Below are 69625 nucleotides of genomic sequence, written 5' to 3' on the forward strand. Positions count from 1 at the left end.
TCTCCCAGCAAGCTCTCGAAAACCCAGCTTCGGTTGCGACTCGTGAACATGCCTGCAGCAAGCGCAGCTACCGACCATCCTTCCGTGTCCCCTTACGTCCAGCTAGGCTCTTACCGGCCGGCCTGACTTTGGTGCATTCCACCGCGGTGGACAGCGTCCCTGACACCGGCACCCGCCACCCGGGCTTCCTGCTCACTCACCTTAATGTTATTGTCATCTGTTTAGTGGAAAGCGACAGTCTTCAGAAGCGCTATATGTTCAATTTATTATTATTATTATTAAATAAAAAGCTTTAATAATCGCATTAGAGACACAGAGGGAATGATATGTATGTGTACGTATATACATTTATTATTCATTTAAATTGATTCATTTAAATTCCTTAAGAGGATCACGAACGAAGAAGTACAACGAACGAATCACCCGTGTCTAACGCATCGCGAACGATAAGTTCAACAAACGAATCACTCTTCAGTACACCAGTTCACTGAACGAATCAGTTCTCCAGTACATTCAGTACGGCGCTGCCTGGTGGTGGCTGTTCATTGGTCATTTGCCGAAGGGAGTGACAACGCTAGCGAATCGCAAATCACATCGCAGTAGTTAAATGAAGTCCCGCCCCCGCCTGCACGCTAACTGCTCATTGGCCGAAGATTCCGAAATTAGTGACATAACGCTTCAGCGGTTCCGTTTCCGCTCCCAGCCGACTCGCTCGCCTCACGGCGGGCAAGCTAAAAGAACGAATCATTACATAAACTGATTCAGTTCACTTCGGTCACTAAAAAGATTCGTTCTTCTGAACGAAACAACACAATTGTTTACGTCTTCCTCGACAATATGGCGGCTTGAGCAACAACTTTCGTGGTTATGGGCGAAACATGTTTGAACCGACGAGGCAATACATCCATGCTACAGAAGCTTAAAGAAGTCAATATTTGAAAGCCTTGTGGATGGAAAGAAAACATATATGTTAAAAAGCGACGGGATGTAGATGTTTGTGAAACATTATACTTATAAGGACTGAGAAAACCTGCTTATTCACATGCATTTTTTGTTTCAGTTGTATTGTTATTTTACTCACAATATTTGTCCTTTTACTGAGAGTCCCTTTACTTTTCCCATTCGTGAAGCTGTTACAATTAGAAAAGTAGCAGACACGTGGACTTACCTTGTGTGTACAAACACGATGAGATTCTCGCCAACAGCTTCCAGTTGTTTACGTTATCGCCAGTTTTCATCGCACGACGCCATCGTTGTGTTCAACAGTCATAATGTGTTATGAATCGCCCCTAAACCAACTACTTCAACTTTCGGATGCTCTTTTTCAATCGCTTTATGTGGTCTCCTTCGCGTCGGTTTTTGTGTCGTCTAAATGCCGCGCCGACGAAAGTACAATGGTACGACCCCTTTTCTTCTTCCACTACTTTCTTTTGGCAGTTAGTAAACAACTTCCGTGCGTTACCGCCACCTTCCGACATGGAGCCAATGGCAGGGCACATAGAAACAAGCATCTCTTATTTAATCAAATTCTTTCTATTTATTTATTTTTTTTATGAGAAACTACCGTAATTTTTGTCCAGGCCTGTTGCATGAGGTTTTCACCCCAATTATGTTAAACCACAATTCAAAAGCAACGTCTGATTTGCATTGGTTAATTATCACTATTATTATACATCTTGCCTGACGTGAATGTGTTTTGTGTTATTTGGGTTACGTATCTTGCCGTTTGGCACCACACGTTGTTTGTGCAAAAGAACTGCACGGCTTCACTGTCGCCACAGTATTTTTGTTATTTTCCTTAATAAAAAGTGTATTTGATCGTTGTTACTTTTGTATTTACAGAATAGGAATAGAGTTTTACTGGCGTGTTAAGCGCGCAGTCCATTGCGGGTTAATTATTCATACCGAAGCGCGCGGTCAGAAATTCTCATGGATGTAAGTACTGACTCACTCAAGAGTTACAATACTTAGATTAAATAATATTTAAAATGAACAGTGAGCGCATTCAACTTAATCTGGAGTCCGGACTGCTCGTGAGCTGGTTTAACTCACCCATAGCTTTGCTAGTTAAACAGCCGCTTAAGCTTGTCACCGGGCACAAAAATGTTTTCTCGCTCTTCGCATGACATTTTTGATGGTGGGAGCAAGAGTGTGCGTGTGTGTGTGTGTGTGTCTGTCTGTCTGTCTGTTGTTGGGGTACGGTATCAGGAAAAGCTACCAACAACTCTATAATGCACATTAAATGAGTACTGTTATCCGCAATCACTCTTTCAAAACAACATGAAGTGCAGTCCTATCTCTTTCCCCTAAGCGGAACATCTAACCGCCACTCTCTCTCATGTTTCCGTACACACACACACACACACACACAGTTCCTTTCATGGACCCCCACACAATCGAAAACCACAAAACTCGAACAATATGCAGGGTTGCTACAGTCTATCTATCTATCTATCTATCTATCTATCTATCTATCTATCTATCTATCTATCTATCTATCTATCTATCTATCTATCTATCTATCTATCTATCTATCTATCTATCTATCTATCTATCTATCATTTAAGAGTCTTTAGAGAAGTGCTCGTTTACATGTTTAGGTACTTACTGTATTTGGCATGTGAAGTCTGCACTAAGTAGGTCATTTAATGTGGCTTCAACTACACTAATATTTCAGTTATTGGTTCATGATGATGTCATTCTGTAACTTGTGTGGCGCATATTGCCAAGTAATGGGTACGGTTAAGCTAATGCGCTTTTATGTACTGTGGATATTGACTTGATATTCCTGCCACTTGGCAGCTGCTGAAAGTAATTTAAAAAAGTTACTTGTATTCTAACTTAGTTACTTTTGAAAAAGTAACTAAGTTACTTACTTATTTATATACGCCCAGATATTTGTTGCATTTAATTATTCCCTGGTTTTGATTCTGGGTGACTTGTAAAAAAAAAAAGAAAAAAAAAAGAAGAAGACATTATTCCTGTGATTGATGGAACCATGAATTCTGCTCTATAACAGAAAATCCTGAAGGAGAATGTTCAGCCATCAGTTTGTGACCTCAAACTGAAGCACACTTGGGTTCTGCAGCAGTATAACGATCCAAAACACACCAGCAAGTCAACATCAGAATGGCTTAAAAAAATACTTTTTTTTTTTAAAAAAATCAAGGTTTTGAAGCGGCCTAGTCAAAGTGCAGACTTGAATGTGATTGAAATCCAGTGGCGTGACCTTAAACAGGACGTTCATGCTCGAAAACCCTCCATTTTTTCTGAAGTCAAACAATTCTGCAAGGAAGAATGGGCCAAAATATCTCCACAGAGATGTGAAAGACTCGTTGCCAGTTACGGAAAACGCTTGATTTCAGTGGTTGCTGCTGAGGGTGGCCCAACCAGTTATTACGTTTAGGGGGGCATTAATTTTTCACACAGGGCCTGGTAACTGAATAGTTTTTTTTTCACCACTTAAAAACACAATTTTAAATTTACGTGGGTTACATTAGTTTGATTATCTTAAATATTAAAGTGGGGCAACTATGCAAAAATATAAGAATTTGAGAAGGGGGCCAATATTTTCTTGTAACACTGTATTCAAAACAAATCAATTTTTTCATCTTAAAGCTTACAAATAACTTTTTTGACTTTCTTCTTTAAAAAAGATACTATTTTCTCCCCAAAAATGAAGACAAATTCTTTTCTTGAATATTTTCCCTATTATTCTTATAATGACTTTTTATTAAATAAAAAAAAATATTTTCTCCAAAGAAGACTTCTTGCAATATAAAAAAAATCTTGAAGAAAAAAAATACTTGTTTTATTTTCTTGAAAAAATATAACCTTTTTTTTTTTTACTCGTAATATTATGCATATATTCTCTTTCTACGACTATCTGAACAGAAGCGTTTTCGCTTCTTTCCTCATTTTTCTTTCTCAGCGCTCCTCAATCCCGCCGCAAGATGGCAGCAATGCAGTGCCATGGATGCTTTAGCTGCTGTCAATCCACCACCGAAAAAGAAAAAGGAGGAAGACGGCGTCGCCTCGAGAGGACGAGAGAAGCGGAGACAAAGCGCGACGGTGAAATCACTCGAAAATACAACAACATGAAAATGTCAAATTTTCGAGCAAGGGAGGAGAGCGAGCGGCGACGGCAACAACGAGATGCAGTTTCCTCCACTCAGATTGTCCAAGGTCTGTTCACTAGTATTCACTTTGGCACGACAAGGCAAGTTTAAATATTGTTAGAGCACAATTCGTACACAAGGCTATTCAAATTGCATTGTTGCCACCTGAAATTACAAGGCACATACAATAATTACATACAATATAAAATGAAAAGAGTTGTACACAAGTAGAGCTGTTTTGAAGTCTTAAGCCAAGGCAGAGATCTGACAGGCAGGGGGCTGAGATGTCCATATTTCCCGATTCTAGTCAGGACTCGAGCAGCAGCAGCATTCTGGATGTAATGCGCTTGTCTTAGAGCTCATTTAGTGAGCCCAGTGCGCAGGCCGTTACAGTAGTCTCACCTGTGGAGACAAACTCATGCATTAGTCTCTCCAAGTCTGTTTTAAACACTATTCCTCTGATTTTGGCAATGTTTTTCAGATAGTAAAAACCTGCTGAAGAGATTGATTTAATGCGGGTGTTACAATTCAAGTCCGAGTCCAATATTACCCCTAGGTTTCTGACAGTAAATCTACAGGCCCATGTCCCAGGCTGTCAGTGACACTCACAGACTTTGGGCAGCCAGTTCAACCGGCTGAATTTGTTCATCCTCCTGTTGATGTTTGGGAGACGTCCACAAATGAACATGGGTACTGCCACTTCATTAAGACTCTGAAATAAAAGCCGGTACCAGTCCCCAACCTGGTGGCTGGGGACCTCTTGGTTAGGCCATTGCGATTGACAGGAGAACTGCCCACTGAATTGCTGGCCAATCGCAGTGCAGGAGGGCGGAACGGCAGAAAGCACTGCTTCATTTTCCCCTTTTTCCCCTCTGCATATTTTTGTTTGAGTTTAAGGTATAACTGAGAAATTCAAGCAGATTGTGTCTGGAGATTTCATTGTGTGTTGCTTGTGTCCTGCAGACATGCAGCAGCCGATTGCTCGTCGAGAAGAACCCACGCCCCCTCATGTTAAAGAGGAAGCGGAGGATGCACTGCCCTTCCACATCAAGAAGGAAGAGGAGGAGGCTGATGTCACCAAGTTTTATTGTATGGGTAAGTGAGAAAAAGTATACAACTGTATAATAAAACTTAAATTAAGTAAAATCCTTGTGTAAGGCAGAGGGAACAAAAATATATTCACGTAGCAATACTGTCACCTAGGGACATTATAGGCTTAACTAATGGACAATAAAAGTAGCTCATTTTTAAATGTTATTTATCCATCCATCCATCCATTTTCTGAGCCGCTTCTCCTCACTAGGGTCGCGGGCGTGCTGGAGCCTATCCCAGCTATCATCGGGCAGGAGGCGGGGTTTATAATGAATTTAATCATAGTCAACAAAATATTGAACGTAATGAAATGCACAAATGTTTATGTAAAAGTGTTTGTTTTACAATTATTTTTTAATTTAATCGTTAACAATAAACAGGTGCACATAAAAGGTTTGGTCTGGTGCTCAATGGAGCACCAGAAGTTGTTGCTTAGTGCCACACTACACGACATGTATTATGATTTCACCGTATCCTGCCTTTTACGATCATTGAGCTACATCTTGTCGAATAAAATCTTGTTGGGGGAGGCGGGACCAGAGAACGTGTCAATGTTACCCGATACAACTGTTACCATGACGGCAACAACAACAATTGCAGCAATTTATTGCGTTACAAAAAAAAGAGCAAAAATGCGGAAGAAACGTGGGAGGTGTCATCCCTGGGTGCTCTGGAGAGGACGTTTTGGGCAGTCCATTTTTCAACGAGAGCTTAATGGAATGTTTGCGTACTTTTAATACCGCTAGCAAGCAAGCACTATAACGTTATGTAGCCATCTAGTGCTAGCACTAGCGTTTGTACGTAAACATGCCGGTGTTCAGTCGATTTATGCTATAAAGTTTCGGTAAACATTGGTCTGTGCGTGTGAATGTTGACGAAGGTTAGCAAGGGAGGCGATTCGCCGTTGCGAGCCACAATCCTATTGGTCGACATCAAGTTGCTATGTCAGAGTGTTCTCGTTGATATGTCACACGACATGGAAGATATTTTAAAAAATGAAACATGTTAAGACTTTTCATTTTGGCATCGTAGAACCAAATCATTGGTCATGGATTATGTCACACGACAAGGAGTTTTGTCGCTCCTGACAAAAATATGTCGGGCCCGATCTGGGAATTCGCCCATGATACCAAATCGGGCCAATAATGGGGCTAAAATCTTGTAGTCTGATCCAGGTATTACAAAACTACTTTCCACTTTTTTCAGTTTACCTTTCCATCGCACAATATAATTGACTTGTGTTTCTCGTGTTCTGCAGATGTCCAGCAGCTGATGGGTCATCAGGAGGAACTTCCCCCTCCACCTCAGTGGTGTAGCTCCAGTTTAGAGCAGGACCATCCACAGTCCTACCATGCTAAAGCGGAAGAGGAGGATCCACAGCCCCCACGTGTTAAGGAGGAAGAGGATGAGTTGCCACTAAATGTGGTTGTTATGAAGCGTGAAGACGATGAAGAAGAACCACCCGAGTGGTCACAGCTTCATCATCACAGTCCAAGTGGAGACCACTGTGTAGGACCACCACCAGACAATCTCTTAGCTCCACTGTCAGACAGTGATGACATGGAAGAACCTTTAAGGAGCGACGCAGACGGTGAAGGTGACGACAAACAATGGGAATGCTATGAAAAGGAAACAACTTTTGGCAGCAAGAAAACTTCACAAACGCATACAAAACGTGTTATCTGCTCAGTTTGCGGTAAAAATGTAGCTAAAGAAAAAATTATTAGACACATGAGAACACACACAGGAGAAAAACCCTTTAGTTGCTCCGTTTGTGGCAAAACATTCTCGTCAAGGGATTATGTAAGCACACACATGAGAACACACACAGGGGAAAAACCTTTTGGTTGTGCATTCTGTAATAAAACATTCTCTCATAAGTCACACGTTATAACACACACGAGAATACACACAGGTGAAAAACCCTATAGTTGTTCAGTTTGTGGAAAAACATTCTCTTCGAAGGATTATGTGAACTCACACATGAGAACGCACACAGGTGAAAAGCCCTTTAGTTGCTCATTGTGTGATAAAACATTCTCACAAAAGCCACATCTGGTAACACACATGAGAACACATACAGGAGAAAAACCCTTTAGTTGTACAGTTTGTGGTAAAAGCTATGCCCATAAGAACAGTTTGACTACACACATGTGGGGACACTGCTAAAAGAGAATAAAGGATTTACAGTAATCCCCGCAAGAACGGGGCACTTCCGCATTTGGGGTAAGGAGACTTGCTAACTTCCGGTCGGCAGCCAAACGCACAGCGATAACAAAGACAGGATCAAACTCTTCAACTCTGTGTGCTGGAATTACGTAACGTTACCATGAACGATGTCGTTTTACCTTTGTAATTGCTAGTTATCCAAGTATTAGGGACGCGATCAAGGGATCCTTATTTAATTAGCCGTTCGCAGTTTCACGGTACATGCAGGTCCGTGTGTACTTAGACTTAACCTTTGAGACACTCAACTCAACTTTGTTTATAGAGCGCTTTGAAAAACAACCGCAGCTGTAACAACTGCTCTCCATAAAGAATGAACATATATAGAATAGAAAGCCTTCATTGTCAGTTTACAGTGCAGATACAATGAAACTGGGGTTTTGAAAGCATAAAACACAACCAATAAAAAAATAAAAATAATGACAAGCCTATACTAGTGGCAGGATCGAGTTTCTCGATCCCCGTGACAGGAGCTTTGTGACGGGAGCGGCTGGCAGTGGCTCGACCGACCAGAGCCAACTGTAGCGCCTAGCGGGGCGGGAGATGGAGACGGAGCTTGTTGTTGCAATAGGGAAACTGTCTTGGCGAATGTTAACTTTCAGTCTCCCTTGTAGTACCGGGTCACTGTTAAAAGTTTTTTAAATAAAAAGGAGAGTTGAATTGCTCAACATAATTGGTGACACACCACAGTGTTGGCTGAAAGAGCTATCCCTCAGTCTTGAAAAAGTAAAAAACCTTACATGATATTTCGACCTCGAAAGTACCAGCACAATATACTGTACAGGGGAACCGCGATATAACGGACTCGGGGACAGGGGGCGTCCAATATAGCCGATTGTCCGTTACATTGAAGCACTTTTAATTTGTCGCCATATGCAGTCATATTACTGCACAGTACAGAATTATTGTTTTATAGTTTGTTTTTTTCCGCAGCTTCTAACACCCGGTACAGTACAAAGTTATTGTAAATAAATTACCATGCTGGTGTGCTTGGTCATGCTGACATTGTTGACTTTGTCAACAGCAGTTTAAGTGACAAATGGAAATTATTTTTGGACACATTGTTGGGTCCCGACAGTCCACTGAGGTTCCACTGTTCCTACTATACAACCCCACGTTGTCACACTTTTAAAGAATGAGGTTGTTTTTCCGTCAGATGGTGTCACAGACAGACACTGGAAAATTGTACTCTCCCAACCTTTCTACCGGAAATGCTAAATGGTCCATTTTGAACAAATCAGACCCAATCTTGTTTTTATTGAGTTTTATTCTTCCGAAGAGCTGTAAATGCTTGCTTTTGATGTGCACTACACTACAATTCATTGTTGTCATCTTCATCGTACTGCACAGCTGATTCATCATCTTCTCCACTCAGTTTTCATTCACTGCCGATGATTTACTCGTCTTCTTTGTAGAGGCCTTCCCTTAGAAAGTGATGTGCTACTGTGTGTGTGTTTGTGTTTGTGTGCGTGTGTGTGTGCGCATGTGTAGAAGTGTTTTCTAAATACTTCTGGACCTAACACTGTGTTCTCAAAATGTGAACATCATGTGTGAAAGGGTACAAAGGAGTAGAAAACATACAGTTCATGTACTGCCATGAGCCATTTTTTTATGTATGTTTTATTATTTGCTATACATTCTGACCTCTTTGTAGCTATTTTTCTTCCTCTACTGTCTAATCTTGAGCAATAATCAATACAGCCTCAAGATGGCGACCGGTCAACGTCAGGGATGCTTACCCCATTGACATAAACTATATACATGGACCCCGCCTTGTCCTAATGTTTTACATGATCGCTTATAAATACCAATGTATGTATTACAAAGTGTCTATAATAACCAGATCCTTAAATGTAGATGTGACAACTGGGTTTTCTGATTAAAGAGCACTAACCTTTACTTTGAACTGATTTGGATGAATCATTTCTATATTCTGTGATTTGTATTTATTTAACTAATAATGGCAATCATTCTATAATATAAATAAATAAAAATAACAACAGACTTTTTGTCCTGCACTGGGGAAAATGGGGGAATGTGATGGAAAACAAAAGTTTTGAAATATCACTACTTTTAAACAAAATGCTAACATTACAGAATTTCATCAATTCAAATAATACTGACATTCCAAGGGTTAAAATTCATCCATCCATCCATCCATCCATTTTCTACCGCTCATCCGAGGTCGGGTCGCGGGGGCAGTAGCTTCAGCAGGGACGCCCAGACTTCCCTCTCCCCAGCCACTTCATCCAGCTCTTCCGGGGGGGATCCCGAGGCGTTCCCAGGCCAGCCGAAAGACATAGTCTCTCCAGTGTGTCCTGGGTCGTCCCCGGGGTCTCCTCCCTGTGGGACATGCCTGGAACAATCTTACAGGGGATTCTGCAAGATGTTCCCAGCAGACCCTCACAATACGCTTGGGCCTGCCACGTCGGACCGGCATCTTCCCCCACCATCGGAGCCCCTCCGCCCCTCTCTTCACTCGAGTGTCCAAGACATCGGGGCCGCAAATCCAATGACACGACCACAAAGTCGATTTTACAGCCAAATTTTGTGCTAGTGCCACAAGGGTGATAATGCGTCAACCTAGTAGAAAAGACCTGAGTAAAATACTATTTTAAATCACTAAAAGGTGCAAAATTGCAGCAAAAACAAGCTTTAAACAGTCAAAAAAAGATTGCTCCCCCCTCAAAAATAATTACTGAGGCTCCGAGAATGATATAGTACATAAATTGTTGGAATTTCTTATTTGCCTTCTCAAATGGCTTTGTTGTAATATTAAAACTCTTGAGGGGGGGGTTAAAAATTCTAAAAAAAAATGTAAAATCTGGTAATATAAATTTTTCCTCTAAAAAAACGTTAGAGTACGACTTTCTTCTTGATTCGTCTTGAGAATATACTTTTTCCTCTAAACAAAGGGAGGTTTTTCTTCGTAATATTAAAACGTTTTTTAATATTGGTCATTTTTTCCTCATTATATGACAGTATTTCCTCAATGAAAATCTTTATAGTCATAATATTAAATCTTTTTTCTTGATATTAAAATCATAGTAATATATTTTTTTGTCAAATATAAGAACTACAAAAAAAATATTAATATTATTATTATTGTTATTATAATTCCTTTAATCTCCTTTCTCGCCGTAATTATTACCGTCTCAAGATGGCGTCCGTGCAGTTCCTTGGCTGGTTTCGCCGCTGTCAGAGCATTCGGGACTGCACCAATTGAAAACGTACCTTGATTTACAAGTTTTTCGAGTGGCGAGCTGTTGCTTAGTCGATTTATTTTTTTTCCTTCGTGTCATGAGCCAAAATGTTCATTACGAGCAAGCTTTGGATTCGGCACCGCAGTGAAAAAAAGGAACGGAGTAATTAAGGTATTGTCATGCGTTTGTATGTGGGCAAGGAGAGCCACCGTCGCCCACGCCCTTTCAGCCTTTTATTGAACGGCACAAGCAGTCAAATGCAAAACGAGAACAATCACAACTCACTCCCAGACGCTCACACGTCACGCAGACTCACCAACCAGCCACTTATCACTGACTTCGGATTTCCAAACTAGTTATCTATCAATTTGTTGTGTATATGTAATAATGTGAGGCGATTGTACATTTATAGGGGTTCACTGTCACAACGTATGCATAGGAGTAAGTAGAGTTACGAACTTGGTCACTTTCAACTCGTAGGTCGAGGTACCACTGTTGTCAAATTAAAAATGACAATTGCACAAACGACGCCCACAAAATGTCACATATCTTGGCACTGACTGAGCTCTTCATTTTGGGAAAGTCCCGCATAGATAGTTTGTCTTCTTTTGGGGAAATGAAGAATGCAAAAAAGTGCAACCATAACAGTTCTAATACTTTGAAATGACGTCAGTCAGTTCTGTCAAAAATCAAGGATCGTAAATCATTTTTTTTACTACCTTACTACTTCATGTTTCTAGCTAAAATATCAAAATTTCTTCACTTTAAATAACCTACAACCCACTGGTTGAGAATCACTGTATGAGAAAATCTCAAGCACTTTCAGAAAGATTACACTACCCTCATGCTATGTCATGCTTTCTCATGCTCTCACTCTGTGTTTCTTTTTCAGGCTATTGTGTAACACACTGCTGTCGCAACACTGGTGGGAGCACCAACACGGAGCAAAGAATTCACTTGAAGTTCCTGGTTAAGTTGGGTAAGGGCCCGACCGAGTGCGTCAAGCTCCTCCGAGAGGCGTACGGAGAGGACTCCATGTCACGGCCGCGTGTCTTCGAGTGGCACATGCGCTTCAAGGGAGGCCGCGAGCAGGTGGAAGACAACCCCAAGTCGGTGCGGCCTTCTACGACAAGGACAGCGGAGAACATTGACAGGGTGAGGCAGCTGATGCGGAGCGATTGCGCGTTGACGGTGCGGACCATCGCGGAAGAGCTGGGCATCAACCGGGAGTCTCTGCGGACCATGCTGGCTCATGAGCTGAGGATGCGCACGGTGTGCGCCAAGTGTTCGTCGGACGAGCAGAAGGCGCGCCGTGTTAGCGTTTGTCGAGACTTGCTGGAGAAGATCCAGGATGAACCAGAGTTCCTGGGCCGGATTGTCACTGGATATGAAACATGGCTCTTCCAGTATGACCCGGAAACTAAAAGACCAAGAGTCACCCAGACCTAAAAAGGTGCATGTGTCCAAACCAAAGATCAAGGTGATGCTGATGGTGTTCTTCGATCAGAAGGGCATGGTCCATCATGAGTTTCTTCCCCGTCAGTCAGCACTTCTACCAACAGGTCTCTCCACTGGCTCCTCAACTGGATCAGGTGCAGCAGACGAGCTCCTTGGCTGCTCTACTGCGACGCCGCGCTCGGTATTGCGAAGCAGTCCTCGACCGACCAACACATTGCCACTCTCAAGTACCTGCCGTATTCGCCAGATCTCGCTCCGTGCGACTTCTGGCTCTTCCCCAGGCTGACTGTCGTGCTCAAAGGAAGTCATTTCTCCAACCCAGAAGAGCTGAAGGCCGCCGTGACCAGGGAACTGAGGGACCTCCACGAGAAGGACTTTGCCGACTGCTTCCGTGGCTTGCAGAAGCAAATGTAGAAGTGCATTAACTCTCGGGGTGACTACATTGATCAATGATTGTGAGTCTTGTCTTTTATTTAAATAAAGCAAGCAGCCAGCTGCAGCACACACTCGCTAGCCATATAACTAGAGCCAGTGCAACGAGCAACGCGCAAGGGGAGTCAGTCAAAGGGCAGCCTGAATACCCACACTCGCTGGCAAGAGCCAGCCTGCAGGGCGACACGGACGAAAGAAGAGATAGCCAAACACCAGCCGGAACGCGCACTCACCGTTGAAAAGAAACCTACTGTTACACATATATTGGCTGGTGAAATGACGATAGATGGCCAGATGCCGGCTGGGATGCGCACACTCGGTGGTGAGATCAAGTCCGCTGTCGCGCATACTCGTCCCGATGAGATAACAAGAGTAACTTGCAGAGCAACACGGAAGAAAAGAAAGCCAAACTCTAGCTGGAAGATGTGCACTCGGTCAAGATTTAGCCTGCTGTTCCACGCACACTTCTCGGCGTGATGACAAGAGCCCACCCGGTGAGTGACTCAGAAGAAGAGACAGCCAAACCCCGGTCAGATCATCCCACTGTTACGCATGCGCTCACCGGCGAGTTTCAACCCGCTGTTGCACCCACACTTTCCAGCGTGATGATGAGAGTCAGCCCACAAATCATCTCTTTTAAGACACCTGGGAAGTTTTGGGATTGTAAAAAGTGCATATGCCTCCTATCATATTTACGAGGCAGGGCGGCTATGGCTCAGTTGGTAGAGCTGGTCGTCCACCGACTGAAGTGTCGATGGTTTGAATCCTGGCTGTGACTGTCCATGTCAAAGTGTCTTTTGGCAAGACCCTAAACCCTAAGTTGCCTCCAGTTGGCATTGTAAATGAGAAACTGTTCTCAGTTCACCTAACTGGATCAACAAAAGAATAATAAGAGACAAGTCAAAGCCAAAATGATGACTTAACTCCGAGAGAGAACGTACTTAAAAAGCAGTAAAGCTGTACTGAGACTAAATCAGCCATAGCCCTAAGCAAGAATAGTGTGTTGTTGTGTTACATGTAAATTTTTACAATCGTGGTATTTATTATTATTTTTTTTTTTAGGGTTTCATGTAATTTGTCCACGAAGTCATTCCGTAGATGTACAAAATAGCTGTCTGTATACGCAGGCGTACTATGATTTTTCTGGCATACAAATATTTCATAATTTAAAAAGGTGGCCTTAACAGTTGTTTTTTTTCCTTTGTAAGATTAAATCTATAATTCATATTTTCAGTGTAATAATAAAATACGGCATTAAGATAACACTTCGACAAACAATGGGGTGTATGACGTCATCAGCCGCGCGACTGTAGTCATTTGATGAAATCTCCTAACAGCCACGGCCAGCTTCGTGAACACCGCCGCTTCGGTATCATTTATCAAACAAATTTATTATTATTTCTTCAAACCGCCACAATGTGGAAAGAGTTGGACGAGGAAGAGGATGAACCTTGTCGAGCGAGAGAGGAGAGCCAAGTGAAACAACGAGATCCGGAAGCAGTTTCCAAGACTCGAATTGTGCTACACATGGAAGGTAACATGGAATGTTCACCAGCCTTCTAACTTCATCGTCTTACGTGTGTCATTTAAAAATTTCCTGGAACATCAATAGAAATACGAATGTTTCAGTACTGTGGTAGACTTGTTTTCTTGGAGAGCTTGTACAGCGCAAACGCACGGAATGCAGCACACTACAAGGTCGGCAACCATCCATCCATCCATTTTCTGAGCCGCTTCTCCTCACTAAGGTCGCGGGCGTGCCGGAGCCTACCCCAGCTGTCATCGGGCAGGAGGCGGGGTACACCCTGAACTGGTTGCCAGCCAATCGCAGGGCACATATAAACAAACAACCATTTACACTCACATTCACACCTACGGGCAATTTTAGAGTCTCCAATTAATGCATGTTTTTGGGATGTGGGAGGAAACCGGAGTGCCCGGAGAAAACGCACGCAGGCACGGGGAGAACATGCAAACTCCACACAGGCGGGGCCGGGGATTGAACCCCGGTCCTCAGAACTGTGAGGCTGACGCTCTAACCAGTTGTCCACTGTGCCGCCGGAGGGGAACCAAACACACAAAATGAGGAAAAACGCGTGGTGGTCGTCACCGGTGCTCTGGAGAGGACGTTCATTGAGCTCTGTTCACATACTTTTAATTCAATACGGCTCGTAGGCAAAACGTTATGTAGCCTAGCAAGCTAATGCTAACACTAACGGTTGTTCGTAAACATCCCGGCATGATGTAGAATCATGCTCTAAAGCTTTGGTAAACGTTGGTTTGTGCGCATGAATAAATGTTGACAACGGCAAGCACGGGGGGGGGGGGGGGAATCTTATTGGTCGACGTCAAGGTTCGCTGTCGTTATCGTTGATATGTCACACTACACGGAAAATATTCCCAAAAATCAAACATGCTAGACTTTTCATTTTGGCATCGTAGGGCTAAATCGTTGGTCGTGGATTATGACACACTACAAGAAGTTTTGTCGTTCCCGAAAAAAATATGTCAGGCCCTAGCTAGGAAATCGGCTGCGATAGCTAATCGGGGCTAAAATCCTTTCGTCTGATCTAGGCATTAGCCGTACTGCAGTCCGTGCACCTGCTCAATGCGATTTATCCTCTCTCTTGCAAGGAATACAACCAAAAAACTTGTTGGTTTATTACCTGAAAAATACTGCCACAATTTAGGATTTTATTTCTGTCATGGCAAAAAAAAAGTTAGAATACATAATAATGTTGGTAGACTTGGTGTAGCAGCGTGTGCCGAATTGCCAGAGGATGAGTGTCACAGCAAAGGGTCTGAATACTTATGGCTGTGTCATATTTCAGTTTTTCTTTTTTTAATAAATCTGCAAAAATTTCAGCAATTCCATTTTTTCTGTCAATATGGGGTGCTGTGTGTACATTGAGGTGGAAAAAATGATTAGATGATTTTAGCAAATGGCTGCAATATAAAAAAAATGTAACTCTTTCCGTACCCACTGTATATTTATACTAATATTACCAATAGTTGTATATCTACGGTATTTAATCTAATATTTTATTTTTGTTATTAATAGTTTTTTAAAATATTTTTCTCGTCTTTCCATAATGTTTTGGTATTTTTGCCTAATATTGTTTTGAGTAATGTATTTTTTTTTTTTTTTTTTTAATGTAAAGTTTTTTTTTTCTTCTAATATTAGTGTATAATTAAATTTATATTTTCTGTTTTCTCCCTATTATTTTCCCTAATACTTTTCAAATATTGTATTTTTTGTCAAATTATTTTGTTTCCTATCATTTTGGTATATTTTGTAATGTAATTGTATTTTTCATCGAATATTTTTTTCAAGTATTATCTTGCTACATCAGTTTTTTTACTTTCAAATTAGTCCTAATTTTTTTTTGTTTCTAATGTTAATATATTTTTCACCTTATATTTTTATATTCCTTCCCTAATATTTATCAGAAGTATATTTTTTAAAATAATTATTTTCCTATAAGTTTCGATAAGTTTTCTGCTTTACATAATATTTCGGTATTTTTCGCTTGTGTCCTGCAGACACCCAGCAGCGGATTTCTTGTCGAGTCAAAGAAGAAGAGGTGGCGTCACCGACCCCTCATGTTAATGATGACGAGGAGGATCGACAGCCCCGCCACGTCAAAGAGGAAGAGGAGGAGTTCCCACTGACTGTCGTCGTCGTGAAGGGTGAAGACGACGAAGACGAACCGCCTGAAACGTCTCAGCTTCATCACTGCAGTCCGAGGAGAGACCACTGCAGAGGACCACCGTTGTCACATAGTGACGACGTAGAAGATACCAGCGACACAGGCGATGACGACAACAAACTCTCAGAAACGGAGACGAGCAAAGGACGCTTCAGCTGCTCCAACTGCGGCAAGAGTTACGCATACAAGTGCAGCTTGACACGACACATGCAGACACACACGGGGGAAAAACCCTTTGTGTGTTCCATTTGCGGCACCAAATTCGTCCGAAAGGTGGCGCTGATCGCGCACGCCGCCGCGCACACCGGAAAGAAGTCATTTGTGTGCTCCCAGTGCGGGAAGAGCTACTCTTACCAGAGCAGTCTAAATGCGCACATGCAGACGCACAACGCTGAGAAGCCCTTCAGTTGCTCGGTGTGCGGCGAAGGCTTCATTCAGAAAGTAGCCTTGATTGCGCACACGACAACGCACACCGGAGAGAAGTCGTTCTCGTGCTCGGTGTGCGGTAAAACCTTCTCTTATAAGAGCAACTTGAATATACACATGCGCACGCACAAGGAGGAAAAGTCCTTCAGTTGTTCGGTTTGCGATAAGAGATTCTACCTAAAGTCTATTATGGTGTTACACATGAGAACGCACAGTGGGGAAAAACCTTTTAGCTGCTCCGTTTGTGGTCAGAGGTTCACACGGAAGGTGAATATGATTAAACACAAGAGATCACACATGGAACTAAATAAGACTGCTGATGTTTTCAATTAAATCTGAAAGTTTTATTTCGAATCCATTGTGGTGGTGTATAAGGTACAAGACTATGTATATGTTCAATGTCTATTAAAGTTCTCATACATAGAAATATGCTCAGTAGTAGTTTATTGTTTGTTTTTGGGAATTAAATCAGGAAACAATCTTGTCTTTTGTAATTTCAATAATATCTTTGCAAAAAGAGCGAGCAAGTCAAGAGAGGTTCCAGATGCTTTGTGTGTCTGCCTGTCTCTGAGGCGCACACGGAAGAGCAATGCCTACTTAAACTGTAAAAATGGAAGGAAAATGAGGAAAAGAAAGGTTATTTACATCTTGTCCTTTAGAGGAAAGGGAGGTTGGTACAAGAATCAAATATTATAGACTATATTTTGTCATTTTGCCATAACATGTTTTATCATATTGTGATTATTTTTATTCTGTTGTCTTTATTACAAATATGAATGTTTTATATTCTCTTGGATTCTTGTTTTATTTAATGTCACAACTGAAAAAAGTTCCTTCATATATTACACATAAGCTTTTATAAGTAATTTGTATCCTTTATGGTGTTCCTTTCCTCCGGTACCTTTTTTAATCGTCAATACTGCAGAAAGATGGCAGCTGTGAGTGAGGACTCCGAGATTTTTTTTTTTATCTCTACAAGTACCGTCACAAGTGTGTTGCTCATATTATTTTCAATATCCATGGCAACAGTCGTTCTAAATACCGCAGCAAGATGGCGGCCGCGCAACGCCGCAGATACTCTACCGCGTCCAACCACCACCGATGAAGAAAAAGGCGGAAGTGTACGTCGCTAAGGCTTCGAGACAACGAAAAAGAGCAAATCCAGTGAAAAAGTATCAACATGTTGAAAGAGTTTGTAAGGGAACGGCTAATTGCGGCCGCTGACGAAATATTCGTGTTGTTTGAAAAAACAATAGCGTCGTATGAGGAGGAACTTTGTCGGAAAAGAGAGGAGAACGAGCGACAACGACGTGAACTCGATGCAGTCAGCAAAACACACGTTGTGATGCACGACGAAGGTTTGTTCACATTTCCACGCAACCATTTAAGTTTGGCCAGTAAACTCAACATTATTAGTGTCTGTAAAATATGCTGTAGTCACATGAAAACGCGTCTACAAGCAAAACTAAGCAAAAGGTGGCGCTATAGCACTAAGTTTATTTGTGCCGTTCCTGCAAGGCTCGATAACAATGCTAAAAAATGGGCACTTAAATATAAGCACTTAATAGGATTAAGACGAGGTCCCGGTAGCAGTTTACTTTTACTATGTATTTGTTATTAATGGGCTGAAATGCTTCTGACCTCATGATTTGCAAGCCAGAACCCAAAAGTTTGCACACAGTCCATACAGTAAAATAAGTACTTTATAGTAATGAAAGATATAAACTTACATTTACGAACGTGTTGTTCTATTTAAGTCCACTTAGCAATTGTAGCTGACAGGTTATTACTTGGATTTTTTTTAAATTTATTAGAAAACGTTCTCAGTCCACCATAATAAGAAATATAAAAAATACAGTCACGGTAGTGCACTGACTTAAAAGTTTAGTTCGTTGCGTGACCACGCTTGTAACTCAAAAAACTTGTAACTCATCTAAAGTCATATTTATGCATTTCAAATAAATGGAAATGCCATTTATTTGCTCCAGCCTCCCAGGAAAAATCAACAGAAATGTTTGTAATGTGTTTTTGAATAACAAAATTAGCACTCGTCTACATTGTTGTACGTTATAAAACATACAGTGATAACTTAAATAGAATTTGATACCTGGGATAGGCTCCAGCACGCCCATGACCTTCGTGAGGAGATGCGGAAAAGGAAATGGATGGATGGATGGATGAATAAACAGTTAGTGCATCATGATTTCATGCACTAACTGAACATTCAAAGTCCCCACATTCAGTTCTAGGCTCTGTGTTTTCCTCTTCTCTTTCTGCCGAAGAACCCGCTTTCCACCTCTTCTTCTTCTTCTTCTTTGACTTCGACTTCGACCCACAGTAGCTGAATTTCCAACAGCGCCCTGCAGGTTGACGGCGCCGGTGGCGGACGTTGTTAACCCGGGCCACGACCAATCCGGTATGGAATTCTTTGGATGAACGCTCATATTTGTTTGGCAAGGTTTTAAGCCGGATGCCCTTCCTGACGCAACCCTCTGCATTTATCCGGGCTTGGGACCGGCCTACAGTTTGCACTGACTTGTGCCCCCCATAGGGCTGCATTGCATGAAATCATGATGCACTAACTGTTTAATCAATCTGTTGTTTTACATCTATGTTTTAATATTATTTAGCATTATTTCTATTTGAGTGCATTAGTTTAAGCAAAACACATTATTGTGTACAGCTAAAGTTTGTCCCTTCGATTATGCCGTGGCTTTCGCCCCTCTCCTCAAGTGTAATCTGTTGCGACATACATTTATTTTTCACATTTTGAAGAGAGATACCGTAAATGCAGGCATGTCATTTTTTTCCTGTTTCCTCATTAATAGTTATCATACAATGCACCCTGCTATGTGACTACTGCACGCATGTACATTGCAATGACGATGCTCAAACGATATATTGTGCAGCCCTATTACATGTTCACAAATGTCACTGCATTGTGTTGCTTGTGTCCTGCAGACATCAAGCAGCTGACAGCTTGTCAAGAAGAACTTCAAGGAAGAAGCTCCAATTTAGAGCAGGAGGCTCCACAGCTTTCCCACGTTAAAGAAGAGGAAGAGGAGGATCCACAGCCCCTCCATGTTAAAAAAAAGGACAATAATGAGCAGGAGGAGGCACTGAGCATCATCGTCGTGAAGAGCGAAGACAACGAAGACAAACCACCCGAGTCGTCGCAGCTTCATCATCGCAGTCCAAGTGGAGTCCACCGTGGAGGACAAACACCAGACCACCTCTTAGCTCCACTGTTACACAGTGACAACATAGAAGAACCTTCGAGGAGCAACGCAGACCGCGAAGGTGACTGCAAGCGTAAAGCAAATTTTACCTGCTCTCTGTGTGGGAACATCTATTCTTATAAGTGCCAGCTGACTACGCACATGAGAACACACAGTGGAGAAAAACCCTTCAGTTGCTCAGTGTGCCATAAACGATTCACCCAAAAGGTAAACATGTTGACGCACATGAGAACACACACTGGAGAGAAACCTTTCACGTGCTCGGTTTGTGGTAAAAATTATTCCTACAGGAGTAACTTGAACGATCACATGTGCACGCACAAAGAGAAAACCTTCAGTTGCTCGGTTTGCGGTAAAAAATTCACTCAGAAGGCAAACATGGTGACGCACATGAGAACGCACACGGGGGAAAGACCCTTCATGTGCTCGTTTTGCGGCAAAACCTTCTCTCAAAAACCCACCATGGTGACACACATGAGGGTTCACACGGGGGAAAAACCTTTCAGTTGCTCCATTTGTGGTAAAAGCTTCTCCCACAAGAGCAATTTGAACGTGCACATGCAGTCGCACACAGGAGAAAAACCCTTCAGTTGCTCGATTTGCGGTGAAGGATTTATCCTCAAGGTGGCTTTGATCGCGCACACAGCAACGCACACTGGAGAGAAAATGTTCACGTGTTCACTTTGTGGTAAAAGCTTTGCATACAAGAGTAATTTGAATGCACACATGCGGAGACACAAGGAAGAAGGTAGTAGCAGTTGCTCACTTGATGGTGAATTGACGTGATCAAGGGTTCATTTTTGTGCTATCATAGTTGGAAAAAAGTAGTTTTATTGTGTAAAAGGTACAAAAGCATTATAAAACTTTCCTTGACTGTGAATGTTGTATATTCACTGCATCTGGAAAGTATTCACAGCACATTTCTACATTTTGTTATGTTATAGTTTCATCCAACCTGAGGGAACTTGAGAGGTGCTGCAAGAGGAATGGGCGAAACCGCCCAAAGCTAGGTGTGCCAAGCTTGTGGCATCATACTCAAAAAGATTTCAGGCTGATTGCGGTGCATCAGCAAAGTACAGTAGTGCCTTGAAATATGAGTCACCTGACTTAAGAGCTCGGGCGTGCCTGTGACCCAAGTAAGGATAAGCGGTACGGAAAATGGATTGACCTGAAAGCAAAGATTTGAGATACGAGCGCTCTATGGTGGCAGTGAACTCAACTCAACTCACTTCACAACATCCAGCAGTTTGGTAGATGTTGAACAATTCTTCTTTCAGTCGAAGTTTACTGTCAAACTAAACATAAAACAAAGAGAATTACACTTTGTGTATTTAAAATAACCACATAACTTTGCCTTAGGAAAGCAATGCAAAATGCCATAAATTCATTAACAAATAGAATCGTGCTGCAGTGTAAGTGTGTCACCCTTTAAGCAATGGATATTTAAACACAAATGGTGGAGCAGCGCATGCAGACAGATAATATAACATTACCCACAGGCATATCTTCTTTATTCTCTGTGAAGAATGACTGATATTACTGAGGGTTACTGACAAGTTGTGTATTAATGTATACAGTAGACCCCTGCAGTTCGCGGTGGATAGGGACTGGGCCTTACCGAAAATAGCAAAAATCTGTGAATAATTGATGCTCAATATAATAGCCATGGGGAAAAAAAATTTAAAATCTTTTTTTAGAATTTCTTTCCCCAGAAAAAAAACCGTGAATAAGCGAGACGTAGGGAAAAAATACTGCCAATGAGCCGTTTTTGCGAAAAAAGGGGTAGACTCCCCGCACGTTCCCCAAAAACAAAAATAAAACAAATATGTAAAAAAAAAAAAAAATCTGTGAATAGGTGAATCCGCGGATGCCGAATCACAACTAGGTGGGGGTCCATTGTATCTGTATTATACTGCCCTCAGGTGGCCAAGGCATGCACACCAAAAGGAGCAGCACAATGTCGATTGAATTTAAGCCATTTAAAAAAAATTCTCTACATTCTATTGAAAGCTTGTATCAAATATAACTTTTGGTGCCCCCTAAGCTTGAATTCTGCATTACAACAAAAGAACAGCTGTCGCTTCGATATGACGTAGGCAATGCATGTTATGCCCCTTGAATGTGATTCTACATTTTTATTATGTTATGAAAGACAGCCGGTAGGGAAAAGGATGGCTTGTTTGGAAGAAGTAATTCTTGTTAATTCCCTATCATTGCTGCATTTTGTGGCTGCACTGTTTGGTGCTCAATTTTGTGTATTTTACATCAGGAAAGCTCTAGGTCCTCAGGAATATGGAGCTGAAGTGTGGACTTGTGGCAGTTATTTTGTTCTTTTTACATCAGAGCCTGTCTGCGCTTGTGATGAAGATAGCAGACATAAATATCCCAGGCAGTAAAACTACAGACAGAGCGAGTACTTCCCTATTATTTGTATTTTGTGTTTGTGCTTTTTGTATTTTACATCAGGCACCTTGTTGGGCAGATAAAGGCCTGAGACAGACGTTGAATCGTTTGCGGCAATTATTTTCGTATGATTGTTTTCGTTTACATCGTTTTATTGTATGATTATTTTCTGCTACAGAAGCTCAAAATAATATGTTCAGTGAGCTTTTTACAACCGCGTTCATCATTTCTGTGTTGTCATTTCCGGTACGTCATTTGCGCTGCGCCACCGACTGGGCCAGCACAGAAAATGAATCGGGCATCTACTACATATTTGAAAAAATGCTGAAAAATATAGCAAGAGGTTTGAGGAGCTTAGGGGCTGACAGGCTTAATAAGTATTGTGCCATCTCCTCTAGTAGTGGCTTAGGTTAAAATGTCTTTTTAACAAAAACAAATGTGGATTGCAGGTTTAATTCTTTAATTACTGTATGTTTTTATAAAGTCAAGTATTATAAAGTGCAATGTTATAAACTGATTAAAAATATTTTGGGGGGCTGGAGCTGTAACTGATTAATGGCATTTCCATTCATCCATCCATCCATCCATCCATTTTCTGAGCCGCTTATCCTCACAAGGGTCGCGGGAGTGCTGTAATGTAATGATGTAAACAGCCAGCATTAACACATCACTAAAGTCTCTGGGTAAATAAAACGGCCAGCACTTTACCATCAGCGCTTCAACATCCTTCGAGCAGTGTTTCTCCATCACCTGAACATCCGCACACCATTTGTTGTTAACGTAGACTCGAACTCCCCACGTTAGTTTTTACCCGAGGTAATGGACATCTGCTCCGTCCACTGGGGGTTGGTGCATTAGCGGCATGTCGGTAATCCTCAGAAGCGCTACGGCTGCTCGTGGTAGGCTAACAAGTTAGCCGAAGGATACGCCAAGTTGTTTTATTTTGAAGGCCTGACGTTAGCAGCTACAAGATGTTTGACTCCGATGATGTTGCCTTAGTGTTGCATAGCAGACCAGAAGGGTAATTGTTTCCTGTGTATGTTTTTTTTAATTTGGAAAAAAAAAATGTTGTGTGTAGAAGTTTGAGGAAAAAGATGAATTTGATCCAATAACCCAAACTGCTGTACATAAATTGTGGAAAAATTGAAGTGCTGTGAATACTTTCTGGATGTACTGTGCATCATATATTCTGCTGTCTTTGTTGCACGTTTTATATTATAATATTATCTCATTCTCATTCTTATTTAATATTGCAATTGCAACATTTGTATGTTTTTATGTCTACACGTACAATCATAAGTCACATTTTGTGTGCGTTTGTGTGTTGGCATATGTACTCTCAATTGTAATGAAGCTTCATTAAATCAAGGTGGTGTTAATAAATTATGTTTGTGATGTACTGGTTGTATGGCAAGAGCCAATGAATGGACTGAAACATTCCAAGTCACTTTACGTGACGATATAAAATACACGTAAAGAAAAATGTTTCCGAAGTTTCTGATGCCTGAATGTTTGCAGTTTTTATTTTTTCCAACCATTTTTTCCCCCGAGTTTCTTTTCCTTTGGAAGTTCCACACTGTGAACGCTGTGGATCGTCCTCTGTTGCTCACGTTCTTTGCAATAAAAATGACAGCGCTCCTTTCTTCCTCGGGTCTCTTTTACTCTTGAGTCGCCTTAAGTACCGCAGCAAGACGGCGGCCGTGGGACGCCATGTATACATTAAAAAAAACGGTGTAAGTTCAAGACTGGCGTTCTATTGGACCTGACCATATACTCTTAAAGTGTTAGTGTCAACTGTAAAAGTAAAAATAATTTACATGTAGCACCATAAGTCATTTTTATGTATGTTTTATTCTTTGCAATAAAGACTATTTTTTCCTCTACACTTAATTAGATTTGAAGCCGTTGTCTTTACCGTTGCAAGATGGCGGTAATTTGTTGCCACAGATGCGCACTTTATGGAAATCAAATCTTCCCCCAATATAAATTATTTCCTAAACAAATTTGGCATTCACATTAAATAATTAAAATTAATTGAAAGCCTAAAGGAACCGACTCTCCATAAGCGTGGTTCTCTAATCCGTAGTTCTCAAAGTATGGCACGAGTACCACTAGAGTCCCTCTAGTGGTACGCCAAAGAATCAATGTCCAAGTTCAGTTCATTTTTATTTAACTTTTATTTTCAATACATTTGTATTTAATATTTATGATGCTGGTTTTAAAATAAGGTACAAGTGTTATTTACTTTTATGTGCAATATATTTTAACTTGATCATTATTTAAGCACAGTCTTATTTTTACTCCCCTATATTCAAGCACAATGTTCATATTCAAACTTTGCATAATGTTGCATTGGCTTACAATAATATTAAATATACTTTTTAGTAATAAACCCTCCGTCTGTTTTAGAGCCCTACTACGGTCATATATTTTAATGTTGGTCATGATAGTGGAGGGCTAAGTATTTTTGTTTTGCTACTTGGTGTAAAAAGTTTGAGAACCACTAACATCCTGAAGGAATGTTAAGCTAAATATAGCCTGATTTTATTTACATTACTTTATTTCTGTCTTATCTGATTCTTGCTTTAGTTTTTTTTGTCTATTTGTCTATCATATGTTGATCCTATGGCTATTGCTCCCTTGGCAGTTAAGTTAACATTTTATGAAAAGTGATTCTTGCCATGTTCGTAATGTTGTATTATTGTTAAATAAAGCTTTTTTTTTTTTTTTTTAAATGTAATCCACCACCGAAGAAGAAAAGGCGGAAATGTGATTCTCTTTGAGACGGACCGGGGGGGGAAAGCCAAGCAAAATCGAGTGAAAAAGAAAAATCCTCAAAATGTTGAAAGAGTTGGTAAGGGAGCGACTCATCGCGGCCGCCGACGAAATCTTTGGGCTGTTTGAAAAAACGATCGCGTCGTACGAGGAGCAACTTCGTCGAGCGAGAGAGGAGAGCGAGCGACACCGACGACAACTGGAAGCTGTTTGCAAGACTCAAATTGTGATACGTGTACAAGAAGGTTTGTTCGCATTTTCACTCAACGTTTATTTTGGTTAATAAGATTAACAATACTGGTGTCTTGAAAATATATACACACAAACGTCTCCAGGCAAAACGAAGCAAAAGGTAGCCCCACTTTCTGAAACCTTATTTTATCCTATTTGAGGCTTTTTCGGAAATATCTTATATTTATGTAGCGCCTTTCAAGGAACCCAGGAACACTTAATAATAACTGGAAATTGGATTTACTGGAAAATTGTGAGCCAAATAGCTGGTGAACATTTTTCCACCCTCTAATTGGTTGGTCAGAGCAAGCCAAGTTCAACGAGCAAAGCAAGTCTGGAGCGATCTGCACATATACATTTAATAATCAGCATGTCTCGTGAGTAGGATGTGTGACACTTAAATGTTCTATGTTTTTTTGTCACGTTATTAGCTAAATGTTCTTGTGAACTGCACCAATATGATTTACATGGCACAGGTGTAATGTGATAATTGTGGTATCAAATTCCAAGTGGAGCTCTTGTAGGCTGAAATGTGGGCATTTTCAGGGAGACACAGATGACAGCACATGACCGCTGCGGTTTTTCGTAGTCCAGCCATCCATTTTAAATACCGCTTATCCTCACTCGGGTTGCGGGCGAGCTGGAGCCTGTCTGTAAAGCAAATATATAGATTTCTGCCATGTTCATCTAAATGAGTCACTTTGGTGTGTGATCAACTGCCTGGCTCCATTTGATTGGTCTAATGGAGTCAAACATCCCTAAGTAGTTATATTGGAGTGGTGGAACAGTCTCGTGACACTAGTCTACTAAAAAAGCTTACAGTTTAGATAATGAATACCTGTTGATAAAAATAAAAGTAGCAGGTGAAATGTAGTTCAATTTAACGGAGTCAAAGTAGTTTACTTAATTAAATATAACAGAGTAAATGTACCTCGCTAGTACCCACCTCTACTTGAGACTTACTTAAGACTTGTACATAGGTGACTTACTGTGTGCCCATGTCTGGTTGCTTGTGTCTGGCAGGTAAACTTGGGGAGAGCTCCAGTGTGGAGCAGGAGGATGCGCAGTCCCCTCACCTTAAAGAAGAAGAGGAGCATCCAGAGCCCTCCCATGTTAAGGAGGAAAAGGAGGAGGCTGACGTCAGTGATTTGCCACTGACCGTCGTCATCGTGAAGAGTGAAGACGATGACAACCCGTCCGAATCGTCACAGCTTCATCATCACAGTCCAAGTGGTGACCACTGTGGAGGACCACCAACAGACAACCTCTTAGCTCCGCTGTCACATGGTGACGACACGTTAGAACTTTCGAGGGGCGACACAGACTGCGATGGAGACGACCTGCGCAAAGAACGTTTTACCTGCCTGATTTGTGGCAAAAGCTACTCCTATAAGTGCAACTTGACTCTCCACATGAGAACGCACACAGGAGAAAAACCCTTTTGTTGCTCAGTTTGTGGTGAAAACTTTTCCAGTAAGTACAGTTTGAATGTACATACGCGAACCCACACTGGAGAGAAACCCTTTAGTTGTTTAGTGTGTGGTAAGATGTTTACCCAAAGGGCACACATGCGGTCGCACATGAGCACGCACACCGGAGAGAAATCCTTTAGCTGCTCAGTATGTGGTAACAGATTCTCTCGAAAGATTCACATGGTGTCACACATGAGGAAACACACGGGAGAAAAACCTTTTAGCTGCTCAGTTTGCCGCGAAGGATTTATTTCGAAAGTGGCTTTGATTGCGCACACGGTAACGCACACCGGTGAGAAACCTTTCACTTGCTCAACTTGCGGTAAAAGCTTTTCCTACAGGAGTAACTTGAACGAACACATACGCACACACAAAGAAAAACCCTTTAATTGTTCAATTTGCGATAAGAGATTCACTCAGAAGGTGAACATGGAATCACACATGAGAACGCACACGGGAGAAAAACCTTTCACTTGCTCGTTTTGCGGAAAAACCTTCTCTCAAAAGCCCACCATGATCACACACATGCGAATACACACGGGAGAAAAACCTTTCCGTTGCTCCGTTTGCGGCGAAAGCTTTGCGCAAAAGGTCTCGTTGACGGGACACGAACGAATGCACACAGGAGAAAAGCCCTTTGCTTGCTCGGTTTGCAGCAAGAGGTTCTTTCTCAAGGCAAACATGGTGTCACACATGAGAACACACACAGGAGAAAAAGCTTTTAATTGCTCAATATGTGGTAAAAACTACTCTCATAAGAACAAATTTAAAGCACACATGCAGACACACAATGTTGAATAAAAGTTAACCTGCCCATTTATGCTATAACATACACATTTTTTTTAACATATTACAAGGAAATTGACTCTGCGATTGCCTTCCACTGGGCTACTATCTTGTCATATGTAAAACAATGTGAAAATAATTCCTCATGTCTGTTTCTTGGTAGAAGTAACACACTTAAAAATAGTTGCTGGACGGGTAGAAAAAGTTGCTAAATATAGCGACAAAATCGCTAAGTTGGCCACACTGCAGCGCTCCTCTCTGTTCGCAGCTATGGTGGAAGCAGTCCGCCTCAGCTGGACACGCTTTGAACTATGGAAGCTGTTAAAACAATCAATGAAAGAAAAAACAATCATCGTGACAAATAAACATTAATAAGGGATAACGTCTATTAACTGCCCAGCCCAATTATGAGCCTTTCATTACAGTTCCTCTGAAGTTTTATTTGTTTTCAAACTCACAGGCCTGACGTCCAAGTTGTTCTAATCACATTTCCTCATTGTAATGTAAGTGCGAACTATCTGTTTTCAAAGTGTAACAGTAAAATGTCATGTTTAGAAAAAGAGAACCAAACAGAAAACAAATATACCAATGCACGTTGTGTATATATATACTGTAGTATGTTATTGTATGTTATTAATGTACAGGAAAAATAACGTTATAATTAGTGTACAATAACATGTGAATGTCTTGTATTTTGTAATATTTAAATTGACGAACAAGTCAAATGTCATGTTTGTTCCTCTCACATGCTTTTACAATAAAGACCCTTTGGATTCTGCCCGCTTTGCAGCGCTTCTGTCTTCCTCTGCTCTTATCTTTGAGCCGTCGTCAATACCGCCTCAAGATGGCTGCCGCGTGACGTTGTGGCTGTTCTGCCGCTGAAGGACCACCACCGAAGAAGACAAATGCGGATATTAGCGTCTCTAAATTAACGCGAGGTCGACAAGGCGAAGTCGAGTGGAGAAAAATAAAACATCAAAATGTTGAAAGAGTTGGTAAGGGAGCGACTAATTGCGGTCGCAGACGAAATATTCGGTCTTTTTGAAAAAACGATAGCCTCCTACGAAGAGGAACTTCGTCAAAAAAGAGAGGAGAACGAGCGACAACGACAACAACTGGAAGCTGTTTCCAAAACACCAACGTTGTTTTTCATCCAAGGTGCGTCCAAATGTTCACAAACCCGTTATTTTGAAAGGTATGGCCACATAAACGCAGATTTATAGTCATACCCGAGCAATAGGTGGCGCTACAGGAGTAACTGAGCTCATTTTTGCCAATATGAAGGGATTTTACTTCCTCCCTTGGGGGATGTGTGAAGAAACCAGAGTATCCGAAGTAAAATAATCCATGAACGCACCGGGGGTGAGAACATGCAAATGAGTTGAGATTCGAACGCCAAAGCCTTCAGAACTGTAAAGCAGGCATGCTAACCACTGGGTCTTCATGACACATGATAGCTGTGTTTATGCAAAACATTTCCACAATATCTCCATCCCACCTGTATAAACTATCATACTTGACTTGTGTGAGCTCAAATGTGTTTGTGTCGCTTGTGTCTTGCAGGCGTCCAGCCGCTGATTGGTTACCAAGTACCACAACTTCCCCCTCAGCTGCAGGGCGTCGCCTCCGGTTTGGAGCATCCGCAGCCCCCACGCGTCAAAGAGGAAGAGGTAGAGGCCGATGTCACCGCCGTCCCCGTGAAGTGCGAAGACGAACCGCCCAAGTCGCCAAAGCTTCCTCACAGCAGCGACCCACCGCAACACATGACGACAAAGACCAATGAAGACCACCGTGGGGCACAACAAGCAGACCACCGCTTAGCTCCGATGGCCAACAGTAACGACACCAAAGAACCGTCAAGGAGCAGTACGGACTCTGAAGGTGATATGAGCGGTCATACAAAAAAAGAAACTCAAGCCAAGAAAAGAGATTTATTTAAGTTACATAGACATGTCATACAGTACTGTAATGCTATACTTCCTGAAATCCAACTTGAATTATTACAAAAAGTAAAAACGATTCACATACACACACAATTAATGCAATACTCCTCTTGCCAGGTATCCGTAATAAGAACGACCTTGCACAATAGAAGTAACCATCAAAAACCAGGCAGAGGTTTTATTAGCAACGTGACAAGGTTTCCCAAAAAATGACAGTTTGTCAAAATGCAGAGTCTGGTTGGAATGACCACCTCAATGTGATAACACTGCACCAAGAAGTTTGAAAATCGTATGATGGGTTCTGGAGTAATTGAGTTCTTTGTGTCAGAAAAAAAAAAGCCTTTTTGGGGGATAATTTTTGTGTGGTATCGCCTATAAAAAAATTGGTCCAAAAACTCCTTTGAATTAGAGTAAAACAGTATCGCTTGCTTATTTCTCAACATATCTCCTTGATCCTTTGGTTTCATCTGCTACTCGGGGAACCCCTTCTCCGATTAAATGAAAAGTTTCAGTTGTAATTATCCACCAATAAGCTTCTATTGGCCGAAATTCTGAGGCGTTCTCCCAAGTGGACGTGTCAAAATTACCGTGACGTTTCAAACCGGGTCATCTGCCCTAAATACCTGACTTAAATCGTGCAAAAGCAACATTATTAGTGAGAAAAGCAGTGTGGGCAGTAGAATAGGTCATGTACTTTTGTAATCAATTGTTTTTTTCCCTTCTTTATTTGTTAGGGAGCATTTCAGAGGCATTTGAAGTGCTCATTTTAGAAAATTCCGCAAAGATGGCAGCCACTTGTCACATTGTTAGTTTCATTCCTGAAAAACTACATTTAATATGATATAACTAAGCCACTGTAACATCATGCACAGTTTGAACATTATTAACACTTAACACGCTTAAATATATGAAAATAAAAAAACTGTGAAGTGGATGAGGTCAGCGACACGCCCACAGCATGTGGATGCTGAAAGAACGTCTCAATTCTTGACCATTTTGTTGAAGCCTGATTCCATACTTTGTGATTATTTTTTATTTTTTTAACTTCATTCAAATTCGGCAGGCTTGTTAACAAAAATCTTTTCTGTGATGTGTTAAATTTACAAGACTTTTTTTTTTTGCGACTTACTTGGGTCTTTCAAATGAGTGCTTTCTTGCTGAGTGAATGTGCGTTGACCAGAGCCAGCTTAAGGAGAGGCTGCTGTGTAATAGGTTGCAAGGAGTGGGGGAGTAGGCGGAGGTTGGTTTTGGACCGTTTCAAATGTTTTATTGACTGACAGTTGTTGACAGAGTTGTGCTTGTTAGGATGGAGGTATCAGACTGAGATGATGGGCTGAATGGGGCGAGCAGCAGCAGGATGGGACGGTGTCAGCTGGGCCCTGGAGGTGAACCAGTGGGGGGAGTAGGTACTCTGTGGTGGTGTCATAAAAGAAGAGGTAGGTAATAGTCTGAGATGTGCTGATACTCGTCGTTCCGTCAATCCTGCATTAAGACAGTGTACTTCAAATTGGCCGCTAACATTTGGCTGCCCAGTGTGTTCAGATGTAGACCATCGGTTTTAAAAAAAGGATTTGTGGCGCCAGGAGAGATTAAAAATTGTCGATGAGCAGGGACTTGGGTTCACGACGCAGTTGACCCGGTTTCACCACTCAACATCTGTACCTGGGTCCTCTTTGAACGGTAGTATGCCCGGATGAGACAGAGTAGCTTGGGCGGGATGCTGTCGGCTTCCATAATCTAAGCTTGATACACTACCACCACTTTACACAAAAAAAACATTATGACAAAAAAATCATTCACAGTCAAATAAGAAATGCCATGCTCATCGTATAATGTGGTGGCTCTTCTCTCGCCAGTTACTAATGATAAGCACTGACCAGCACAAAAAAAATAAACAGAATGCAGGATAATATCCTGAAAACCTTTTTTTTAATAAAATAATTTTTTTTTAAATATGTTTCTTTGAATCAGGAAGATTGGAGGCAGACACGGGGGACATGAACGTACTGCAGGATGGCAAGAAAGAGCTGAAAAGGACAAACATAGACAAGTGGGCCAATGTCCAAAAAATGAGATGGAAGATGAGTGAAGAGTACATGAGGATGAAAAACCATGAGCACGCTTTGAGGTTGGCTCGGAAAATGGGAATGCCGTGCCAGTCGCCCTTTTGCCAGAACTCGTCCAAGCTGCTGTGCAGACTGGTGGTACAGTCGCGCCGCGAGGAGATCTACCGGCACTTCTGGAACGAGCTGGACTGGAGCGGGAAGGGGAACTTCGTCAAGTCGCTGGTCGAGATCAGCAGTGTCAAGCGACCCAAGATGAGCGACCAAGTGGCTCAGTCTCGCCGCGGCGTCTCCATTTCTTGCCACCTTGTCGTGGACGGTCGACGGGTGCGTGTGTGCCAGCGCATGTTCCTGTCTACGCTCGGTATCTCACAGTGGTTCCTCTTGAAGTGGGCCGGCCGAAAAGGAAAAGGAAGACGGGTTTTCTGTCCCAATACGACTGTGACGACAGCGAAAAGCATCACCAAAGAAGATCGAAGCTTCCTCAGGTTCTTCCTACAGAATCTCCCGCAGGTGAGGGTTTGAGTAGTTTGGGATTTTCTTTGGTATTAGTTATGTTCCTTAGTTTTTATGTTTTGAGTTTTAGGTTTTCACGTTGTTACATTATCTCGCACATATTTGCGACTGGGCACGCTGGCCGACTGGTTAGAGCGTCAGCCTCACAGTTCTGAGGACCGGGGTTCAATCCCCGGCCCCGCCTGTGTGGAGTTTGCATGTTCTCCCCGTGCCTGCGTGCGTTTTCTCCGGGCACTCCTGTTTCATCCCAAAAACATGCATTAATTGGAGAGTCTAAATTGCCCATAGGTGTGAATGTGAGTGCGAATGGCTGTTTGTTTGTATGTGCCCTGCGATTGGCTGGCCAGTCCGGGTTGTACCCCGCCTCTCGCCCGAGATAGATGGGGTTGGCTCCAGCACCTCCGTGACCCTAGTGAGGAGAAGCGGAATGGATGGATGGATGGATATTTGCGACTGGCGTATAAACCTGCTTGCAGATTTTTTTGAGGAACCTACAGCGTCGCTAGTTTTACGCTTTGGTCAAACATGCCCGTTTACAGCATTGTGGGACCAAGTAACTATGTTGAAGTGAGTTGAGGAACTTGATTTAAACTAAATTAGTGATTTGTCGACATCTTGGGGCATATTTAGGCTATTATAAACCTTTTTAGGGGGACGTCAATTACTCGCAGATTTTCGCTATTTGTGACAGCGCTCGCAGAACACTTTAATTTCAATGAGGTTTTAGAGCAGGTTTGCAGTTTTTTTCCCTTTACTTAGGTTTTACTTAAGTTTTATCAGTACAATGGAACTGTGATTTAATGGACTAATATGAGGGAGGGGTCATCAGTGGGCGACTGGTTAGCACATCTGCCTCACGGTTCTGAGGACCGCGGTTCAAAACCCGGCTCCGCCTGTGTGGTGTTTCCATGTCTGTTTGGGTTTTCTCCGGGTGCTCCGGTTTCCTCCCACATCCCAAAAACATGCGTGGTAGGTTGATTAAATTGCCCGTAGGTGTGAATGTAAGTGCAAATGGTTGTTTGTTTATATGTGCCCTGCGATTGGCTGGCGACCAGTTCAGGGTGTACCCTGCCTCTCGCCCGAGATAGCTGGGGTTGGCTCCAGCACCCCCGTGACCCTAGTGAGGATAAGCGGTACATAAAATGGATAGATGGATAGAAGTTTTTATGTTCATCCAAACTTACCACGCTAGTGCTTGTGATGGGTGATAATGGCGTGCTGGTGGGAGAAGGTTGTTGTGGTGGCGAGCCAAGGGTTGCCTTCATGAGCCACATGGTTAGAACGCTTCCTTTTTTTCACCTCCTTTATGTTTGGACGGCCCAGAGAGGGGCTTGGTTAAAAAAAATAAACTGTACAGTGTACCAAAATCAGTATAGCAGAGAGACGTGTACACGTAATATATGACAAGTGCTCGCAACAGTGAACAACAGCCATAGATATTAATAGGTAGATACGACATGCCCCTATTGAGCTGCGTGCCCATGGCGACGCAAAGCTAATGTCCATGCATTGCCTTTGATGGGAACATTGCCCCTCCCAATGTGGCTGCCACGTAGACACGTCTTTTCGACGGCTTTAGTCTTCATATCTGTGACAACATAGGCACAATCTGTAAATATGGGTGGAAGTCTCTGCCTTTTGAGTGCACCACAGCACTCGTAAAAAACGGCCAATTCTGGAACTAACAGACATTGTCAACTACTGTACAAAAGTGTCTTTTGACATCCAACTGGACACTATTTTCTGTCTGTTCAGTACGAGGTCTGTTAAATCGAGGTTCCACCATATACCTTCAATTGCAACAAAACAGGAGAATTAAATTTGTAAATTTGACACATCACAGAGAAGAGTCTTGTTAACAAGCCTGACAATGAATGAATTGAACTAAAAAACTACAAAGTATGTGAAATCAGGCTTCATTTTGTTCTTTTTTTCCCCCACACTATACATTGGCGCTATCCATGGTTGTTGTCGTCGCCATGGTAGTGGGTGTATTCGGTCGCGTTGACAGGTGACACGTTTTCTGGTTCCACCTCTCCGGAAAATTTAGAAGGTGAAAAAGAGTTATAAGGCATATCGCAACAATTCAGTACAATATTGTTCTCAGTCTTTGCACGTTTTCAGCACTTCAAACATATTTAATGTAATTAGAAACAAAACACGAAATGAGTTTGGTTACTATGTTTTTAACGTCTGGTAATTATTTTTCTTTCAGTCAACGAAAATGTTTTTTAAGTTCTAGTGTTTTTTTTTTTTTCTTACTACAATAACATTGCCGCAGGTTCCGTCGCACTATGGTGGACCGTCTTCATCCAAGGTGTACCTGGAGCCCATTTTCAAGTCGGCCATCCACCTCTACAACTTCTACATGCTCTCCTGCCGGGAACGCGGTGTTCTGCCCTTATCCAAACGGGTGCTGAATAAAACTTTGAAGGATCTCAACCTGACTTTGTTCCGTGCCAAGAGGGAGCAGTGCTCCACCTGCAGCAAGACCAAAGATGTGGACACATCAGTGTGGGAGGAGCACCGACGTAAAAAAGACTCCACCTTGCTCGCAATGCAGCAGGACCAAGAACGAGCTGGCCGGGAGATCCTAGTAGCTTGCATGGACCTCCAGGGGCTCCTTCTCGCTCCCAAGCTCAAACCATCTGCTCTGCACTACACCAAGACCAAGCTATGCGTGCATAACTTCACCCTCTTCAAAATGGCTTCACAGGAAACCACCAACTACCTGTGGCACGAGGGCGAAGCCGGCATTTCTCAGGACGAGTTAGCCTCGTGCGTGGTGGACTTCCTCCTAACCAACACCGCCAACCAGGAGTACATCCTTTGGAGCAACGCCGACCAGTATAGGAACCTGGTCCTGAGCAACGCCCTGCTCAAGTTCGCCACAGACTCGCACAAGCCCGTCACGCAGAAGTTCCTGGAGCGAGGCCATACCCGGACCGAGTGTGACGCAGTGCACACCGCCGTTAGGAGGCGACTGAAGAAGCGCGACATCCACGTTCCGTTGGAGTATGCGGCTGTCATCGGAGGACCCGGTACCAGAGCGTGCCCGGTGAAATACGTAGACCATCATTTCTTCACAGACTTCCGCCAACTAAGCCTCTGTGTCTCCATCCAACCCAGCGGAGATGCATCAGTGGAGGATGTGCGAGCAATTAGGTATTTTTCATCACACACATACAGCTGTGAAAAAATACATTTCCTACTTGCAACTAGGGCTGTCACTATCGAATCTTTTTAGAATCATTTCTCCTATTGATTATTGATTGAATAATCAAATCCATCCATCCATTTTCCATACCGCTTATCCTCACAAGGGTCGTGGGCGTGCTGGAATATTTTATTTTATTATTTTATTTTTTTTTACGAATAACATGCATTCTATTCTCATTTATGAGGGATTGACTTTCTTCCTTAAACGGGTACTGGGTAGTGTATGGTATAAATTCGGTGTACAGAATTTGAGACAACAAAATACTGAATGCTAAACAGTTAGTAATCGTGATTAGCATTATCTAGCTAGCTATTACAGGGTCCGACATTAAGCCTTCTTTTGTGTTGGCCCAAGCCAAATTGTGGTGGCCCAGTCAGAACTTGTACTGGCCCTGTATTTTCATGATATAATATGTTAAGTTTTAGTGATCATTTCGTATTTACCATCTTTATACTGTATTATTTAAGCCACTTTAAGAAATGATTAGTACAATTGCATTCAAAGCAATGACTCTGTACTAACCTGACTAAAATCAAGGCATTTCAGTTGTACAAATTAATATTAATGCTGAAAAAAATAAACCAATTACAAAATTATTAAAATATTTGCTAAGCAGAGAAATTCCAACAATGTTTTATTTTGTGTCTTGATGTTGTGCATACTATGTAATATTAGGGGTGCTTCCATCAGGGTTTTGTTTGTTTGGGTTTGCTTTGCAGCTCTTGCGCACCTGCGCAGTGTGAAGGAGAGACTAACTACACGAGGGTAGTTAATACATTAATACATTCATTTTTAACAGATTAGGAAGAATATTTGCCTGTGAGTATTGTTATATTACCTGTCTGTATGTGTTACGACGGCGTTTGTGTGTCAATATTTGTTATTTGAAGGCAAATCTCTTGTGATCAAATGCTAATATTAGCTAGCCCATCAATAGGATTTTCCATTGACTATTAGCATTAAGCTGGCAATTTCTAAAATGATCTGTGTCTTGTGTTTAAACATAAAATGAGAGTAATTATTTTTGTTGTGCGCTTAGTTTTTCAGTAAACTCACACTGGGGTGTCAGTAAACAGCTTAAAGCACGCTCAGGGAGGGGCAGAATAACATTCTACAGGCTGCAAACTGCTGTATGAGGCTAGCGGCCTTAGCTTCGGCTATCGTCTTGAGGCTAACCGGAATGCGTGCCCGTTTATCCAGTCAGGCGGTGCTGGTAGCAGTTTCTCCTTACGTCATCACAACATCCTGTCTTGGATGGGATGTTTTGTTGGTAAAAGAATTTAAGACCAACACTGAAAATGCAGTTTTGGGCCAATTTCAGTGGGTGAACATTTTTGGTGACTTAGAAATTTATACTGGCCTGAGCCAGTGACTATAAGTAGGTGGTCGCCCAACACAGCGGCATAGTGACCCCGGGCCACCGTTAATGTCGGACCCTGGATAACCACTTTAGGTAAAAAAAACGCTAACTACCATTCAGCTCAATCATACTTCCCATACATTACAGATCTAACAGTGTCTTAAAAAATCACTTACAGGCGCTCCGCTGTCGTTTCAGCAGTGGCCCAACACTGTGTCCGTCTGCAATAAATGTCTGTGTGAAACATGGGTTCTGGATGTAGTTTTGCAGTTAAAATATTATGTTTCAAAAAAGTAATGTATGGTTTTACACTTTTCTCGGTTGCTTTAAAAGGACATATAGTTTAAAAAATTTCACTCAAATTTTATAGGTGCTGGTATTCATTTTAGGGGGGCTTCAGCACCCCCCAACATGTGCAGAAAGCTTTCACTGCATCAGAAGGATCCCATTATTATTATACACCTTTCTAATGTTTCCTGTCCACCCCACAGATACAACACAGATGGCACGATGGCTTACAAACTAGATCACTTTGAGGAGTGGGAGCCATACGCGTCTCCGCTCCCTAGAATGGAGGGTCCGGTTGGAACTGTGTCGGCGCTGTACACGAACCGCCAGAAGCTCAGCAGCATCAAGTTCCAACACCTTCAGGAGCTCAAACATGTTTTACCCCAAGACTACCACAGCTTCTATGACACTCTTGACCATGAGTGATGAGTTTACCATCAAGGAATAGTAGCGAAAGTGTTGTTATTAGGGACAGGCATGATTATCAGTGAATTGATGTTTTATTTTATGTGTCTGTTTGTGTGTCTGAAAGCAAAGTTTGCAAAATGATGTGTTTTACCTGGCTGCAACAAGCAGGGGCTTTGTTCTATACTAGATCAGTAAATATTGTAAAAATGGTGCCTTTTCCCCAAAAGACTTTGTTCAGGCCCCTGATTGACTCAAATGGGCTGCACAATTTGGAATCACAGCGCCACCTGCTTTGTTGGCATGTATGTAAAGAACTATTAGGGCCATGCTGGGAAAAAAATTGTTTAGTAAAATTCAGAGGGAAAAGTAGTCATACGGCGGCTGAAATAAGTATTTAACACGTCACCATTTTTCTGGAAGGTCTTACTACAGCTAATTGGTGTAATTTTTGCTTATCTGGAGGGTAAAATGTAAAAAAAAAATTTTGCAATTTTGGAATCAGCACGCCAATTTTAGTTTTAATCAACATAAAAATCTAACTCAACAGAATGTTTTTTTCAAATTCTTCCCCAATGTAATCAAACAGCAATCTAGCCCCTTGTCAGTGCAAATGAATATCAGCTGGTTCAGTCCTAATTGATGGGCAACAAAAAGGTCTCATTGCAAAGGTGTGAGTCAAGACATATCTCATGATGGGTTAAGATCAGGGAGCTGTCTCAAGACCACCGCAAATTAATTGTTGCAAAACATAACGATGGTATTGGTTACAGGCGCATATCTAAGCTTCTGAATGTTCCAGTGAGCACGGTTGGGATCATAATACGTAAGTGGAAAGCCAATCATATACCACCATAAATGTGCCGCGATCAGGTGCTCCTCGCAAGATTTCTGACAGAGGAGTGCAAAGAATAATCAGAAGAGTTGTCCAAGAGCCAAGGACCAGCTGTGGAAAACTTCAAAAAGACCTGGAATTAGCAGGTACTGTTCTCGCAAGTATAACAGTGAGCAATGTACTCCGCTCCCATGGCCTGCATGCACGCTCACCACGCATGACCCCATTGCTGAAAATAAAGCATGTCAAAGCTCATTTAAAGTTTGCTGAACAACATTTGGACAAGCCAGTGAAATACTGGGAGAATATAGTCTGCTCAGATGAGAGCAAAATTGAACTGTTTGGATGCCATAATGCACACCATGTTTGGAGGTAAAATGGCACTGCACATCACCCTAAAAACACCATACCACCAGTAAAGTTCGGAGGTGGGAACATGACTGTGTGGGGCTGCTTTTCAGCAAATGGTACTGGGAAACAACATTATTGAAAGAAGGATGAATGGGCAAATGTACCGAGACATTCTTGACAGAATCTGCTGCCATCTACGAGGATGATGAAAATTAAACCAGGGTGGACATTTCAGCAGGATAATGATCCAAAACATACTGCCAAGGGAACTCAATTGGTTTCAAACAAATATAAAGCTGCTAGAATGGCCCAGCCAATCACCTGACTTGAATCTAATCGAAAAGCGATGGAAAGAAGTGAAACTCAAGATCCATAAAAGAAGCCCATGGAACCTTCGAAATTTGAAGACTGCTAATGTGGAGGAATGGGCCAAAATGGAACAAGCGCAATGCATGCGACTAGTTTCTCCATACAGGAGGCGTCTTGAAACTGTCATTGCAAACTAAGGCTTTTGTACAAAGTATTAAATACCAGTTTCCGTGTTCAATACCTTTCCCTGTGTCATTTCACATTATTACACAATTTAATTTTTGAGATTGTTCTACTTGCTTTGTATGTATGGGTTACGTAGGTTGTTCCCAACATCTGGGAAAATTTTCAATAGCAACTTTGGCAATATATTTAGTGAGAAAAACAGTGACGTGTTAAATACTTATTTCAGCTGCTGTATTCTGTGAAAATAAAGTTGTATTTTTCATTTGATGTTTTTCATTCTTGTGAATTTTTTTTCTTTTTTATTCTATTAAAATTAAATATTTATTGTTGGAAAATTATTTTTTTTCTTGTAACATGAATTTATTCTCTATAAATGATGGCTTCTTGTAGACTGATTAGCCAAACTCCCATGCACCATCCAGAACTCTACGAAGAGTGTAGAGCTGTTCCACAGTTCCATGGCCATGATGAAAAATTACAATTCTTGGTGTGGTACACCCTGAACTGGTCGCCAGCCAATAGCAGGGCCAGTAAAGAGAAAGGAAAAAGAAGAAAAGAGTCTCGTTTGGGTCGAATAGTGAGATAGAGTAGTGATGTTGAGAAGGGGGAGGAAGTACAGGATTTAGGAATTGTGAATGTAGTCGTGAGGTTTGAGAGCGAGGGAGGAATTAAGGACATATGGATCCATTGAAGCGAACAAAAATTCTAAGGAGGCAAGTGGGAGAGATGAAATATGGTCATATACTGTATTAGGTGATGGGAACAAATGTAAATATCAGACAAATATAACCCAATTGAACTTAAAATGCTGTTTTTAAATGGTGATTTCATTTATTAAGGAAAAGAAACTTCAAAGTTAGTTGGCCCTGTGTGAAAAAGTAATGGCCTCCTAAACCAAATAACTGGTTGGGCCATCCTCAGGAGCAACGACTGGAAATCAAAATCAAGTGTTTTTTAGAACTGGCAATGAGCCTTCTCTTCCTTACAAAAATGTGATAGATTTTGATGAAAAGGAACTTCCAAAAGTGGTATATGTTGGCTGCATACAAAGTGAGATGCATCAAATGTCAGGGTCATGTGGCTAATGAGTGTAAAAAAAAGATGAGGTGTGTGTGATGGGTGTGGAGGAGATCACAAACATGGGAATTGTTACAATCGTGGAGAGGATCATAGGGCAGCATATTGGGGATGTGAGACGATGAAAAAAAGCGGTTGAGCTAGAGCAAATGAGGAGGAACGGGAAAATGTCTTCTGCAGAAGTGGTAAAGATAGGAAAAGAAGACTGCAATGAGGGGGCAGAATGCAATAAGAAGGAAGCGGCAGAAAGAGGAAAGCAGGGGTGAGGTGGAGTGGGTAGAAAAGAAAAAGTGAGTAACTTTTGTGGCAGGAGTAACAAATGCAAAAGCTGATATAAAATCTAAAACAAAGCGTTCGTGTGATCGTGATAGCAGCGGTACATCACTTAAGTATGGAGGGTAAGATTGATGGGTGTAATAGTAATAGTTTTGAGATGGACAGAAGATAGCATGCGTTTGGTAAATAATACGAGGACAATTATTATCAGGATGTACCGTAGTTATGTTTATTTGCATTTATTTATTTTGGGTCACGTGTTAGTAGGCAAAGCTGAGATACACTTTATAACAGTAGGTGTCGGTGATGCACCTTAACTTTTGTTGGCAACCAGGATAAAGCCATCGAAGAAGAAGAAGAACGCTTGACCACCACCAACGAAGAAGAAGGTGGACGTAGCGTCTTGTGTAAAAAAAAAAAAATAATTTTTTTTAAAAAACGTCAAAATGTTGAAAGATTTGGTAAGGGAGCGACTAATTGCAGCCGCTGATGAAATCTTCGGACTGTTTGAAAGAACGATATCATCGTACGAGGAGCAACTTTGTCGGGCGAAAGAAGAGACCGAGCGGCACCGACGTCAACTGGAAGCTGTTTACAAGACACAAACGGTGTTGAACATACAAGGTGCGTTCAGATGCTCACAAACTTCTGCTTGGAATGTTGTTTTGACATGTATGTCCACATAACGTAGTCATATGCGTAGTCTAAAACACCACCTTAACTCGTAAATGAACTCCTCTTTAGCTACATTTTTTTTTTAAGCTTCGTACAGATCCGAGTGTATGTGCCAGGCCAAAATGAATTTGAGACGACATCCATCTGGCCATTTTCTCCAGTGCTTGTCCTTATTAGGGTGGCGGGTGAGCTGGAGCCTATCCCAGGTGAATTTAGACAAGAGGTGGGGGTCCACCCTGGACTGGTCGCCAGCCAATTGCAGGACACATTAAAACAAACAGCCATTCACATTCACATCTGTGGGCAATGTAGAGTCTTTGAGAAAATCCATGTAAGCACGGACATGCAAACGAGCCGTGATTCGAACCCTTCAGAACCGTGAGGCAGATGTGCTCCTCACTGGACCACCGTGTTACCTTTTGAGGCAACATACAATCCTCTCCAAAAGTATTGGAAAAGCAATGTCAAATTCTTTGTATCATGTGGTACTCTATTGGTACTATTTTACCTCCTGAAGAGGAGACAGAATGGAGAAAGACCCAGAAAAAAAACACGAACTAAAAGAGGCTGCAGTAAAGGCCTGGAAAAGCATTTCAAATGAAGAATGCAACAGTCAGTTGAAGTCAATGGGTCACAGGCTTAATGCAGTTATTGCAAGTAAGGGTTATGCCACCAAATATTAAATGTTATTCACATGAAGTTAATTTAATAATGTCTGTTCCAATACGTTCGCTCACTTAAAGTGGGTGGCTTCGAACTAAAGGTGCTCTGTCCTGAGTTGTTTAACACATCTAGATGTAAATACCGTGACATAAAAGCTGGAATTCTGAATGTTTGTCTCATATTCATCTTTTGATCTGAAACCCAAATGTCTGCAATATACAACAAAAACAAAGAAATTGACCTCGCCATTCCAATACTTTTTGAGGGGACTGTTATTGTGTTTAGATCAGAACCATCAAATTCCACAACTAATCAATCACGGTCATTCTTTGTGTGTCAAATAGTCATATTCATTTCACGTGAGCTCAACTGTGTGTTGCTTGTGTCCTTTAGATGTCCAGCTGCTGACTGGTCATCAAGTACAACAGCTTCATGCGGGCATCACCAGTTTGGACCATCCACAGACCCCCCACATTAAAGTTGAAGTGGAGGAGGAGGATGTCACGGCTGTCCCCAATACGAGCAGAGAACAACTGCCTGAGTCTCCCCACATGACGACAGAGACCAGTGGAGACCACTGCGGGGCACCGCAAGAAGAACACATCTTCGCTCCACTGTCAGACAGTGACGACATTGAAGAACTTTTGAGGAGCGGTACAGACTCTGAAGGTAATACAAGGTGTCACACAGAAAAAACAATTGAGAAAGCTGACTTATTTATGTCCAGTAATTAAGTAAAATAGACTTCTCATATAGTACTATCTTGCAATAGTTCCTTAAATACTACTTGTTACACAAAGTAAACAAACACTTTTCATTAATGCATTTTTCCCTTTATGAGAATGGTGAAGATTAGTCGAGATCTGGAAGTTTAGGAATATTTTGTTGAGATATTTATTTTTATTATTGTTCGACCAAAGGTGCTTAATTGTTTAGCGTCTTAATATGGTCAAGAACAAAATCTCTATGCACAAATCTATATGCATAATTGATTGCAGAGAAGAAATGCTATGCCATGGATGGAGAAGGTGAGGTGGACCACCTACTAACACCAAGATTTTTTTCAATTGTGTGTTGGGGGCGGGGGGGAAGCTCCAGATATTCACCATCATCATGATATGGGATTTGTTTTTTAATTGTGGCCACAACATATGCACAAATCAGAAACAATATCAGCTTTATTTGCCAAGTATGTTACAAGACACAAGGAATTTAATATTAGTATTGTCAATGCTAGCACTAGCAGGGTTGGCAGTGGGTCATGATGAAACCTCTTCGCCAATGTGGCTAAACTTTATTAAAAAAAATAAAAAAATTTCCCAGCCACCTTTGTGTTTACTTAGCCATAGCATTACGTGTGTTTATGTGGCTAAACCTTTAGCTGCACTGAGCCAGTCCTCGTCACTGGGAAGCTGATAAGCTTGTAACGATGTGGGCCCAATCGAAACTACCTAACATGACATAGGATACAGCCAACAAATAACTCCTTCCTGTTAGCCAGCCCTAAATGTTATGATGAATTGATATGATTAACAAATCTTTATTTTACTATTTAATTGTAAAAAGAAAAAAACCTTCCGTCAACGTGGTCCAAATTACATCACTCCCCTTTTGGCAAACTTGAGTACAACATTACATCACTTAATAGTGTTGTGGGGGAAGACTGGGACGGCTTGACAACCAAAGTGGGATTGGCAGCTCATGCATTGATGGAAAAAGGCAGCGAGCTCGCTGCGAGAACTAATGTGAATGGCAGGACATATTGACCATCGACATTTCAAACGACAATCGGCATCGGGTCTTATCTTCACCGGCGCGCCGCTCTCCGCAGCTGGTAAACCTGTCTGCTTAGTGAGCAGCGCCTGGACGGCGGCTCTCCCGAGTCTGCACTCGGTGATGAATTGAAGAATTTTGCGAAGCGGGGAGACACTAAACCACCAACACCGTTAATACACAGCAGAATGAGAGGGCTCAACTTTTATCAGGATGGGTTTTTGACACGGGTGATTTTGATACACCAGCATGGCTAACGTGGGAAATATTTGCTTCGCTACATCTTGTTTCAATTAGCCATTGGCGAAGGGGCAGCGCGAACATTGCATTAGCATTGTCAGTGCTAATTTGTGTGATCAAAAATTATCATTTGTCGGACCAATAGTGTCAAGATGGACTGTATTTCACTAACAAGTTCTCTTAAGCATTTTTTTGCTCAAGAAAATGAAACTGGCAGTCATTCCCAATATTAATACAATTTGGAGCAATCGCTAAATAACTAATTGCCCTGGGAAGGCCTATTTTACATCACTAAAATCAATACGCCGGCATGTCTTGGTGTGACGTCAGCGACGGAGCTGGAGACTAAATTTGTGCATAGTCTGTGTGGACAATGGAATGTACTAGACTAAAAAGTGCTGTCGGGCGAAATCCCCACACCTCCAAAATGACAGCTTTGCAGGAAATTAAAAAAAATAAAATAAAATTGCTTCAGTTTCCAAACACTGCTTTGTTCAAGTTGGTATTATACCATATATTACTATTATATACCATTGCACACTTATATGAACAGAACAGCACCCCAAAATTATGTTCAATCGCTAATTTAATATGCTAAAAAAAAATCCTAAATTATTACGTGTCATTGATAAAATGGTACGAACACTGCGCTGTGCTGACAGGTGTTTGCTGTGTTGACAGCCGTGCCTATCAAAGTCTGTCACGGTCACACGACACTACCCACCCCATGCACAAAAAGCCTTTAACTTCACAAAAGCAAAGGCCTGTGTCTACCAAAACTCCTTTTCAAAACAACATTGAGCTGACTAAACCCATGTTAACGTATACAGTCCCCTCTAAAAGTATCGGAACGGCAAGGTCAATTCCTTTGTTTTTGTTGTATACTGAAGACATTTTGGTTTCAGGTCAAAAGATGAATATGAGACAAAAGTTCAGAATTCCAGCTTTTATTTCATGGTATTTGCATCAAGATGTGTTAAACAACTCAGGACAGAGGACCTTTTGTTTGAAGCCACCCACTTTTCAAGTGAGCAAAATTATTGGAACATCTGACTGATGGGTGTTTCTAGATGCTCAGGTGTTACCTTTTAGATTGATTGCTTAAACATTAGTGCTTGTTTTTGACTTTGGGTTTCAGCTGTGAAATCTGCATTTGCTGTTAAGCAAACATGAAGACCAGAGAGCTGCTGTCTACGGGAAAAAAGCAAACCATTTTGAAGCTCAGAGAAGAGGGAAAATCCATCAGAGCTGTTGCACAAACATTGGGCATAGCCAGTACAACAATTTGGAATGTCCTGAAAAAGAGAGAAACTACTGGCGTACTGAGCAACAGACATCGAACAGGTCAGCCAAGGGTATCAACAGCAGTTGATGACAGAAACATTTTCAGAGCTGTGAAGAAACACCCAAAGATAACAGTCAGTGGCATCACTGCCAACCTCCACAGGGCAAGGGTGAAGGTATCACAATCCACAGTTGAAAGAAGACTTCAAGAGAAGAAATATACAGGCCATACCACAAGATGCAAACCACTAATCAGCAAAAAAGAATCGGAAGGCCAGATTGGATTTTGAACAGAGATCAGCCACAAAAGTTTTTGAACAAAGGTATATGGACTGGTGAGACCAAGATTAACCTCTACCAAACTGATGGCAAGGCAAAATTATGGAGAAAGGACCTGCTAATGATCCAAAACACAAAAGGTCATCTGTGAAGCATGGTGGAGGTAAAATGTAAGGACTTGGCCTTCTTGCATGGCTCCTTCTGGAACGGGCTCAGTAGTCTTTATTGATGATGTAACTCATGATGGTAGCAGCAGAATGAATTCTGAAGTCTACAAAACCATTTCGTCTGGCAATTTACAGGAAAATGCATCCAAACTAATCGGGAGAAGCTTCATCATGCAACAAGACAATGACCCAAAACACACTGCCAACAGAAGAAAGGACTTCATCAGGGGGGAAAAGTGGAAGGTCTTAGACTGGCCAAGTCAATCACCGGACCTTAACCCAATAGAGCATGCATTTTACCTCCTGAAGAGGAGACTGAAGGGAGAAACGCCCAGAAACAAACAAGAACTAAAAAGACTGCAGTAAAGGCCTGGAAAAGCATTTCAAATGAAGAATGCATACAATGTTATTCAAGTTATTTAAGTTAATTTAATAATATCTGTTCCAATACTTTTGCTCACTTGAAAATTGGGTGGCTTCAAACAAAAGATGATCTCTCCTGAGTTGTTTAACACATCTAGATGTAAATACCATGAAATAAAAGCTGGAATTCTAAACTTTTGTCTCATATTCGTCTTTTGATCTGAAACCCAAATGTCTTCAGGTACAACAAAAACCAAGGAACTGACCTTGCTGTTCCAATACTTTTGGAGGGGACTGTATATAGGCACAACTGAATCTGCACTCACTTATCTCCATGTCTCTTCCAGCCTCCCTCCTTCCTTCCTTCCTTCCCTCCCTCCCGGCTCAAATTTATCTGGCCTCACTAGTTTCACCCGTTATTATTATTTAATAATAATAATTATTATTTCATATAGGCGACAATAATTTTGCAGGCTTCTGTAGAACAATGCAATACGCAGAGTTGTACAACACTTCTCAAGACATTTTGAGCATTCAAGAACATTTACAGATTTGTTCTCAAGCTATTTTCACCACTTTAAACTGGTTAATATTGCGTCAAAAATAATAACGTGGGGACCGACCAATAGTATCGATTTGCGATGCAACCAAGAACACGTAAGGAAATGTGCTCACCTTCTGTTGCTGACGTCAGCAGGCTCATTTAGGTTTTTGACCTGAATGTGTGTGGGCCAAAATCTGGCTGAAAATCAAGTGTCATCAGAACACAAGTGTAAAATTCTATTTTGGGTGGATTTTTTTCTCCAGACATTGTTTTTAAATCCAGAACTATGGAATAAGTGCCAATGTTCACAGCATGAAATACAAATTTGTGGCCATGAAATGGGTTGAGCATGCGTAGAAAATACTAATTTGTAGCCAGAAAATACTCATTTGTGGCCACTAAATGGGTATCATGTGCGCACAATATACTAATGTGTGGCCATGAAATAGGTATGTGTGTACGAAGTACTCATTTGTAGCCACAAAATGGGTATATCGTTCCCACAAATACTAATTTATGAAATTTAAATGTTAAAGCTTGAGAATTATGACTTGCACATGTCTGACTGACACCCACTTCTGGTTTCTTGTCCAACAGATGAACTTGTGGGGAGCTCGAGTTTTGAGCACCCCCAGCGCCCCCACGTTAAGGAGGAACAGGAGGCTGGCGTCAGCGAATTGCTGTTGACCGGCGCCCTCGTGAAGAACGAAGATGATGACACATCGCCCGATTGGTCACCGCTTGATCAACACAGTCCGGGGTCACGCATGCGGTCGCACATGAGCACCCACACCGGAGAGAAATCCTTTAACTGCTCAGTTTGTGGTCATAGATTCTCCCGAAAAATTCACCTGGCATCGCACATGAGGACACACAGCGGAATTAAACCCTTTAGCTGCTTGGTTTGTGGTGAAGGATTTAATTCAAATGTTGCTTTGATTGCACACACGGTAATGCACAATGTTGATAAATATTTCATGTGCTACACTTGTGGTAAAAGCTTCTCCTGCAAGAGAAATTTAAACGAACACATGCACACACACACAGAAAACTCCTTTAAATGTTCAGTTTGCGATAAGAGATTCACTCAGAAGGTAAACCTGGAGTGGCACATGAAAACTCACGTGGGAGAAAAAATTTTCACTTGCTCGTTTTGCGGCAAAACCTTCTCTCAAGAGTCCACCCTGGTGACACACACGCAAATTCACACGGGAGAAAAACCCTTTGCTTGTTCGGTTTGTGGGAGGAGGTTCTGTCTTCAGGCAAACATGGTGTCACACATGAAAACACACATCGGGGGAAAAGCCTTTTAATTGTTCTATTTGAGGTAAAAACAACTGTTGTGGACAAAATGAATGCAGACAGGATTTGATCAACATTATCCTTCCTAGTTAGGCTAAAACATAAATTTTGTTTAAAAAATGTGATTCACAATCAACAAATACTGGCGACCAGTCCCAAGTGTAGTGCCCCTTTAGCCCGAAGTCAGCTGGGATGGGCTTCTACTCTCTGTGACTCAGGAAAGGATATGTGGTGTAGAAAAATGGATGTCTGGATTAATTTAAGTGCTTCCTCTTGGAAAAAAAATTCTTCTTGGCAAATAAACTTGGATTGATTAAATTGATAAAATCGCACAGCCCTATTATGAACATTTAATAACAGTTCTGCTGAGGTTGTATTTGTTTTTAGACTCATACTTGCAACTTGTTCTTAACACTTTTCCCCATAGGAAATAATGTAAAGTACTTGTAACATGTAAATGTTATTAGTGTATAGCAGTCAGATGTCATGGTGAGAAAAGGAGTACAAGCAGACACATATTAAAAGCTATACTGATTGTTTAACCAGAACTGTGGTATGTTATTGTTTTCCAACCATCCATTTTCCAAGCCGCTTATCCGTCACAAGGGTCGCGGGAGTGCTGGAGCCCATCCCAGCTATCTTCGGGTCGGAGGCGGGGTACACCCTGAACTGGTTGCCAGCCAATCGCAGGGCACACATAAACTAGCAACCATTCGCACACACATTCACACCTACGGGCAATTTAGAGTCCTCGATTAACCTACCATGCATGTTTTTGGGATGTGGGAGGAAACTGGAGTACCCGGAGAAAACCCACGCAGGCACAGGGAGGACATGCAAACTCCACACAGGAGTGGCCGGGATTTGAACCCCAGTCCTCAGAACTGTGAGGCAGACGCTCTAACCAGTCGCCTACCGTGCCGCTGTTATTGTTTTGTATCATGTTAATTGTACATAAAAAATTTTCATGCTTTGTATTTTGTTGTATTATTATAACATTTAATTTTAGGAACAAGTCGAAAGTCATGTTTTTTGCCTTGCGTTGTTTTACAATAAAGGCCATTTGGATTCTGACCTCTTCCTCTGTTCTTTTCTCGAGTCGTTGTCAATACCGCCGTAAGATGGCGGTCACCTGGCGTAATGGGCTGCTCGGCCGCTGCGCTGTAGAACCACCACCGAAGAAGAAGAACGGATTTAAGGATCTCACAATTAGCGCAAGCGGGCAACGAAGCGGGATCTTGCGAGGGAAAGAAAACGTCAAAATGTTGAAAGAGTTGGTAAGGGAGCGACTAATTGCAGCCGCCGACGAAATCTTTCGGACTGTTTGAAAGAACAATAGCGTTGTATGAAGAGCAACTTTGTCAAAAAATGGAGGAGAACAAACGACAGCATCTGGAAGCTGTTTCCCAGACACAAACGTTGTTGTGCATCTAAATGTTCACAACATTACTTTTAGCTAGTTTTCACATTTATGTTCACGTGTTCATCTTGTTTGTATTCATACCGGAGCTACGGGTGGCGCTGTAGCACTGACTGTGAAAGCCAATGTGAATCGTTTGTCGGAAAGGCACAGTGACAACGTTAGAAAATAGACTGAAAGGGCAATTTATTACTCCTGAATATCACAAAATGTTAAATAAAGTTATGCAACATAGTTACCCTGCTTTTCTCAAGTTCATTCATTTCAGACACCTAAAAATTCCATCTCAACTAGTAAAATAACTCCAACGTAGTTAAACGCTTGTGATTGTGATTTGAACTTCGTGCAGGTAAGAAACATGGATGTGCCAAGCCAGCATTCATTTTGAAACAACATCCATCTACTTAACCTGGCTCTCATTCACAACAGGGTGTGGTTGAGCTGGAGACTATGCTAGCTGACTTTGGGCCAGAGGCAGGTACACCTTCCTTTTGCTTTAGCAATAATAATAGTCATCCGGCGATCGTAGGGCACATGTGGACAAACGACCCTTGACATTCATATCTATGGGAAATATGGGTTCAGTGAACCTAGCATGAATGTTTTTTCAATGTGAGCGGAAACGGGAGTACCTGGAGGCGCCTCGGGGGCGAACATGCAAGATAGCCCACATCCAAACCCCCTTAACCTCACAAAACTGTGAGGCAGATGTGCTAACCCTGCTGCCTTTTAAGGCAACATAAATGTGTTTCTGAAAAGTTAATCTAATTCCAAAACTAATCAGTTAATCATTTCCATTCTGGTTTTTGGGAGGTGGGAGAAAACTGGAGTACCCGGAGAAAACCCTCGCAGGCACGGGGAGAACATGCAAACTCCCCACAGGCGAGGCTGGGATTTGAACTCGGGTCCCCAGAACTGTGAGGCGGATGTGCTCATCAGTCTGTCACCGTGCCGCCCGACAAGAAAACAGACTTAATTAATTAATTAATTCACATAGATAGACATGTTCCTTAAATACAACAACTTGAAATATTACAACAACAACAAAAACTCCCATAAACATGGCACCAAGAAATAAACAGTCAGACAAGTTTATGGCACGCTCAATGTACTTTTGCATCAATGAGCCACTGAGAAGGATTCAAGGAATTGTCATACCAACACACATTTACACATGATATGGCACAAAATTCTAAATGTGCTCATGTATAAATAGCGAAAAGGCATAGCTTTCAAGATAAATACTGGCCTACCAGTAAGTATTAGTTCCAATTTGACATGTATAGAGGTTGCCCATGATTGCACCCAGCACTTTCTCCTGATTCCACAGCATTGAACATTTCCAAAATGGCAGCGCCCATGAACCAGACTTCACCTCTCGCAAAAACAACCTGGAAAGTGAGGTTCAGAAATTGATAGGAGACTCAGAAAGTTAGTAGGGCTTAGCTTGGATGCCAGTGTATCTGCATGTTAGTATAATGCTGAATGCTGTTTAGCATCTTTTATGAAATATTGCTAGATTTGACTGATATTTGGACTTGTACAACTTTTGCACAATTTTTTTTTTTTCTTAACCCCAGTTTGCTTCTTTTCTTACAGGCAACTGGGTTCCAACCTATGAAATTGAAAATGATGACAGCACCCCAGATGTGGATATAAGTGCAAGCAATACTGGCAGTGCAGAAGGCAGCACAGGTAAAGAACATGCCATTGAAATTGAAGGTAAAATGTGATTTATTTATTTTTTAAAGACTGGAACACATTACTCATTGTTTTTTTAATGAAGTTTAATGTGTGTAGAAGTATGTGCATTGTCCATTGAGACTGGGATAGAGATATAATACAGTGGTACCTGTACTTGGGAGACACGACTTACCTGTGGGAGATGCGAGCCATCCCTCGTCTGATTATTTTTTTGTTTGTTTGTTTTTGTTTTTGCTGTGACTTGAAAGCAAAAGTTTGAGATATGATCCCGAGATGGTCTGGCAGATAGTAACTTCGAAAAATTCTTTAAAAAAGGCTTCCAAGGTTTTTATTGGCATACAACCTCAGCAGAACTATTATTAAATGTTCATAATAGGGCTGTGCGATTTTATGAATTTAATCAATCCAAGTTTATTTGCCAAGAAAAAATGTTTTTCCAAGAGGAAGCACTTAAATTAATTCAGACATCCATTTTTCTATACCACATATCCTTTCTTGAGTCACAGAAAGTAGAAGCCCATCCCAGCTGACTTCGGGCTAAAGGGGCACTACACTTGGGACTGGTCGTCAGTATGTTTTGATTGTGAATCATATTTTTTAAACAAAATTTATGTTTTAGCCTAACTAGGAAGGATAATGTTTATCAAATCCTGTCTGCATTCAATTTGTCCACAACAGTTGTTTTTACCTCAAATGGAACAATTAAAAGGCTTCCCCCCCCCCCCCCATGTGTGTTTTCATGTGTGACACCATGTTTGCCTGGAGACAGAACCTCCTCCCACAAACCGAACAAGCAAAGGGTTTTTCTCCCCCCCCCCCCCCACACACACCCAGCCCTGGAGTTGTTGCGGTTTTTCCCACCGACATCAAAAGCAACATTTACTGCTCCGTGGCACTTAGAGAGAAAGTTCCGACTTGATGTACTATATGCTCACAAAGAAGATAGATGTCATCTAATGACTGGAAGACGACTGATTTATCACACCAGAACACAGTCAAAATGAAGGCTCTTTGAAGCTAGGGTGGTGGGGGGTGGGAGGGGGCTTTATCAGACTGTGTGGCATTCCTGAAATGTGTGAAACCCCCCCCCCCCCGGTCACTCCCTTCCCCTCAAAACAAACCAGTTTCACCCCTCATCTGACAGACAAGAAATGTTTGTTTTAGAGCCGTGCACAAAATATTTTCTTGTTAACGTGTACGTGTACTGTTGCTAATGGGAGCGGTCAAGTCAAAAAATTAGGTACACATTCTAACAGGAGCCAATGCAATAAAAAATACAGAATTTTTTTTGTGTAGAAAAAAATGAAATTATAACTATTTTAAATATGAATGCTATTGATAGTAATATATTAAAAAATGCAAAAATAATAGAAAATTTGATTAAAAACAAATACAAAATGGATCATGATGAAAATACAAAAAGATGAAATTATACAAATATTAGAAAGTAATAAGTAAAAACTACAAAAAACATTAGAAAATAAAATACCAGCTGACAAATGCAAAAAAATATTTGACATTTTCTTTTTTTATAAAAATATTGCACACAAATACAAAAATAATACACAAAACTACATCAGTATTAAAAAAAAAAAAATTAAACAAAAAATATAAAAATAAAACAATATTCTAAAATAATACAAAAAACGTACAAAATATTCCCAATTACTGTAATAAAAAATATGAGAAGAAAATACACAAATAAAAATCAATTAATATGAAACAACATACAAAATATAAAACCAAAATCTCCAAATATGAAAAAAAGTGATAAAAAACTATTTTAAAAATGATTAAACAATTGACAAAAGACATACAAATATAGTACACATAACATCAGAAAATAATTATAATAAAATCCACAATCAAAATCTTTTTAAAAAAAAATAATACTGAAACACAAATATGTTATTTTTCTGATATCTGCTTAGGTGAAGGATGAAGTCCTGTGGAGTCGTCCAGTCCTTTTAAACTCATTCTTTCCGCAACGTGACTTACTTACGGAAAAACTCCAATATTGACTTTTCGACTTCTCCGACATGTGGAAAAAGTGTGCAACTGACGGAGGGGGAGGAATGTTTGCGCAGAGGTCAAACTCCTCTGCTCAAATGTAAACATGAGTAAATGCGGTACACTCGTATTGTATATTACTCCAATCAAGTGTAACCGAACATTCCTTGTCAGTTAGTTCTTTGCACATTCGTTTATCAATTTCGCTGTGTCAAATGTCAGCTCGCTCGGTCGGGTTCACCGTGACTTGTCACACGAGCTCGGCGAAAAAGCTGGTGGACTGACAAAAATAAGCAGCACGGCAAATATACGCCGCAAACTGACGATCAGACCAAAGCAGCCGACGGTTGTTTGGCGGCTTCACGGCTCGAAAACAGCAGGGCCATCGATTCTTGATTCACTTTGACTCCACTTGTTTACAGACATTGAAGTGCGGCGCGATTGAGCAAAAACAATCCTTTATTGCATTTCTTGTGATTCTACAGTTGCATAAAATTATAGTATTTAATAACATAGTTAAGGGAGGTGACCGTGGTGCCTTTGTGATGTACAGCATTTATGAAATCTGTGATTGAGTTTTGAGAATCAATTCTTTTATGATCAGAATCTGCTCAATCTCCAGCCTCTATCACCTGTTTGACCATTTTGGGGCTTTTTAAGAATTTGGGAATTTTGGATCTCAGAAGAAACTTAGACAGATTTTTTTTTTTTTTTTTTTACATATAAACATAGTCTATTTTTACTTAAGATGACCTCATCGCTTTCCCGACATCACCTTGACTTACAAGTTTAATTCGTTCCGTGAACACTACAATTACTCATATCGGCCATTTTTCTGTTCCAGCCCCCCCCCCCCCCAAAAACACCACTCTTGTTTCATTATGTTTTTAATAAAGAAAAATAGCCCAGTATTGTAAGATATAAATAGTAAAACATAATAAATGCTAAAGTAAAGAAGTACCGTAAACGGGTTTCTGACTTTATTACTTGCGACTCTCTCTCCCCGCCGTGTACGTCAGCTGCTGTCTGCCTTTTTTTCGTGGAGGTTATGTTCCAAAAACTTCAGCTTCTTAATAGCACAATCATTTACACTTTTCACTGTCTCGTGAGCATTACTGAGTGCTAATTTACAGGTAAAAAAAAGCAAAGCTATACCTTAAATACGTGGCATGCAGAGCAAATGACGTGTATGTTGAGAAGCACAACTGAGCGTTTTGCGTGGATGTCAGGAAGCAGAAATTGTGAACCCAAGCAATGTTTGTCCAAAAAAATGTGTTTGTAACCAACGACCAGAAGTTCCACCTCAGCTCACTGCTTGCAACTCGAGGCCATAAATCAGACGAACGAAGGCTTGTACCACAAAAACCCGTAAGTCGGGTTACAACTGTTCTTTGGTTTTAAGGTGACGGTTGGGTTCACGTTGGGAACAGTAAGGGAATAAAACATTTAAAAATTGAACATTCAGAGAGATTCAAAGCGTTTATTATCTCAGACATGAAAAAAATGGTTGCATATCTTGCAGCAGTCTACACTTTTAATTATTACTTATGTAATAATGTTATGACATCTTGTAACAGTAAACAAAAATTAATTTTAAATGGTTATTTAAAAAAAATACATATTTTAAAATTATTTTAAATTTAAGTTGTGTGATGTCTTATAACAGTAAATATTAAAATCCATGAAAAAGTCCCCCACGAACACATTTGTGAACAAAATTTGAGAGAAATAGGCCTTCGAGTCTGAGTTCAGCTCATGATGCTGCTTTTAGATGCTTTTATGTTCTAAAAGCATCTATATTTTTGCTCAGTATATTTTAAACATTGAACATTTCACTTGTTCCTTATAAACCTTCTGAGCCTGTAAATTTAACTTTACTGACCTTGAATGGCTGTTAGAAATATGTCAAATATCAAAACTATGTCAAGGATATGAATACCACAACAAGTTACAACCTTCTCTGACTGTTTTCCCTCCATTCGTCCCTGACGGAGCTTTAAAAAGGGGAAAATGTTCCTTTCCATGTTGATTCATGAGTTTGTTCCAGCAGCCAAGCTGCCACATGTGCAGGAAGTGAAACCATGGCGACGGAGGCCTTGTGTAACATGTGACGCACTTCCATTCAGCATCACCCCAGCAACCCTCAGCATGTCTTGCTTGTCTTCTTTGATGCTTTCAGTTTTAAACACAATATTCAACATTGGTCGAAGCTGAATATTTCTATTGGACATCATTAGATTGTGTACCTAATGAACTGTCTTGCTCACATAGGTTGCATTCATCTTGCGTATTTTGACAGGTGGCGTCTCTCCTCTGTCGCCACAGTAACCAGGGATAACCATCGCTCCAGTTAGCAGTCTTGACTGAAGCGTGTGCGTCATGGCGATAATGCTTGACAAGCTCCCGAAAAAATGGACCTGTTTTTGCCTCTTAGTTTTTTTTTGTAGGACTTTTACAAACTGCGCAAAAGTCATAGGCCACCATAAAATGTGTTATTTTAGCAATGCTATAGTGACCATGGTGAACTCAAACTCAACATATTAGTTTAGGGTGTAACTGTGAGTGCCTCGCCGATACAACATTTTCATAAAAGTATTTGTGTGCGTGCGTGTGTGTAAGTACCTAAGAAACTGAGTGTGTGTGTGTGTGTGTGTGTAAGTAACCAAGTGTGTTTGCGCATGTGTGTGTAAGGTAATGAGTGTGTTTTAGTAACAAAGTTTGTGTGTGTATGTGTCCCTGTGTAAGTAAGCATACATGTGTGTGTGTGTGTGTGCGCGTGTATGCATGTGTGTGCTATTTAAACAAACCGGCGGCTATGAGGGGCCGTTAGGGACATTATTCAGGATTATTCAAGCAGTCTCATACTCATGAGTCTTGCTCTCATTAACACTACTCAAATACTCTCATTGACTACTCAAATGCTCTCATTTACACTACTTAAATGCTCTCATTGGTACTACTCAATTGCTCTCATTGATACTACTCAAATGCTCTCATTGGCACTACTCAAATGCTCTCATTTACACTAGTCGAATGCTCTCATTTCGCTACTCAAATGCTCTCATTCACACGATTTTTGCTCTCATTAACACTACTCAAATACTCTCATTGACTACTCAAATGCTCTCATTGGTACTACTCAAATGCTCTAATTTACACTACTCAAATGCTCTCATTGATACTACTCAAATGCTCTCATTGATACTACTCAAATGCTCTCATTGACACTCCTCAAATGCTCTCATTTACACTAGTCGAATGCTCTCATTTCGCTACTCAAATGCTCTCATTCACATGAGTCTTGCTCTCATTAACACTACTCAAATGCTCTCATTGAAACTCCTCAAATGCTCTCATTTACACTTGTTGAATGCTCTCATTTACACTAGTCGAATGCTCTCATTTACACTAGTCAAATGCTCTCATTTACACTAGTCAAATGCTCTCATTTACAATACTCAAATGCTCTCATTTACACTACTCAAATACTCTCATACTCACGAGTCTTGCTCTCATCAACACTACTCAAATGCTCTCATACACACACGTCTTGCTCTCATCAACACTACTCAAATGCGTTCACGCGAGCACGTCAATCACATTCTCGCACACATCACTAGCTTTCACGAGTGTAAATGAGAGCATTTGACTAGTGACAATTAGAGCTTTTGAGTAGTGTAAATGAGCATTTGAGTAGTGTCAATGAGAGCATTTGACTAATGTAAATGAGAGCATTTGAGTAGTGTCAATGAGAGCATTTGAGTAGTGTCAATGAGAGCATTTGAGCAGGCAATGATAGCATTTGAGTAGTGTTAATGAGAGTCGTGCGTATGAGCGTGTTTGAGTAGTCCTTATGAGAGCTTTTCAGTAGTTTGTGTGTGTGTGAAAGCATTTGAATAGTAAGTGTGAGAGCTAATCCTGAATAATGTCCCTAATGGCCTCTCATAGTGGGCTCGTGTTCATCCATGTTGGCAAGCACGGTTGGACATACTGTATGTTGTTTGTGTACGCCTGACGCTGACTCACTTTTTCTCCATTGAATCATTCATGAAGCCCCATTTTACCCCCACCCCTCATGACTCATGATCCCACCATATTCCCAAAATGGAGAGACTGAGGAGGGGGAGGGGTGACCAATTCAGGTGGCTGCTCAACCGCTTTAGTGGCCGAGAAAAGCGTCGCATCCTTGTCACCCCCTTTGGCCTCTTGTTCGCTTTGCATGAAGCGCCAGTCTTGTTTGATCAGCTGCCACCTTTCTCCAAGTTTGACTCTCGTATATTCAGTATTAGCTAGGCTACGTATGGCCTTCAGGTCATTGTAAAGTGAAAATATGTCTTCTCGATGTGACACACCATAGTGAAGAGTGTTGTTAACAACCCAGCCAAATTCGAATGGTAAAAAAAAAACAATCGACACATACCGATATATAAAATTAGGCTTCAAAATTGTGAAAAATCAAGCCGTTGTCTCCACTCTCAAATGTGTATTACGTGTCTTTTCACTCGTGCAGGATGGCAGTTCATTCCCAATACGCTGAGTTACACTTGCTAATCAGTTTAACGGATACTTAAATGTGGCACTGCAGCGGACACGTTAAGAAACAAAGAAACATTCCACGTCGACACCTTCACCAAAATATTTGAGTATGTGTCGCTCATCAGAGGCTAATGCTAATCTGTGCTAACACCGCACATCGGTTGACCTTACCCAGCCAGCCGAACTGCCGAGGAGAAAATGGGTGTGGGGGCGGTATTCTGTTGCCCGATTCTGACATCAACGTTTTGGCAAATAGGCAGTTCCACAGTCTCCACTTTCTTGCTCTTTGCCCATAGTCTCAGCTTGGAGAAAATGCTTGATTCCTTACCGTGGCCGACACATGCACCTGAGAACTAAATAACAGGAGACCCTCGTTCCACTTGACTTTATATCATAATATTATGACTTTATTTTAATATTATGATATTAATCTGCACCTTCAAGGCCATCAATAACCCCGGCCTGCCATATCTTGCTACCCTCCTTCATTTTGCCTTACTCTCAGATCTTCGTCCTCCATTCTACCTCATCGTCCCTTCTGCCCGTCTGTCCACCGTCATGAACCCTCTTCAAATCCAAACTCAAGACACACACCTCTTCCGGACTGCCTACTTTAACATTTCCCATATCATTTGCTATTTCAATGGATATTTTATGTTCTGTTATTTTTATTGGATTGCTTGATTTGTACGGTGACCTTTAGTGGCTTGAAAGGCGCCTATAAAGAAAATGCATTATTATTATTCATTCATTCATTTTCCGTACCGCTTATCCTCACTAGGGTCGCAGGTATGCTGGAGCCTATCCCAGGTAACTGCGGGCAGGAGGCAGGGTACACCCTGAACTGGTCGCTGGCCAATCGCAGGGCACATATACACAAGCAATCATTCGCACTCACATTCACACCTACGCGCAATTTCGAGTCCTCAATTAACCTACCATGCATGTTTTTGGGATGTGGGAGGAAACCGGAGTACCATGGAGGCTTGGGGAGAACATGCAAACTGCACACAGGTGAGGCCGGGATTTGAACCCCGGTCCTCAGAACTGAGAGGCAGATGTGCTAACCAGTCGCTCACCATGCCACTTCCAGGTATTATTATTATTATTATTTTGTGGAAAATACAACTTTATTGTTGTTAGAAAATGTTATCGTAATGATACAACTTTTAGGCAACTTTTCAATCCGACAAAATACGTCTTTGTTGTTGTCGAGATTGCGACTTTTTTTCTCGGAAAATACAACTTTACTCTCAGAACATTCATTTTTCTTTCTCAAATTATTGAAATTTTTGATCATATCATTGTGACTTTTTTCTTGAAACAAGTTGAGTTTTTAATTCCCATGGCATTTCAGGGTTGTACCCCGAAATGTAATTATTTAAAAAAAAATTATTATTATTGTTATTATGTTATTATTACTTTTATGAGGGGGTCCACAGAAAAATTTCTCCCCTAGACCCCCAAAGTCTGAGAAACCCTGACTTAGGTACAATTAATGCTGGCCGATTCACAAATTGCCATTCACGAACTCTCCTAATCGTAATTATTATTATTTTTGAAATAGTGTAGCCTGTCCTTCCACTTCCAGTGCCATTTATATTTTTAAGGGTAATGTAGGATGAGTATGAAATTATATTTTTGGGATATATTTAGGGTTTAAAACTATTAATATAGGCAATTATATATTTTTTATTTTAGGATAGGCTGTGAATAGGTGAGTTTTTCAGCAAATAGTTGTAAGTTAATTTCTACAGAAAAAATTGTGAATGGTAAATCACAAATTGTCATTTGTGCTGTAAGAAGTTATAACTCGCCAGTCCCAAATGAGACGCATATTTTGTTGTGTGGTTGAGTTGGAATCCGTTGTGGAATTTGAAAGAAAGTCGTTTCAAAATTTGGCATTGGCATTTGGAATTGTTGGTGGTTACGTCCATGCCGGCCAACAAAAAAAACTACAAATGGTTGCCGGCCACTCACTCAAAGACCGAGAAGAGAAATCAGCTTGTGGTCCTGCGGGTCTGACGTCAGAAGAGTTGCAGATGTGTTTCGATTTTATCCTCAACACCTTAAAAAGAACTTCTCGAAAGCATCGCTAAAGCAGAAGTGCTGCGGTTTCATTTGAGTCACCTCAAAAACACAACCGAGAGGTCTTACTAGTCTGTACTTTTACAAGACATTAACCTAGTATAAAATTTGGCAATGTTTCATGTACAGAAGACATTTTTAAAATGATCCCACACGCAAAACAAATGTAGCGTGCATGCCAGGCCACAAGCTGGGGATGCCACAATTCACAGGTGTCTAATAATTCAAAATACCCCTTGGATCAAGAACGGCAGCACTCCTTTCACTCTTTTTTTAGCCTTGTTTTAAGGGGGCGGTCCTGTCTCATGCAAATGAGCTACAGCTCACCCCGCCCAGCTCTACTGTGCGGCCAACACAGGGTAAGGCTTTCGTTATTATGGCGATCTGGAACAGAGCTAGGGGGTCGTAACCAGGCAAGTGGTTACTACTAGCCCAGAATGTAAAGACCAATCAAACGAATGCACATAAAGACAATAATAGCGTGGATTGTATTTTCACTGATGGAGGCAGAACTTCATCACCAGCTGCTGTGTTTCACTTGTCAATTAGTGTAGGAGGTAGTACGTTGATTTTGTGATTAACATATCTGCCTCACAGTTCTAAGGTTCTGGGTTCGAATCTCGGCTTTGGCCTCTAGCTCACCCATGACCTAATGTGCACCTATATATTGACCACAGGTGTGAAGTGTTGTTTGTCTTTAAGTGCCCTGCAATTGACCAGTGACCAATCCAGGGTGTACCCCACTTCTCTCACCAAAACGTCAGCTAAGATAGGTTCCAGCTCACCTGAAAGTGCAACCTTTTTAAAAATATGGGGTATAGAAAATGGACGGACAGATGGCGTTTCCCTGTAGTCGGGTGTCTGCTTGAAAATGGGCGATCTTCACTAAGTCTAGTTGCCAACTCGGGCAGCGAAACTTATGTTGGGAGGAATATGTAAATTAGATCAGCTCGCTCACAGATATCAGAAATTGTCAGCTCACAAAAGGTTTACTTGGTTGTGTAGTGGGTGGGCAGGCAGGCAGTCCATAGACCCAACTATTTGTATACAAGACAAATAAGTCATTTTTTGCATAATATGTCCCCTTTAAAATGAGCTATAGCGTGCTAACATGAGATATTGGTCGCCACTTTTAGCAGATGGAGACAAGCAAGCGGATCAATGACATGAGAAAATGATGTAATCAGTTGAAACCGGCAGTGAGCTTGTACACGTTTTTTGTTCCCCGGGTCTGGTTGCAGCATGCAGTCTCCAACCCGAGACTTAAAGGTGTGAAATGTATGAATCTCCTTAAGGTTCAAGAAAGTTGAAATTCTTAAGAGACAATACTGGATCTGACCCTTTTTTCCCCCCTTCCTTTTCAACTTCGAAGCATCTCATGTCTCGTGTAATTTTAGCTGTGTTATGTAACACAAGCAACTCTCCTTCCCAGAAGTGACTTACGCAAGATGTCCAACACAAACTGCACCACAAGCATTTTTTTTCTTACCACTTTCTCTGTCACTGTTGCAATCACTAATATTGTGCACTTCTGAATAAAGCTCTATTTTATCAGCCTTTATATTTGCAGAGACCACTTTTTAAATATACAGCTGACGTCATTTTTTGGTTACGAGAACATAAGTCCTTGTCAACAATTTCTTTTAAGTTACCTCTGTGTATTGTCGTTTATTAGCATATTTACAAGGTCTTCTATACCTTTTATATAAAGTTAAGACAATTTCACTTATGTTAAGAAAAACAAAAATACTATTTATATTAGAGGTATTTGAGGTCCAAGGTCATACATTTTATCAGATATACTGATAAGAGTATATGCCAATTTACATAAATGTAGCTCAATGTTTTTGGAAAAAACTTTTTTTTTTAAATTTATACTTGTTTATAGTATGAAAAGATAACATTTTCCGTTAATGAATTCCTGAACTTAAAAGTATGAATTTCAATGTACTTTGTGGCACAATGAGACAAAAACTGCAAAGCAAAGTTTTTTTAATGCAGTAATTAAGACTACAAGGAGAGCAGCTAACATTTAGAAGCTTGTTTACGTACATGCAGACATACAGTGACCCAGAAGCACAATACACAATTAATATTTCAAATTTAAATGACATTCCCTCTCTTCTCCCTTCCCCACTTTTTCAATACTGTATTAGCAATCTTGAACTCCATCTCCCATGAGGCATTGGAGCATGGCAAGCACTACAGACCTGCTGTAAAGTGAAAAGGAGATCGTGTGCTTAGCCAGCCTATTAGCGCGTCTCTCTGTGTGTGTGTGTGTGTGTGTGTGTGTATATATGTATATATATATATATATATGTATATGTATATATATATATATATATATATAAGCTGTGAGCTTGTTCAGACACTAATGAGCTGGGGGAAGAGTTCGCTGGCAAAGATGTCGTCCCAGGCGTTCTCGGAGCACAGTGGGGACGACATGTCACTGAAGGGGGATGGGGAGCCCTCGTATCCAGAGTCGCTGTAGTTGTCCCCCAGGCAGGCTTCCTTGTCCAGGCCGCTGATGGCGGGCAAAGTGGAAGAGGTGGCAGTAGCTATGCAGAGGAAGTCATCCATCTTTGTGGGGATGACCACTTCCTCCGGCTCATCTTTAACGCAGACATCCTCCTCGTCCTCCTCGACCACTACCTCGGCGACAGGGAAGGAAGCCATCACGCTGTCGTCGTCGTCGTCGCTGCTCTCCTCGCAGTCTTCCATGGCCACCTCTGCCGGCTTGGTGTAAATGTGATCCAAGTGGATCAGTCCATTAAGGGCCTCCAGCTTAATTGATGGGGTCCCCAGAGGTGCAGGGGCGGCGGCAGGTACTGGGTCCCCTCCGCCGACAAGAAGCACCGGTGGCTCCTTGAACTCCTGCTCGCATGACTTAAGGAATAGCTCCGGGTCAAGGATGTCCAGAATGCCCAAGAGCAGATCAGACTGGAGAAGGGGCAAGGGGAGAGGAGATTAGCCTGGTGAACTCTCGCTCCATTGCAGAGCTTTCTTGGTTAAGCCTCATTTCAGCATGTATTGCAAAACGGAAGAGAAAGACAAGTTTACCACATACACTAGTGGCTGTGGCGCACTACGTTTCCACCAAGGGCGTGCTACTTTACAAGTATGGCTAACATTACTCGTAAATTAATTTGATCTGGCATAGATATTTGACAAGGGGAGAAACGACCTACAGCCATACCTTGGCTTGCAAGTAGGCTTTACACGATCAGGATTTTTGGGACAGATCACCGAGTTGAAAACACCGATAACCGATCACCGAGCCGATCACAAGATGGAGAAATGTGTATTTAAATGACCTGTTCATTTCCTGGTGTACTTGTGTACTTAATTGCTCAAAAATGTATATTTACAATAAATAATGTATCTTTGGTCATCTATTTATGCCAGTGAGGCATAGTGATAGCACAAATGATAAATGGTCTTCTATTAGATGGCAGGAAGTAAATACAGTAATGTATCCACTCGCGACAAGGCTAAAAATAAACTAGCGTTTGGATTCAAACATACTGTGCATGATGGCGACGCGGAGTAAATGTCTTTTGCGGAGCCAATCAATGACATCATTGATTGTGGCCTAAAAACATCAGTACAACATTCTTGTACTTTTCTCCATGGGCCAAAAACACGAGTACCAATTTATTGTAAATATAAAAAAAGCTTGAAAATGTTTGGAAAGCTTTAAAGTTGATCCAAACTTACCTGACTGGTGTATGAAAGGAGTGATTTTGAGCTTCAAGAGAACACTATTTTCTGTCTGTTAAATCAGAAATCCCTTAAGGGGTCCCTTAAATCAAGGTTCCGCTGCATTTAAATAAAATAAGACATTTATAACATCTGTTTTTACTTCAGAAAACAATGATTATGTTATTTTCTGACATGTTATGGACCAAACCAGTAACTCAATAAATCAATTTATATTTGTGTATTTGCTGAACTGTTATATGTCAATGTCCAAGGGATGGAAATTTAAAAAATGCTTTTTATCCGATTTATGGAAAAAATAATTGAGAGCTTAAATAATCATGAGTTGCAGCCCTACTTTTAAAGAAACTCATGACTGAATCAATAGCGCCTCTGCTGGTCACCACCTAGTACTGCACTCCTTTTAGCCATTTTTAACAGCTAACTTTTAATCCATCCCTCGCATGTGCAACCAATATGAGACATTTTAACAAAGACGCTCTTGTTATTTGAAAAAGAAGAGTTGACTTGCCAATAACGTTAGGACGACGTTATTAGCAGGTGATTATTTTTCCCTGAGAATTTGAATTTGACTGTGCCGCCATGATTGGTTAAATTTCTTCTTCGGCTACTTGGCATTAAGATGTGAGTACTACAGCGATTTTTTAAAGAGAAGATGTATGTTTTTTTTTTTTTTTTTTTTTTTTTTTTTACAGGGATTCCATTGTAAGAGGTGCCAAAATTGTAACCTTTCACAATGACGTATAAAGTGCTTGGCACACCTACCTCATTGTCTGCAGCGTCAGGACTATCTGTATCCACTGAGAAGTCTTCAGGTTTTGGAATTGCTGGGTCTGCACCTGCTGCAGAGGCACACGTAGCCTGAGTGCTGCGGACTCAGAAGACCCGATTCCCAAACCTGCTTCATTCCCACCGGACACCATCACCTGAACCTGGGATGGGGAAAAAAAAGGGGGAATAAATTTGTGTTCAGAATGCGAGGCTGCCAAGAACGGCCTTTTTTTTTTTTTTCTTCTCCCCGAGTCACACCTTCTCCTTTGTGTCGAGGGTGTGCAACCCAAGTCTTTGCTTTAGTTCAACGTTTTCTGTCAGCAGTCCTTTGTTTTTTTCCCAGAGGAGGCGGTTCTCGATATGAAGTTTTTGGTTCTGGTAAAATGCAGACAATACAAGTTTATCCTGCTTGCTGTGATGACAGTTAACACTTAAAAGTGGGTAATTAAACTGTCAAGACTGATTAACGTCTCGAATGAATGGCGGCTGCAGCATTCCAGTCACCGCAAAAAAGCAAATACCTCTAGTTCCAACTCCAGGACCTGCTGTTCCAGTTCACCCATTTTGGCTTTTTTTCTGTCTCGAGCAGTCTGGGCTGCAACTCTGTTTTTCAGTTTCCTGCAAGGAGGAAGAGGGCGAGGAGGCGGGTTAACGAATGAGGATAACTGAGGACATTCTTTCCGTGATGCTGCGTAATCATCTCTACCGGCCATGTTCCTGCCACGCAGGCATGTCAAAGTCCTGCCGGGCAAGTCCACTTTGGCCAGATAAACAAGTTTTAAAGTCCAATTGATACAACCAATCGTTCCGAGTTTATAAGCAGTTCAATTATCTAGCGTAGTAACAAATCATTCGAGTCATTCTTTATTCATTACGGTGTAATTAACTTTAGAGAGCGCTTCAGAATAACAACCACAGCTGAAACGTGGTGCTACACATACATAAAAAAAAAACAAATGCAAATGCAACGTAATCAAAGCACAAAGGAGAAACTGAAAGCCAAGGAATAAAACTGGGCTTCAAAACGACTTTTAGAAATGATTGCATCATAAGGAAATAAAATCTTTTTAAAAAAAAATTGTTTTACAACACAATTCTACAAAATGCAAGAAACGCGAGGGACTACTTTATTACGCTTTGGGGAAACGTCACCGCCATTTTGTGCGTTTTAATCGATACCGTATCCCTGCGCGTGACCCACTTCACAGGAAAGTGTCTTCAAAGGGAAACGTCATTTTCACACGTACAAAGCCAAACAAATATTAAAAGCGAACCTTCTTAAGGCTTTCTCCTCGGGGCTCAAGTGTGTGAGCCGCTGCCTTTTGCGCACCGGCGGCCCCGCCGAGGTGCTCGACTCCGAGTCGGACGACGCCTGGCTGGAGGCGGACGGCAGGACGACCGAGATGGGGCGGCCGCCGCTCTGCTTCCCGGAGATCAGGAGCAGTTTGTGGGCGCCCCCGCTCGCTGCTGCTACCACCACCATGTTTGTAAGGATATGCTCCTCGGTTTCCAATAAAAAAAAAAAAAAAAAGAATAAATTATAAACAACCGCGTATCTACTGCCTGCGGCCGGGGTGAGTCTCTCCTTCTGACAGCCGAGAAAGGCAGCGTTGGCGAGTTTTCTACTATCGTGTTGACACCTGATTGGCTGGAAAGGCCGGGGACGTCACGGCGTTACGCCTTGTGATTGGATAAGGCTCTGACTTCATTTGCATTTCAAGTTTCATCCTCTTGCAGGAGAGGAAAGCCCCCAAATCTTATCTACATACCTAACAAAAAGTCCATAAATCAGATTTAAAATTCATTAATCTTGTATGCGTTCTATTGCGTAAGAATAAATTTGTCAATGTAGTGTAGGAGATTTATTGAGAAGAAAGTATCAAAGCTATTTGAGTACATTTCAATGTAAACCAAAGGTGTTGCATCATATTTGATTTGGACTTTCCTGGACTATGCAAACACGCTTGGAAAATTGTAGTGGATTAAAAAATATATAAACATATAATAATAATAATTTAAAATGTAAAAAAAATGAAGCATTTCAGATAATACACAAACACAACAAAATAAAATGGTTAATAGAATAAATCTATATCTGCACATGCCTGAACTTACATACAGGAATCATATCAAGAACTTTTGATGTGTGTCCCAACCTGCTAGTAGGAGAACAACAAAATATGAAACATGTTATTTCCTCTTACCAGTAGGTGGCGCTATGACTAAGACATTCCTAACACTATCTGAATGGTAAAACGGGATCACAAAATCGCAAAAAAAACCTAATTTATATTGGCAGATTGTGACATTCCTGTATTGTGATACTCTCCTTATCATACGATCTGTATTGCGATACTATCAATAGCCCTGGACAAAGCTTGTGATCATGATCCCTATCATAAACTCTTTGAAACTGGAAGCAAAAAAGAATGTTGTTCTGTGTGATTAGTTTATATCAACACTTATGTCAACGTTGGACAATCAAGGTTAGTGTTCAGGCTGACCTCTTATGTAGTTTCCTCCTTCTTTTATGACCCTTGTTTGTTTCCTGACTTCCTTTTGTTTGCAGAAATTAGCTCACAATCCAATGTAAAGTAAGTCAATATATTTTTGTAGCAGTGTTTAGCTTAGCTTTGACCTTTTTGTAGGAATCCAGTAGAGCAGTGAAGGTGTTTGAGCCTGTCAACAAGGACGTGTTGATAAAAAGCATATAATAGTCAGACCGCGTTAGAAAAGAAACGTGTAAATTAAGCTCACAAGTATACGTTGCCCTGGACAGGACTCTGCATTTTCCCAACCCAGCAGGAGCAAACATTTGCCAAGCTTTGGATTCAATCCACTTCTACAACACGGAACATTCAACAGGGAAGTGAGCACTTTGGCACTTGGGGTGAAGTGTTTGCTCCTTTCGCAATGTCGCTCGAGTGCAGCGAAATGAATACGCCACCAAAGTCCTTCAGTCATATTGTGAAACAGCTGCTGCAGGATCAAACATCTGAAGGCTGAAGAGGGTCACTGAATTGAGCGGTCTCACAAGCGATCAACGGAGACAGAATATACAAAAAATAATAAAGAATTTTCAAAATCTGTCAGAAGACAATTTCACAAAACATTCAAATAAAAATAGTACAAAATTAATCCAAAAGTTTTAGAATAAATAGGAAAATTGTAAAACATTCATGATGGTATATAAAATGTATACATACAATTTTCAAAATATATAACAAATGAAAATAAAAATAGTTAAAACAAATAATACATAAAAGTTGTGAAACCTCAAAAATGTAGAAACATATATGAAAACAATACATAAGAAATAAAATTTAAATTGTAAAAAAAAAGTAATATTCAAAACAAAAAACATATAACATCTAATACACACAAATAAAATAGTAAAACAAGAATATAAAAGTGTACAGCCTATAAGAGATAATAGTAAAATGCAATAAATCTAAATATTAAATTAAAAGTTAAAATAAATTATGACAAAAAAATAAAACATATATGGAATATGTATAATTAATACAAAAAGTAAAAAGAAATAGTAGACAATATAATAAATACAAATAAAATAGTTTTAAAAATTTCCGAGGAGCCACCGTGTACGACTGGTTAGAGCGTCTGCCTCACAGTTCTGTGGACTGGGGTTCAATCCCCGGCTCCGCCTGTGTGGAGTTTGCATGTTTTCCCCGTGGCTGCATGGGTTTTCTCTGGGCACTCCAGTTCCCTCCCACATCCCAATAACATGTATGGTAGGTTAATTGACAACTCAATATTGCCCGTAGGTGTGCATGTGAGTGGGAATGGTTGTTTGTTTGTATGTGCCCTGCGATTGGCTGGCAACCAGTTCAGGGTGTACTCTGCCTTTTGCCCGAAGATAGCTGGGATAGGCTCCAGCACACCCGCGACCATAGTGGGGAGAAGCGGCTCAGAAAATGGATGGATGGAAAAACATTTCCATGCAAAATGATAATACTCAACTAAGAAAAAATATTAATAATCTAATGTGTTCATTTTCCAGTTTTTCACTACTAACAATGCCGCCACACAACTTTTTAAAAGCCGCATGTGAAGTACACACACTAGCTGCTAGTTTAACTGCAAACAAGTTCATATGTGAGGAGGCACTTGCAAGAGCATGACACAAATGTGACATGACACAAAGTCCACAAAGCTTTCAAAGCCTTGCAAAATTGTTGGTAGAGCGATTAACAGCAGAGCATGACCGCCTGCTACTGTTCTTTGCAGTCTGACCGGTTCTTTTAAGTACGTTTACGTGCAAGCCAAACTTGAAGCACTGATGCAAGTGTTTTCTTATTTTATGAAGTCAGTGATGTTTTGTTCAGTGTTCTGTGACACACTAAAACTACTCTTTCGTTCAGCTTATTATGTCTCTGGTGAACTTCTGTGCTTTCCCCCCCTCATCCGTAGCACCAGCAACTTCAAATTTAAAGGAGAAAAAGTCAGCCCCGTACTTCTCCTTCAGATTAAATGCTAATTAGCTACACATTTTAGCATTCATAGCTTGCTACTTTAGCTTTGTTGAAATTGTTTCAGTTGTTTCTCTTTAAAAAAAGAAGGCCTCTTATTTGTTGAGGTATCAAATGCTAACTAATTGGCACATTTCAACATTTGTGGCTTGCTCCTTCATTTTGAAAATTGTTGTTTTAGCTGTTTTACTTTGCCAAAAAAGGTCTAATAAGCTTTTACATCCAGAGAACGTCTTTGTAAAATGCTAACTCGCTAGCACATTTTAACATTTGTATCTCACTATTTCACTCTTTACAATATCTAAACTGTCGTTTCAGTTAGGAAAAAGTAGACCTCTCATGCTAAGTAGCTGGCAAACTTTAGCATTTGTAGCTCGCTTTTTACTGAAATGGTTGTTTTTTTAGTTATTTCACTTTGGAAAAAGAAGGTCCCTTAATTTCCAGCCGATGCCACTGACGGATGAAATGCTAACTAGCAAGCAAATATTAGCATTTGTAGCTCGCTATCTACTTTAACTTTGTTGGTACTGTTGCTTCAGTTGTTTCACTTTTGAAAAAGTAGACCTCAAACGGACTGTATACAGCAACAGACTAAGGAATGAAATAAAATGATCAATAACTAGCGCATTTTACCAGTTGTTGCTGGCTACTTAATGCTAACTTTGTGGAAAATGTTGATTTAGTTGTTTGACATCTGAAAAAATTCTCAAATTTTCTATGAAATGCGCATTTTGCATTTGTAGATCGCTACTTAATGGAGATTTTGTTTAAACTTTAGTCTTTGTTGTCCCACTTTGTTTCAGACATCTCTTACAGTTGAAATGCTAACGAGCTTGTACATCTTAGCATTTTTAGCTCAGATTTCGCAAACTTCAGTTTTAGTAATTTCACTTTGTTTGAAACCTCTCTGATTGATGAAATGCTAACAAGTTAGCACATTTCAGCAGTTGGATCTCAGTCATTAATGCTAACTAACTTTGCTGAAATGGTGTAGTTTCAATGTTGAATGAAAATAAAATTGAATGAAAATAAAATTGAATTAGAAAACTACATTTAGATTTACAGTTACATGTTTGAATTAAAAGTTCTCTATATTGGGAAAATGTCAATATAGAGAACTTGGATTTAGTTAGCGATTCAATCGCACTATTTTAGCAATAAAAGTGATATGAAAGAGCCAATGTAGACTCTGTACT

The 69625-nt window shown here is 41.0% G+C and overlaps 8 protein-coding genes across 11 annotated transcripts; 7 read left to right on the top strand and 1 right to left on the bottom strand.

Annotated features, from left to right (window-relative positions):
• Positions 1–3953: 3953 nt before the first annotated feature.
• LOC133474817 (zinc finger protein 350-like) lies at positions 3954–9335 on the top strand. Its single transcript, XM_061766863.1, has 3 exons — positions 3954–4185; positions 5082–5213; positions 6469–9335. Exons 1-3 carry the CDS (start codon positions 3954–3956, stop codon positions 7377–7379), a joined length of 1275 nt encoding a protein of 424 aa, XP_061622847.1. The 3' UTR covers positions 7380–9335.
• A 1261-nt stretch (positions 9336–10596) lies between these two features.
• On the top strand, positions 10597–12596 carry LOC133474818 (protein GVQW3-like). Its single transcript, XM_061766864.1, has 2 exons — positions 10597–10633; positions 11532–12596. The coding sequence occupies exons 1-2, from the start codon at positions 10597–10599 to the stop codon at positions 12086–12088; spliced, it is 594 nt and encodes a 197-aa protein (XP_061622848.1). The 3' UTR covers positions 12089–12596.
• A 1220-nt stretch (positions 12597–13816) lies between these two features.
• On the top strand, positions 13817–17459 carry LOC133475797 (oocyte zinc finger protein XlCOF6.1-like). Its single transcript, XM_061769223.1, has 2 exons — positions 13817–14063; positions 16073–17459. Exons 1-2 carry the CDS (start codon positions 13850–13852, stop codon positions 16996–16998), a joined length of 1140 nt encoding a protein of 379 aa, XP_061625207.1. The 5' UTR covers positions 13817–13849; the 3' UTR covers positions 16999–17459.
• A 214-nt stretch (positions 17460–17673) lies between these two features.
• LOC133475776 (zinc finger protein OZF-like) lies at positions 17674–23949 on the top strand. Of its 2 annotated transcripts, XM_061769182.1 has the most exons (3): positions 17674–18023; positions 19004–19081; positions 19627–23949. In XM_061769182.1, exons 1-3 carry the CDS (start codon positions 17846–17848, stop codon positions 20688–20690), a joined length of 1320 nt encoding a protein of 439 aa, XP_061625166.1. In that variant the 5' UTR covers positions 17674–17845; the 3' UTR covers positions 20691–23949. The 2 variants fall into 2 exon arrangements, with proteins under 2 accessions (XP_061625166.1, XP_061625167.1); XM_061769183.1 differs by lacking the exon at positions 19004–19081 and having other exon boundaries at positions 17702–18023.
• A 1113-nt stretch (positions 23950–25062) lies between these two features.
• LOC133475767 (zinc finger protein OZF-like) lies at positions 25063–28354 on the top strand. The gene is made up of 2 exons (XM_061769159.1): positions 25063–25327; positions 26337–28354. The coding sequence occupies exons 1-2, from the start codon at positions 25147–25149 to the stop codon at positions 27584–27586; spliced, it is 1431 nt and encodes a 476-aa protein (XP_061625143.1). The 5' UTR covers positions 25063–25146; the 3' UTR covers positions 27587–28354.
• A 98-nt stretch (positions 28355–28452) lies between these two features.
• LOC133475740 (uncharacterized) lies at positions 28453–39314 on the top strand. 2 transcript variants are annotated; one of them, XM_061769080.1, is made up of 5 exons: positions 28453–28729; positions 29135–29452; positions 31486–32090; positions 34375–35258; positions 37165–39314. In XM_061769080.1, exons 1-5 carry the CDS (start codon positions 28552–28554, stop codon positions 37385–37387), a joined length of 2208 nt encoding a protein of 735 aa, XP_061625064.1. In that variant the 5' UTR covers positions 28453–28551; the 3' UTR covers positions 37388–39314. The 2 variants fall into 2 exon arrangements, with proteins under 2 accessions (XP_061625064.1, XP_061625065.1); XM_061769081.1 differs by lacking the exon at positions 28453–28729 and adding an exon at positions 30820–30950 and having other exon boundaries at positions 29316–29452.
• A 1397-nt stretch (positions 39315–40711) lies between these two features.
• On the top strand, positions 40712–48764 carry LOC133475792 (histone-lysine N-methyltransferase PRDM9-like). 2 transcript variants are annotated; one of them, XM_061769217.1, is made up of 3 exons: positions 40712–41024; positions 42132–42407; positions 44890–46032. In XM_061769217.1, the coding sequence occupies exons 1-3, from the start codon at positions 40847–40849 to the stop codon at positions 44922–44924; spliced, it is 489 nt and encodes a 162-aa protein (XP_061625201.1). In that variant the 5' UTR covers positions 40712–40846; the 3' UTR covers positions 44925–46032. The 2 variants fall into 2 exon arrangements, with proteins under 2 accessions (XP_061625201.1, XP_061625200.1); XM_061769216.1 differs by lacking the exon at positions 44890–46032 and adding an exon at positions 46986–48764 and having other exon boundaries at positions 40715–41024.
• Positions 48765–61423: 12659 nt separating this feature from the next.
• On the bottom strand, positions 61424–65545 carry xbp1 (X-box binding protein 1). Its single transcript, XM_061769220.1, is given in 6 exon segments — positions 61424–62388; positions 63934–64017; positions 64020–64100; positions 64198–64314; positions 64461–64557; positions 65214–65545. Coding segments are annotated over 6 exon segments (1164 nt in total). The 5' UTR covers positions 65423–65545; the 3' UTR covers positions 61424–61812.
• Between the last annotated feature and the right edge of the window lie 4080 nt (positions 65546–69625).

This window comes from Phyllopteryx taeniolatus, chromosome 3 (genome assembly GCF_024500385.1).
Source record: "Phyllopteryx taeniolatus isolate TA_2022b chromosome 3, UOR_Ptae_1.2, whole genome shotgun sequence".
Taxonomy (NCBI): domain Eukaryota; kingdom Metazoa; phylum Chordata; class Actinopteri; order Syngnathiformes; family Syngnathidae; genus Phyllopteryx; species Phyllopteryx taeniolatus.

Bases quoted from the DNA above. Each gene is read 5' to 3' on its own strand.
- LOC133474817 (XM_061766863.1), top strand. From the start codon at position 3,954: ATGGCAGCAATGCAGTGCCATGGATGCTTTAGCTGCTGTCAATCCACC. The intron at 4,186-5,081 runs GTCTGTTCACTA...TGTGTCCTGCAG, and splicing joins CTCCACTCAGATTGTCCAAG to ACATGCAGCAGCCGATTGCT. The intron at 5,214-6,468 runs GTAAGTGAGAAA...CGTGTTCTGCAG, and splicing joins CACCAAGTTTTATTGTATGG to ATGTCCAGCAGCTGATGGGT.
- LOC133474818 (XM_061766864.1), top strand. From the start codon at position 10,597: ATGGCGTCCGTGCAGTTCCTTGGCTGGTTTCGCCGCT. The intron at 10,634-11,531 runs GTCAGAGCATTC...TTTCTTTTTCAG, and splicing joins CCTTGGCTGGTTTCGCCGCT to GCTATTGTGTAACACACTGC.
- LOC133475797 (XM_061769223.1), top strand. From the start codon at position 13,850: ATGAAATCTCCTAACAGCCACGGCCAGCTTCGTGAACACCGCCGCTTC. The intron at 14,064-16,072 runs GTAACATGGAAT...TGTGTCCTGCAG, and splicing joins AATTGTGCTACACATGGAAG to ACACCCAGCAGCGGATTTCT.
- LOC133475776 (XM_061769182.1), top strand. From the start codon at position 17,846: ATGTTGAAAGAGTTTGTAAGGGAACGGCTAATTGCGGCCGCTGACGAA. The intron at 18,024-19,003 runs GTTTGTTCACAT...TTCGACCCACAG, and splicing joins CGTTGTGATGCACGACGAAG to TAGCTGAATTTCCAACAGCG. The intron at 19,082-19,626 runs GTATGGAATTCT...TGTGTCCTGCAG, and splicing joins CCCGGGCCACGACCAATCCG to ACATCAAGCAGCTGACAGCT.
- LOC133475767 (XM_061769159.1), top strand. From the start codon at position 25,147: ATGTTGAAAGAGTTGGTAAGGGAGCGACTCATCGCGGCCGCCGACGAA. The intron at 25,328-26,336 runs GTTTGTTCGCAT...TGTGTCTGGCAG, and splicing joins TGTGATACGTGTACAAGAAG to GTAAACTTGGGGAGAGCTCC.
- LOC133475740 (XM_061769080.1), top strand. From the start codon at position 28,552: ATGTTGAAAGAGTTGGTAAGGGAGCGACTAATTGCGGTCGCAGACGAA. The intron at 28,730-29,134 runs GTGCGTCCAAAT...TGTGTCTTGCAG, and splicing joins AACGTTGTTTTTCATCCAAG to GCGTCCAGCCGCTGATTGGT. The intron at 29,453-31,485 runs GTGATATGAGCG...TCTTTGAATCAG, and splicing joins GAGCAGTACGGACTCTGAAG to GAAGATTGGAGGCAGACACG.
- LOC133475792 (XM_061769216.1), top strand. From the start codon at position 40,847: ATGTTGAAAGATTTGGTAAGGGAGCGACTAATTGCAGCCGCTGATGAA. The intron at 41,025-42,131 runs GTGCGTTCAGAT...TGTGTCCTTTAG, and splicing joins AACGGTGTTGAACATACAAG to ATGTCCAGCTGCTGACTGGT. The intron at 42,408-46,985 runs GTAATACAAGGT...CTTGTCCAACAG, and splicing joins GAGCGGTACAGACTCTGAAG to ATGAACTTGTGGGGAGCTCG.